Source organism: Callospermophilus lateralis, chromosome 4 (assembly GCF_048772815.1).
Source record: "Callospermophilus lateralis isolate mCalLat2 chromosome 4, mCalLat2.hap1, whole genome shotgun sequence".
Taxonomy (NCBI): Eukaryota; Metazoa; Chordata; class Mammalia; order Rodentia; family Sciuridae; genus Callospermophilus; species Callospermophilus lateralis.
This window is the reverse complement of record NC_135308.1, coordinates 11,584,754-11,656,842: the sequence shown is the minus strand read 5'-3', so window position 1 is coordinate 11,656,842 and position 72,089 is coordinate 11,584,754. Positions and strand designations below refer to the sequence as shown.

Below are 72,089 nucleotides of genomic sequence, written 5' to 3'. Positions count from 1 at the left end.
AGGACTGTCTCATTTAATTCCCGCGAGAACCCCAGGGGGATGTTACTTCTCTCATGTGATGGGCAGGGAACGGAAGCTCAGAAATGGCAAGAAACCTGACCAGCCTCTCAATGTCCACAGAGGAGTTGGGAATCTCGAGACAGGACCGCGTTTCTCGAACCTCCAGCTAATTTCCATTTACACGTTACCTCCCAATTATGTGAGGACCAAATGGTGTCAAGTTCACCAGGAAGAGAGCACTAGCGGCTGATAATGGGCTACCTCTTCCTCTTCCAGATACCTCTTCCTTCCAGAGGTGGCTCTCCTTTCCAGCAGACTTCAGGCCCCTTTTTGAAATGAATGAGGGGTGAGATCACCAACCAGCCAGTGGAAATTGCAGAGAGAGACCCCAAGCCAGGCCCCCTGAGCTCACTGCTCCTGGGTTTTTGACTGTCAGAGCCTGTGTGGGATACTCAGCCATCATTGTTCCAAGCTGCTCCACTTGTGGGTAGTTTGTCCCGGGCAGTAGGCACCTCCTTTCAGGGGCCCGGGGAGAAGCAGGCTAATGAGCCGCAGCCTGACAAGGACTCTGCCACGGGACCGGGAGCCACAGTGGGGGGTGGGGGCCTCCACAAAGGAGAGCATCCCCATCCTACAGGCATCTTGGATCTGCATTCCTTGAAGCCCAGCCCATTTCTCGGGAGAAAGAACAGATGGAGCGTCATTAGGGTAATATATTCAAAGGTGGAGAAAAGAGGAGAGAAAGCTCATCCGGGAGTCAGGAACCATGGCTGGCCTCTAATGAATCTCATTACTCCAAAAAAACTCCTGACGATGGGAGGGCAGCCTGCCTAGAACACTCGTGTTGCGATTCCATCTCAATCTCCAGACCCCTTAGATATTTCGTATTTTTATTGCGGCTCTATTTAGTCAAGCCGCTATTAGACCTAAAGCCATCCACAATAGGTCCTGGTTTAATTTGTCAGGGTCTTAAAGAGAATAATTCCATTTGAGATTCCATTTGTGAGTCACATGATGGATTTTATCTGCAATCTCCAATGGCAGCAGCCAGACGCAACGGAGACCCCATAAAAAAGCTCTTGCCACGTGTCCAGGGTCGTGAGTGTTTCTTTCTTCGTATCCACATCGAAGTGCGGGACCATATCTGACTTTACCAAAGATAACATAACCACAGATCCACCTCTCAGAGGAGAGGGGTTAGTAACCTGGAGTATTTGAACAGTATAAATTTGCATCAGTAAGACGTCTGCCTAGAAGTTATTGATTTTATCTTCCCTGAATAGCCTATTAAAAGGAAACGGTCTTTTTTCTAATGCTTTCCAGAGGAAGGACAGGAAATCATTACTGGTGGGGACTGTTGTTTTATGGGTCCATGGAATGGGAGCCTTAAGTACGTGAAATGTGGAAAGGAAGGATGTGCCCGTCTGCAGACTCCTGCGGGGAGGGGGCTCTCATTCATTGTCCCTCCTCTGGTTTATCTTCGTGCCAGGTGCTGAGAACCATCCTTAGAGGCTCCTCCTCCTGCAGGTAGTTTTTACCGTGTGGGGCTGGGTTCCATTCCTCCTCCTCCTCACTGCACTCCTCCCCCACCCTACCCACAGGTCCACTTCCTCCCGCCTGCCACCAGCTCTCCCAGGGTTCCCGCTCTCGGGGCACAGGAGGAAGATGGCACAGCTGGGACCAGCTGCTGCATGACAGTCACCAGGGTGAAGCCAGGCCCCCAGCAGGCATGACAGGGAAACCTGAGCTGCAAAGACCGCTGGGCTGGGCAAAGCACATTATCCAAAGGCTTGGCGCACTCCAAAGAGTCTGTGCCTGACCTGCTACAAAAAAATTGCCTCCGTTGCACAACCACTGGGGAAGGCGGTATGGAGATTCCTGAGAAATCACGGAATGGAACCACCATTCGACCCAGCTATCCTCAGTTTATACCCAAAGGACTTAAAATCAGCCTATAGTGATGCAGCCACATCAATGTTTCTAGCAGCTCAATTCACAATAGCCAAGCTATGGAACCAGCCTAGGTGCCCTTCAACAGAGGAATGGAAAAAGAAAATAAATGAAATTATGGCATTTGCCAGTACATGGATGGAACTGGAGAATATCATGCAAAGCAAAATAAACCAATCCCAAAAGACCAAAGGCCAAATGTTTTCTCTGATATGCGGATGCTAATTCACAGTAAGTGGGATGGCCAGGGAAGAATAGAGGTACTTTAGGTAGAGGGGAGAGAAGGGAGGGGAGGGGTAAGGATAGTCATTACCCTACGTACATACAGGACTGCATGACCAATGTGATTCAACATCATGTACAACCAGAAGCATGAGAAAGTGTACTCCATCTATGTATGATGCACCAAAGTGCTTTCTATTGTCATGTATAACTAATTAGAACAAATAAGTAAATCAATAAGTTTAATAAATAATTGCCTCAGGACATGTTCGAAGCTTCGACTGTGAAAACACAGTGTCCATCAGAACAAAAGCGCCTGTGCTCTCTTGAGCACTACCTGGGCACTTTACCTCCCAGTCCTCACGACTCCAGGAGCTGAGTGACCACTCCCAACGTACCAATGACGGCTCTGACTTTCCCTTGGCCACGCGCTCTTGAGTCGCAGAGCTGGCCTTTGTCCAAGTGCAGCCAACTCCAAAGCCCTTGCTCCAGGCCGACGACCTCCTATGAAGTCGCGCTTGGCTTGTTCTGCTTGTTCACAGGAGCATCAGCCTCCTTCCGAGCCCCGAGACCTGCGGGAGAGTGTCAGCCGGGTCTGTGGCGGCCTCTCACACGCTTCGGTACTTAATGCCAAAGAGTGTCAGGACTGTGCTAGTCCACGGAGATAGGGGCCAGGCAGATACTACGGCAGTGACAGGATGGACCATAAACCAGTCGTCACCCAAGTAAAGAACTAATACAAATTGGGGCAGGGCCACAGAGACAGGTATGGAAGGCCTGAGGGGCCACTTGAGGGTCTAATGGAGAAGAGCCGGTGGATAACCAGGAAAGCTGCCAGGAGGGCATAGTGAGGTCTGAGCAGGCAGCAGACCAAGGCACTGGGCAGCTGGTGGAGGTCCACATGGCCCTCATGTCAGGAGCAAGAATGGCAGGCATGGAGGTGGAGGAGGATCACCGAGGTCAGGTGGCACACTTATCATATGGGCAGGTGAAGTGGGAAGCCAGGGAGAAGTCCTGGGCACTTTCAGCGCACGTTGTTAAAAGCTCACCAAGGGTATTTGTAAGGGAAAAGAGAGGGAGCTTAGGACTTGAAGACACAGAAGGGCCACTGGGGAAGAGGGCCCCAGGAAGATGGCGGCACGGCTGAGGTCATCAGGGAGACAACTGGTGCAGAACAAGAGACCTACAAGACGGCGTTCTGGGTGGAGGGTGATGTGGGAAAGGTCCCAGCAGGCAGTGGGTGCACCCTGGAGAGAGCCCACTTTGTTTGGTGCTGTGGAAGGAGGGGAAATGCGTTCGTTTCCTGGGGTAGTTGTGACAGATCCATCACAGTCTCCGCAGCTTTAAACAGCAGGAAGTCATTTCCCCACGGATCTGGGGGCAGAAGTCCAAACTCCAGGTGCTGGGGTGGCCAGGCTCCATCTGGAGGGCGGAGGGGAAAGATCCTTCCCTCCTGTTCCAAGATGCCTCACTCGGGCCGTGCCGCCATCTTCCTCGGGCCCTCTTCCCTAGTGGCCCTTCTGTGTCTTCGGGTCCTAAGTTCCCTCTCTTTTCCCTTACAAAGATGCCTGTCAATGGATTTGGGGACACCTCCCATCCATGATGACTTCATCTTGACTGATTAATTTTTTAAAAACTAATGGGAATTTATTCGGCTGGGATGATTCCATTCCAGCACCTTGGAAACCAAAGCTCAACTCAACGTCGACAATAAAAGGAGGGTTGTAAGCCTGACCAACCAGAAACTGCATAACTGACCTTCAACTGGGGACTTCTGTATTTTCTTTGTTTTGCTTCCAAGAGCACCTCATAGAGGCGTCCCCCCATGTCCCCTCATGGAGCTCAGCCTCTTACTACCCAATTCATGAAGCTTTGAATACTCAAACTCATTAAAATCAGAATGTGCCTAAGTTTCCCCTTGAATCATTATCTCAGCAAAGATCCTGTTTCCAAACAAGGTCACATTCCTAGGTTCCAAGGACTGTGACTTAGACAAGTCCCTTGGGGGAGGACCCACTACAAGAAGTAAAGATGTCAAATGTGGCTTCCACGTTTCCATCAGAAGTAACTTGGTTGAGGGAGGACCTCGCCTTATCGAGTTAGGAAGAGAAGAGGACAAACAGAGTCTGACTTAGGGAAATTACATCTGGAATACCAATGAGCACAAATCAAATTTGCAGTTGCCATTAAGGTGCTAAGCAAAGACTCAAGCAGGCTAGAGATATATGTTTAAACTCAAGGAACCAATGAGCTTGCTTAAGGAGATGGATTCTTATGCAATATTCTGCAGCAGTATATATTTTAATGACATCAGAAAACATTTCTTAATGCCATAAGGAAACATCTTTTGCTGTATGAAAGAAGAAAGGTACAGTACGGTACATATTGTTTGTGGTCAATATATTTTACAGATACAATACATGTGAATATAAATATGCAAACAAGTTAAAGTGATATTTAAGAAGAAAGGAAATTGACATTTATATGGTTAGAAGCTAACTCATGGCCACTTTTGTCTTCCTCACATTTTTTAGAATTGTCCAAATTTCCTGCTGATGAGGTTTTCTTAAATAAAAATTGTTTTCAAGACAAGCAGAAATCAAATATGGCTGCAATGTAGGATGTGGAAAAAGAGAAGACTGAGAAAAAGGAAGCTAAGTGGTTATTATTGAGCCTGTTCTAAATTACCAAACAGTGCAATTTATCTTCTATCCTGTGTGCCAAAGGGAATGCTAAGGACCTTGGGGGGGGGGGGGGGAATGTGGAAGTGAAATTATCCTACCGGGGAACTTAGTTAGAGCCATTTTTCTGACTGAAGAAGTAATACATCCTCATTATAGGGGGAAAAAGAGGACTTACAGGAAATTACAGATTCACTGTTAACATATTTTAGTATTTCCTTTCAATACTCTATCTGTGCCTATTTTGCACAGATTCTATTACATTTTAAACCGTTTCCTTTTCTAAATATACTAAAATAATATAAAAAAAAATCTTTCACCATAAATTTGAAAACTCCCCAAAACATGATTTTATTGAATAATAACTGACCATGCCATGGAGACTGCATTGTTTACTTACCTATGGGTGAATGTATTGGATATTTTCGTTTTTAAATAATCACACAAACACCTCGCTCTACAGACGTCTATGAGCGCCTTCCTTAAGCACCAGGTCGTAGCAGACAGTGCACTAAATGCTAAGGACACAAAGATGAGCGCGCTAAGGTCCCTGCCCTCTAGTGAAAGAGGAAGGACTAAAACGCAAGTCTCCATCTCCGCGTGTCCCTTTGAATCACCTCCTGGTCTGGGTGAGGTGGCCGCTCAACAGAGGGAGGGACAAGGAGCAGTCGCCTTCGGGGTGGGGATCCAGCCTCCAAGGGAGAGGTGTGCACGCGGCCTGGGCGCTGCTGCAAGCGAGGGACAGGGACGTGAGGAAAATGGACACCGCAGGAGCAGCGGCTGGGAGGAGGGGCCGGAGCCGGGAGCCGGTCGGGGCTTCTGCCTTTGTCCAGGCTGAAGGGCGCGAGGTTGGAGCCAGAGAGCAAGCGGGAGGGGAAACGCAGCTTTTCAAAGGGAGAAGTGAAGGAGGAGAGCCCAGTGGTTTCTGTGCACGTGTCTGGGGCTCCCCAACTGGACACGGCACCTGCCAGAAGGGACTCGGTAGCAGAGATTGACTGAAAGGGCAGGTGCGGTGGCTGCATAAAGTTAAAACAGCAATGGTTTTTTTGTTTGCTTGTTTTTTTTGGGGGGGGGGTGGTTTGGGTTGCTTTTTTACAGGAGGAATGGATAGAGCGAGAACGAGAGAGAGCGAGCGCGCGCTCTCTTACCACTGAGGTGCGGGTCAGAGACGGGGAAATCACTGCGGTCACCCCCTTTCTCCGCCTGGCCGGCCATATGTAGTAATCACATCTGCCCAGTAGAGGGCACTCTTTGCATATTTAAATCTTCACCTCCCTGATGCTGAGCTAAACTGGCGAACTGGCCAAGCGAACTGTAGAAATATTTTCCTAGCCTGGCATTGCAGTTAAGTCCCATTATCTCACATTCCGGGCTGCTGGATCCCCTGGGGCTGGCATGGTCCAGCAAACTCTATCGCTAGCTCCTCTGACTGTAGCCAGCCATCCCCAACCTTGGCCTGCCTCTGCAGATGCTGAAGCCCTGTGCCAGCCAGCTGCCAGCCCTCAACTGCTGTCGGGAGCATTCTCTCTAAAAGATAAACTGAGCTTTCTAGATCACAGGTTAAAACTCATTGTCTAGGCCTAGGCAAGTGCCTGGCCCATGTTGAACATAAACCAATAATGTTGTGTGAATGACTGAGCCAGACAAGTCTTTTGAAAGGCTTTGGTATCCAGAAGGCCTGGATAACCTCTCTTTACTTTTGGAGGTTTGACCCTGAAGCTAAGTCTTCCCATGGAGTCATTCTGTGCTTCCTTCTGCCCCTGACCAAGGGCACCTTCCCTCTGAATCCTCACTTCCCCAGTTCTTAGCACAGACAGCTCTACTTGCTTCACAAACGGGGGCTGGTGCCAACAAAGTCAATTTGTGGATTAATCAAAGAGGTTACATTCCATTCCCACAATCTGAGTATTTTTGCGGTACAGTAGATAGGCAGTTAACAGAACAACCTAGAAACATTTTTCTTTCCAAATAAAAATCTCTGTCCCACACTTCTTCCACTTAACCCCTCCACACCCTAACAAAGGCAATATCTGTGATACATCCAAGGGAGTGAGACTCGTGTAGAATACTCTTTAGAAGTTCTGCAAGTGAGTCTGATGGGCACAGGTTCTCTCTCTCTCTCTCTCTCTCTCTCTCTCTCACACACACACACACACACACACACACACACACACACGTGTGCACCCTAACCCTATCCCTGGCATACTGAGAGCCATTCCTATAAACCATTGGCTTTACACCTTGGATGCACACCAAAATCACCCAGGGAGATTTTTTTAAATTTTACTGATGCTCAAAACAAATTAAATCAGAATCTTACACAAATTAAATCAGAAGCTCTCAGAGAGTGAGGCTTGGGCCTGGGGATTTTATTATGCAGCCAAGACTGAGAAGTGCTGTGATAGACACTTAGAGAAACCACGACCGTAGGAGTCTGCACAGGCCCTGGCCACAGAGAGAGCAGCACAGAATCACCACTGTCTGACGTGGCCCAGAATGCAGAATGGCAGGGACAGTCCCGGCCCCAGGTAGGACGGTCTGAGATTCATCACTGTGCTGACCTCGGGGGCCTTGGCCCTTCACTGTGGTGTACAAGGCTCAGTCCATTCTCTATAAAACAGGAAAGATCATATCCTAGAGATGCCGAAGGGACCAATTAAAATAACTGAGTAAATAATTGTGGGGCTGAAAAAGGATGGTTACAGGGAATGACCAGATAAATATTTTAAATAGTTTTTTTTTTTTTTAGCTTTTTTTTCAAAAATTATTTCAGCCAAGCACAGTGGCATGTGCCTGTTATCCCAGCAGCTCAGGAGGCTGAGGTGGGAGGATCACGAGTTCAAAACCAGCCTTAACAGCTTAGCAAGACCCTAAGCAACTCAGTGAGACCCTGCCTTTAATTAAAATACAAAAAGGGGGCTGGGGCTGTAGCTCAGTGGCAGAGCACTTGCCTCGCATGTGTGAGGCACTGGGTTCCATCCTTAGCACCACATAAAAATAAACAAATAAAATAAAGGCATTCTGTCCATCTACAACTACCAAAAAAAATTTTTTTAATATAAGAGGGGCTGGAGATGTGGCTCCGTAGTTAAGTGCTCCTGGGTTCAATCCCCACTACCAAATATATATATATATATATATATAGTATTTCAGTCCTGAAGTTGACTAATAGGTGTGGTGGCATGTGTTAGAAGTTCCCTGTTTTCTAGGGTTTTGAGTTTACTGCCAGGATCCCAAAGGATTCTGTCACCTCTCCCGAGTACGTCACTGTCACAAGAGTGGCGGCAGCGGAGCTCCCTCTTGCCACTGTTTCGTCCCATTATTTACATCATCACAAACCTTCTTGCTCCGTCATAACGTTTGCCAAGAAGGAGGCCTTCAAGCTCAGTGAACTTCATTGTCCTCACTGCAGGCTTTTGACGCCCTTATTGCCATGAAAAAACTCAGATGTCACCAGTGATCCACTCAGACAACTGTTTCCAAGTCAGACCTGTCCTGGACCTCACAGGCTAGGCCATCTGGGAACAGCAAGTTACCAGCTTCAGAAATGCAGCCTGGGACAGCTTTGCCATGGAGCCCAGGGGCTGCTTTGCTAACACAGCCAGCCCTGCAGGCGCCCTCGTGGGTCACACAGGGTTTCATGTCTAAATCGTGGCTGCTGGTGGGTAACGTCCTTTGACCCTGGCTTTCCTAATAGCCAGAGAAATAAAATTATGTGAACTATGGAGTTGACGGAGAAGACAGAGGCCGTTGGTTAGAGTCTGAATTACAAGTCAAGAGAAAGCTTGGTGTGACTGGAATAAGCCAAAGTGCAAAGGTGACCCCACAATGGAGCAAGTGACCCTGCATCTCAACCCCAAATCCCCACACACACTCTACCTGCAAGGAAGGAGGAGCGATGAAGGATTAAGAATTGCTTAGTGGACGCTGTAGACCGTCTGTGTCCCCTGACGTCCACCTGGTGAAATCCTCATTCCCAATGTGAGGGCCCTAGAAGGTGGGCCTTGGGAGATGGCTAGGTCCTGAGCGTGGGGCCCCTGTGAGTAGGGTTAGTGTCCTTTATCAAAGAGGCCACAGACAGCTCCTCCCCAGGTCCACCATGTGAGGACCCAGCTAGAAGGCTCTGCCGGTGAACCAGAAAGTGGGTGCTCACAAGATACGGAGTCTGCAGGTGCCTTGACCATGAGCTTCTCAGCCTCCAGAACTGTGAGGGGTAAATTTCCGTTACTTGTAAAGTCCCCAATCTATAGCACTTTGTTTTAGCACCCACGACAGTTGGGATGGGACAAATGAAAGTGAAGATGTTGTCACCCATTGTTTAGACTTCAGTCTTATGATTTGGAAGTCTGGTTTGCCTTTTTTTTTTTTTTTTTTTTTTTTTAACCTCCAGTTGGAGAAATGCAGTGAGTCAGAGCCAACCAACTTTCCAATGTAATAATTAAATCAAAGAGAGTAAGTCCATTTGGAAAACAGAATAAGCCCTTTCTTTGAAATCAAATTAAGTCTGCTATTAAAATTAAGATATAATACAGGCATATAAAGAAGACCCAACTTAATTCCAAGAAATAATCAGCAAGAAAATAAAAAGTTACAACTCCACGGAAGGAATTGACAAGATTCAAATGAAAGCGGATCTATTTTACACAAAGACGCATGATGCAGATCCTCAGTGGAGACTGTCTGCCTGGACCAGGCATCTCCCTCTCCCATTGGAGTGAGCCTCTGAGGTCAAGGGTATCCTGCCAGCTCTACAGCCTTGACCATTCCCAGGAGGACATCCTCTACTTGAGCTGCACGCGGGAGTCCCCCAGTGAAGGTAAAAAAAGAAAACAAAGACTGTGTTGGGCCTCACCCAATTCTGCCTTCAAGGGCCCAGCGATGGGGCAGGGGGGTTCAGTTTCTGAGGGGGGGGGAACTTCTTGGCCATTTTCTCAGCTGACTTTAAGTGTGGGGTGAGAGAAAAATAAGCACAAGCCAGGAAATCTGGATTCCACGGTGGGTTCAGACACTAAGAAGCAAAGTGACATTGAGAGGACTGGAACTTTGTCATGCCCCATTTGCTTGTCTGTGAAATTAGGCTAAATCATGTATATGGGGACCCCTTCCATCTCTCACTTTTCACTGTTCTGCCTTTTTATCAACTCAGAGGTGTCTTCCTTTAGTGACACTGATGAGGAAGGATGTGAACGGGCCTCTGAAGCCCTGGGAGTGAGTCAAGTTCCTGGACAAACTGTTTTCTAGGTGAATGACCTTGAACAGATCATTGACCTTTTCCACTCCCCCATGTATAAACCGAGACCAGATGATCCTGAAAATAAATATAAATATATATATATATTTTTCCCGAAGTGCAAAAAGATACCAGGTTGATAATAATCAAAGCTGCCCACCGCCTCCTTAGGGTCCAACACTCTTCTTCAGCTGAGTTCTAGGAGGAGCAGAGGCATAAATAGGACAGGTCAGGCTGACACCCAGCAGAGCAGGGGCTTTCCCCAGGCAACAACAGAGTCAGCAGATGTCAGTCATTCAGGCTTCTGAATGAGGAGTCCTGAAGTCGGCAGGTGGTTCTCCACCCTGGTTGACCCAGAGGCTGCCACCCCCTGGAACAGTGGAGAGAGCTGTCCTTACATCCTCAGTGAGGTCCAGGAGGAAAACTTACCCAGGCGGAGACAGAGTTAGAGCGCAAGTTTCATGTCAGGAAACCAAAGATGTGAATCGTGGAGACCGGTGCTCGGATTTCAAGCCAGGGTGCTTGGCAGAGTGATGGTGAGACTAACGGAGAAGGAAGACTGAGAGGGACGACCAAGAGCTCAGTGTCCAGGGTTTGAGCGTTACAGATCAGCAGAGCACCCTGAGGGGTCTCAAGCAGTTGGAGGTGAAAATAAAGCACTGAGGGTCCATATATCTATAAAGATGTAAACACTCTTTCACAGTTTAACATTTTGCACTTACCACCTTAAGCCAATAGAAGTAGGTTTTGAACTAATAAAATATGTACCAGAAAGTCCCCCAGATGAGTGTCCTCTGTGTCCAGGTATGCCCAGGTGCAGGGATGTATTTTATGACATCGGTGTGTTCCTCTCTCTCACTCAACTCCCTAACCCCTGGGCCACCTGGAAAGGAGAAGTGGAAGTGTATGGCATGGAGTCTTTGGGGTTCACTGAAATTAAGTGATTTTTAGGTTTTTCATGCTGTGGGAACTCCCAATGTTTAATTTAAGTCGCATCATTGCTAAAATCATTTCCAAAATGACTCATCAGTTTCGTCTTGATCATCTTTTCTTCTCTCCTTAAACCTGTGGAGTTGCCCTTCACCAGGGTCCTGCAGTGATTCAAATGTTGGATTTGGACTGTGGGGTTTTTCCCTTGGGCCCCTGGGTGTAGAGGTCAAAATGCATCCAGAGACCTAGGAAACCGTCATAATCCTAGAAGAAGAGAAGCAACCTGTGAAGCTGCCCACCAGATGGCGGGAACACACCTGGCATCACACCTGAGCACGCGTCACCCTCGTCACCCTCATTGGGGAGAGCATTCTTAGCCAAGGGTCTCATCACACAATGGTAGAAGTAGAAAGGGAGGTGACTTCGTCAGGAGAGGAAGGAGCTCCTCTGGTAAATGAATGCGCAAACTCAAACGCGCCTCCCTCACCCACGCTCCCAGCCACACGCCCCCACTCACACACGCTCACCCTCTCCAGTGCTCACAGCGTTGGATTCCAACAGAAGGACTTAGGGGGCTGAGGCTCCAGGCCCACAGGAAGACCCCGGGGAAACCCACCTGTGTTTTGCTGACACTAGAGACCTACCCAGATTGGTGAACTACCATGAAAAACTGACCCAGGAAGAGCGCACTGGGATCCCGTACCAGCCCTGTGATTTAAAGCTGTGACACAATCTTGAAACCTCAGTTTTCAAATCTGGAGAATGAGAACGACACTGCCCTGACCGTGTCAATTGGAGCAGGAAGTGAATGCACACACAGTGTCCCAATCACAATCCACCTTCCTGTGTACCTGCGCCCAGGCGCAGAGGCCCTACCTGACAACATCGCAGTGTGTGTCTCCACTGTCACTTCAGAATGGAGGCTGGGTCTCACTTCTGATCTTCGGATAATGACCGCAATGTCTGGTTTCTTATAAGAGAAAGTGGGATAGCCACTGCTTTGATCGAAGGAAGCCTCTCTACTTCATTGCTCTTATCATATGAGTTAAGCTTTTATTTATATTCAAAAAAAAAAAAAAAAAAGTGTGACAATATTGAGATCTCTGCTGGATGCATTTTGAACTCTCCACCCTGGGGCCTAAGGGAAAAACCCACAGCCCAAGCCCACATTTGAATCACTGCAGGACCCCTCCACCCCACCCCCACCGCGGTCAAGGGCAACACACAGGTTTGAGTGAATGAAGAAAAGTTGATCAAGATGAAATTGACAAGTCCTTTTGGAAATGATTTGAGCAACAATGTGGCTTAAATTACAAATAACCATGGATCAGGGAGATAATTTGTCTTTAGTGACCTAATTAAGCCAGGATAAGAAAGGGTATAAGGCACTAGAAAAATTGAAGAAATGCTTAATTTTGAGAGCTACAACTTTTCCCAAAAGATGGTGAACGATTATCAAAAGTAGAGCCAAAGAAATAATTCTTTGCACCAAAGGAAATAATTCTCTGATAAGAGGATTATTGTGGTAAACTGAATAGAAAATAATAAAATAAGTAACAACTCAAGAGTGTTCCGGATCTTTCCTTGGATTCCAGGGAGCAATGTATACCAAGAGATAGATAATACTACCTTTTTTAGTAGCTTTTTATTTATCCACCCAAGAAAACATTTAATTTTAACTCAAATATGAAGCCTCCTCTTGACAGAATGTTTTAGAGCAAGTTAATTTCTATCTACCAAGAACCAATTTTGTTGTCACTAGGTCTAGATTCCGTGAACTTGTCAAAGAATGTGTCCTTCCTCGGACTCTACCATTTTCTTCCATTGATGTTTCTGGAGCAATGCCAACAAGGGCAAACAAGAATCAGGGCCTAGAAATGGTCCCAATCCCTACTCAGGGGTTGTTTAATCAACCCCTGCCTCTCTCTCCCAGGTAGGGTTCCAACACTCACAGATAGGGCTTGCAAACACATTGTCAGTGACAAGGAATCTGAGTGCTTCCAAAGCACTTTGGATATAGATGCTTAATTAAGAAAAATGACATGTGACACAGTTGCTATTTTTACCACCTAACAGAGAACCCACGCAGGTTTTTCTAAAATAACTGAGTTACAAGCCAAGAAGAAATCACCCCAGATATTGAGGACTGCACTTTGAATTCAGAGATCATAGATAATCTGAACTCATTTCAACTGTCCTTGGCACCCAGGAATGGACAGGTACCTTGAAAGATACCAGTAAGTCTGTAAGGTCTCCGCCCCCAAACCTCCTCTCCAACCAGAATTTCAAACTTCCCACAATTATTCCCAACAAACACTAGCAGTCGGCAAAGGACTTGCTTCCCTTTTCACCCTGTCTATGCAAATCAGCATAAAGCAGATTCAATGCATGATTTAAGCTGAAGCCCAGCAGCAAGTAAAATCGAAAGGGCAATCAATGAAATTGATGAGAGCCTGTAAAGCCCGGCATGTGGTTCACACGGCACCCCAAGAAAAGGATTTTTCCTTTGGGATCCAAAAGGTCAGAATCAACTCTTCTCTACCTATTGATTGGAAGAGATCAATAGGTAGAGAAGAGGGAGAGGTAGTTTTCACTTTTTTTCTCACCTTACTTTCCAGTTTACCATAAGATCACCAAACATTGTTTTCCCATGACTGTGCATATAAAATGCTGAGATGCATAATCATGATATCACTGTTCTCAATTACAATGAAGTTAATGTTGCTGCATCCCGTCTGCATAAACAGGGGGAATAGCAGTATTGTGGAGAGAAACCCAGGGCTCCCTGGCTGTGGTTATCATTAGTGCAAACCAACTGCCTGAAGACCTCGATTCCTGGCTCTGGCAAGCAGGCTCTCCAACTTTGCTTGACTTGTGCTCTGGGCTTTGGGAAGGACTTCCCAGGTGAGTGTTGTAGTAGATCAGGAGGACAAAACTCTAAACTTGAGTAGCCAAATTGCCAAAATAGCCAGGCAAAGACAAAGGTCAAAACCCTCTCTCCCTGAGTCCAGGGGAAGGAAAGAGTCTGACGCTCTCTCCGATTCCATTTATTTCTGTATGTCTCTTTACAAAGCGTCTACGTTACCCGCTATTGTTCAACATACTGTTGGAGGGAGATGGGAGAATAAATTCACATTAAGGAACGATTTTGCCTTTAAGAAGCCCAAAGTCCTATTGTAGGGACACAATTTATTCACATGCTCAACATAAAGTAAGAGGAACCAGAATAATCACTAAACATTTATACCTGGTTCTGAGCGACTTAAAGAAGAGGAGGGTCGAGGCCATTAAGTCCTCCCGGGGAGGCAGAAATGCAGCTGTGGCCTAGTGGACAGATCTGGGGTAGCCAGTGAGTCATGGATGAGAACAGGATGCCCCACAGTATCAGAGTTCCAAGCGTGGTGGCCTCTGGCCCAGTCTATTCATTAATGGCTCCCTTCTGAATCTCGGTGTGGTGGGGAGCACCCTGCTTCACATCAGATACATGCATTTCCAACCACAGCTCTGCCAGTGTGAGCCCTTTGAACTTGGTTAAATGTGAAATATCTTTATAGCTTTATTTTCTTTTGCATCAAAAGAGTATCGACCTGGTAGGGCTATTGAGATAATAAAATAAGATGTACACACTGCCGGCTCATAGAAGAAATACAAATATTAGTTGACTTTCACTTTAGAAACACATTAACAGTCACATCAGTAGGAAGTACTAGTGTTTTTTCACTCAGATCTATTCTTTTCTTCTATAACAATAGAAGTATGGTTGGGCCCAGGCTTCCTAGCCAGACAGTGCACCTACTCGCTTGCCGGGCATCTACTTGATCCATGTGATTTTGTTCCTGCCAGTGGCAGATAAGCAAAAATGATGTGTGTCTCTTCCAAGCCTGGACTTAAATAATCCATGAGTGTTTTTCTTTTCCTGCTTTTTGTAGCTTAAAACCCATTTCTGGCCATTGGATGAGGTCATGGCCTTAGTATACAGCCAAGAAACAAGCTTCAAGGAACCTAGAACTCCAAAATGACAACATAAAACAAAACAGACCATGTAAGTCCCAGGATTAGTACCAAAAGAGGAATAAGCATCTTAGCTTTCTTAGACACTATGCTCTTGGGCCTCTTTTACATCACCTTGGCTTTACCACCTAACTACTGCAAAATTTCATGTATTCCTTGAAAAAGTAGTTTCATTTTGATAGAGCAGATATTATCCCCACGGGGCAGATGAGCAAACTCAAGCCAAGGGCAGTCCAAGGTCACCCGACCTGCAGATACTCTCCTGTTCACTGGTACCCAGAGCCTTAGTCTTTGAGTTCAATAACTTTGTCATTTCTTATTTCTGAGCCTGTGAACAGAATTGTTCAGATTTAGGTGTTGGTTTAAGTTTGACAGGGTTGGATTTTACATTTCAAATATAGAACCATGATCCTAGATTTTAAATTGTGCTTCACATCACAAGCGGTTTTCATAATTATTGCTATTACACATGTTTCCACTATAAGATTGCAAGGAGCCGTGGAAGCTGTAATTGCGACACAGAGTTCTGGAATCGGGGCAGAAATGTTTGGCATTGGGGGTAATTTACACCCATAATGTAATTAAAAAGGAGGCAATTTGCATTCAGATTGGCACATTACAGTATATTTTTTCTGATTATAAAAATTAAAAAAAAAAAAAAAACAAGCTCTAACAAGCAGTAGGAGTGCTCTGACAATTAGTATTTTAGACAAGTGACATTGGGAAAGAGGACTTTGTAATCCTTTTCTGGAGTCTTAGCACTTTGCCAAGAAAATAATAAGCTGTCTGTCAGATATTTTAAATATGAAGCATGCTGTGATAAATAACTGTTTGCACCCCCACGCTATTTTTACTGAAAAGTATTTATAATTTCTGATTCTCACCTACTGATAGGATCTGCCTATACATAAAAGATTTGAAAGGCATAAACCTAAGCACTTGAAACAGAAAGAATCCAAGTGTTATATTAACAAGGAAGTTAGGATTTAGGGTTATCAAAAAAAAAAATTCATAGATTACACAGAACCCCTGTGTGTGGTGAAATGAACGAGACCTTTTCACTACCCAGAATTCCTCAGCCACTTCTTTTCGATCTCTGTGTCTAAGTTTCCTGCCTCCTCAAAAAAAGTGTATCATCTCACTTGACTGAAAGGAATAAGTAAAATGTTTAGGAAAAACAGTATACAGTAGGAGCTCAATAAACATCATAAAAGCCTAAATAGGGAGAAAGAGAAAATTTAATAGTAGCTACCATTTATTGTGCATATTCTAAGACAACTTTATAAAAGGGGACTAGGATTGTCCCCACCACATAACAGAAGAGGAAACTGATGAACAGAAGCAATTAGTGACCTTGTCACCTGGGGAACACGGCCAAGGTGGCAATGGAATTCAGTGTCTGTGTAGTTAGGACCCAGCTTACTGTCTGGTCCCTTAAGAGGCTTCCTCTCCTGTATCCACGCGGGTGGAATTTCTGCTTTGTGCTTTGCCGGATACATCACTGGTGGCACTGAAATAAAAGAATTTTGTCTCAATTCAAGGATAAATGTGGATTCACAAGAGTTACATGGTCTCTTTACTCTAAGTCTCCAGTACTTCCACAAAGAGGAAGAATTGAAATAAAAAAGAAAACAAAATTGGAGTCACCTGCCCTGTGCAGTCCATCAGAGAGGCTCCTACAACCTGGTCCCGTTCTCTTTCTTGCTATGTCTTTGTGCAAAGAAAGCACATCCAGACAGAAAGGGGAGGGGTGTCCTACTAAATTAATTCACATACTCAGCCAAAAGGAAAAATGATTTTTGTTTTTCGTTATCTTATCATTGAAGTAATTGCCTAAAATTCCAACTGAATGGGTCTATAATCATCCTCATTCTAAGATTTTTACTCTTACCTGGAGAGCTGAAGCATGTCAGTTTGCTTCTTTTGCACCCTGGGCATATTCTTGCCTCTCTGACAAGTCTCTAAACTTCATGAAAGAGTTGGGTCCCTGGCCAGAGGGAACCTACCAGTTTCCCTGGCAGCCGGCTGGTCTCTGCTTTCCCCTCCAGGGTGGACTCAAGTCCCTTCCCTTGTCAGTCTTGGCTCTGTCTTTTTTCTGTGCTGAGCTCCTTTCACCCCCCATCCCTGCTGAGGCAACCCACTCCCTCCATATTCTAGCTGCTTGCAACTCTTCAAGCACGTTGAACTTGCCGTAAGCCTCCCTCCTTCCTACCGTGCTCAAGACTCACCTGACATGGCACCACCCCCAGACAGTAGTCCCAGGGACTCTTCTACCCTTGGCAGCAGAGGGATCCGTGGTCCAGGCGCGGTGCTCCTATGACACCCTTTGTCTCTCTTTAGCTAACTACGCCTTCACTGCCTGAATCCTCCCTCAGACTGCCTTCATCCCGGCCAGGATCTGTCTCCCACAGGGCTCCTTACTGCCCAGCACAGTGCCTGAGACTGCTGGAAGAAAGTCTTAGGAGGAAAAATGTAGAACTTCATCCACAACAAATACTCACGGGCCCTAGTATCCGAAGAACAATGTGCGAAATACAAATTCATACGCACGGTATGGCTTGGTGTCTGCCATTTTGGATTTTATAGGAAGTCAGCGAGCTGGGACGCTAGGTAAATGAGCAGCAGTGTTGATACCTAACTGGACCACAAGCAATGAGCTCCAGGGGCCAAGAAATGGAATTCATACCTGGAAAAAAACAGGAAGGGTTTGGATAAATGGAGTTTCCTAGGACCAGATCATGGGAGCGCAAACAAGATGGACAAACCAGAAAGAGAAGCCTCCCTGTGATGTGATGTGATGTGATGTGTTTGGGATTTTCAGCAAACACACGAAGGCCTGATGTGGTCGCAGCATGCCTTGTGCATGAAGGCCCTTGAGCACTCTGTCCACTCTCAAAAGCCAAGGGTGCATCAGGTTTCCAGGGCACATGGAGCACGGCAGAGGAGGGGTCACGTGCACCATCAGGAGGAAGAGAAACCCTAATAAGCCAGATGGAATGAGTCACAGTGGCTGAAGAAGCAATTTCATCATTAGGCAGCCAGGCCCTAATAATTTTATGTAATTCAAACCGAGGAGCTGATTGCCACTGTGACTTCTTTTCAAGGACAACTTTGGCTCAAGAAAAATGAGAAACAGTTCTCTTCCTTGACCCCATCTGATAATGCAGAAACCAAAGCTGACTTACACAAATGAAAATGAGGGTGAGTCAGAACACTTTATCCCATAAATAACAAAAATGGATTAAGGCCGACTTGTCTCTAAGCAACCCATAAAAACAGTCACATAACCCTGATTTTAGTATATAAAATAGATGACCAATACGTTCAGTTAAAATTATTCATGGCTGTCTCTTCGCTGTTTCAATACGTCTTAAAAGCTGCTTCTTTGCCAACCGTCCCATTTTAAACTTTTACTAATGAAGACTGTGGGCCAAGCTCTTTCTATGGCCAAGAGTCAAATGCTTATTATTACATCTCTCAAAGTAGATTCAAAGAGTTTGACATCTACCAAAAAGAAAAAAAAAAAATATATATATATATATATATATATATATATTTATATGATTAAAAGATTTCATTTGAATTTAAATGTATATAAATGTGTATAAATACATTAGTAAATAAATGATATAACACATTAACATGTAGCACAAACTAAAACTTTCTAAAAACTGAGTCAAAAGTGCATGTGAATTTCAATAATAAATAGATATCAGATAAAACAATAGGTGCATGATCAGGGATGTTATCCACAGAGCATGACCTAAAATGAATGAATAGATGCTCTTCAAAATTACATAAAAAGTTAACTTAGTATAAAATATAACAAAGACAAGTAACTCCAAGTTTTTGTTTTTAATGTCTTTAATAAAGTTATTAATCACAAAACAATTTTCATCTGAGAAGATATCAAAATGTTTTATTTTTATTAAACTAGGGAAAAACCCACAAATGCATAGTGTGCTTTGGGTCTTCTTAACATAACCTAACAGTTAAACAATGAGCTTTACATAGAGATTTTTTTTAATATTTATTTTTCAGTTTTCGATGGACACAACATCTTTATTTTATTTTTATGTGGTGCTGAGGATCAAACCCAGAACTCCACGCATGCCAGGCAAGCATGTTAAATCCACGCATGCCAGGCAAGCGTGTTACCGCTTGAGCCACATCCCCAGCCCCTACATAGAGATTTTTTTAAGATGGACAGCATGGCCTTCTGATGACCACGGTGAGGCTCTCCCTCTAAGGTCGAATTCCTCAAGTCCCAACTTCATTCCACCATCTCTCAGCTGTGTGTATACTTAACCTCTCTGTGCCTCTGTGCTCAATTCCTTTTTTTCTACAAAATGGGAGTAGTAATAGTGTTATCTCAAAGAGTCATGATGATTAGACGAGATAATCCAGCCATGTCCTGGCACAGTGCCCAGCATAAAATAAGCACTTAATAAATTCAGTTATTAATTTAACTATATTGTTAATATCACCATTTATCTGCCTCTTCTCAATGTTTTTAATGCAGATTGAAACTGGATTTGACACCCTACCAAAGAATAATTTTTTTTTTTTTTTTAACATTAGCACTAATGTCAGAAAGTCTGAATTCTAGTTCCAATCCATCCCTTACCAGATTGTGGCCTTGGACAAATCCTCCAATCAGTTTAATCAACTATAAAATGAGAGTAATAATTTGCCCTCTACACTGTCTACCCTCAGTGCTCAGGCCAGACAAGAATAATGTTGTTTTGTTTTGTTTTACTTTTTGGATGTAAAATCATTGTTCACATGTAAAAGTCTCATGGTGTCAATGATGATGATGGCTTTGGGGTTCAGGGTATCATTAACGGTAAAAGAATGGAGTACTTGGGCCTGCCTGGGCCACGCTACAAGCTACTACCTCCCACGGCTACACACTGTGGGCCACATACCAGCCAGGAGCTTCCTAATGATGTCCATCTCAAAAGACCAGGAAAAAGGCAGACAGAGAAGGAGAAAAATTAGTATCAGACCAAATTAGGCTTTCCTGACTTATTATTATTATTATTTTCTATAATTTTATTATTCTTCATCTAAAGGGTCTTTAAAAATCTTCCCTTACAGAAAAAAAAAAAAAAAAGCAAGGTAAATACCTGGCTAGAACCCAGGTCTCGTGGCATACAGTACATACTTTCTCCTAAAAATAGCAAATTACATATTCAGATGCATTTAGTTTACAAAACAGAGCATGGAATCATATAAACAGAAAGATTCCATCTAGATTTACATTACAGAGGAAAAAACAACTAAAGAAAGTACCTACATCATTGTCTCCCGGCATTTTGTCAATTTCTACCTTCAGCATACACATATATTCATTTTAACTGCAAAACTAAATAAAGTATTCTAAAAGATGTGATGCAGTTAGCAATCTAAGGGACAAGAGCAGATGATGATGGTGAGCCCATGGATCATGAAAATATTGCTTTTCAGAATTGCCAAGATTGTGAAAAGAAGAGGAAAGTAAGATTCATTCATTAGGTGAGACTTTTTGACTTTACATCCCTGGGTTTAGCTGGCTTCAGAAATTTGATCCATAGATAACAGATCCTTGATCTGCTATCGTTGTTCAAAGCTCATTTTAATTATAGGTTTCTAAACAAATAATTATGCCTCTTGCTATGTCTCAGGCATTGGTAAGGTCAGAATAAAAAAATGCTGTATCTAAAACATGGCTGCACTGGTGCAAAGTTACACGCAATGCAGAGTTTTAAAAATTCAAGTGCAGAGCATCAAGATCTGCCACTAGAGGAAACGCCAAGGTGATTAACAACATGCTGAAAATTAATGCTGCAGTACTCTTTAAAAGACATCCACTGAACTTTATTTTCAATATCCTCTTTAACAAGGCTCTATTACTTTTTAAAATTCCAAGTCTTCCTCCTCTGGCTTTCACAGAACTGATTCACCATGGCAGAGTAAAACAAGAAGTCAACAAGCTTTGTTAAAGCCAAGAACTACATCTTTCCACATAAAATATGAAATTTCCAGAGAGAGAATTTCAACACTGATTCCGTTGTTATTTGGAACACATAAAGATTGAATGCATTAAGTTGTTTTTTTTGTTTTGTTTTGTTTTGTTTTTTTTAAACTTCAATCAACTTTCTAAACTCAGTAGCTAAGGGAAAAATAAGACAATATTCAATACATAAAATGTTTAGCAAGAGAAACAAACCCCACTTCGGTGGCTTAATGTCAGAAAAGGGACACTGGTCCAGATGGATTTGTTTTAATTAAAAACAATAGGGACATAAATACATGCTCCAATTTTCCTGATAAGAAACAGCCTTTATCCCCTGAGGATATTTTTATTTTGTTTTAAACATCTGAAACAAAACAACAAATGAAACAAAACAACAAAGTTAGATTGGCTTTTAAAGTTTGACATCAAGTAGAAAAGTATAACAGTTTCCTTTTCCCTTATGTTCTAGCCTCCTACCTCAACAACCCCTTAAATAATCAGCAAAGGACAATTTATAAATAATTATTCATCATGAGTTTGAGAATCAGATCCCAGGCCAAAGGTTCAGAGGCAAGACATCACAGGAGGCTGGGCAGAAGTACAGAGAGCCTCATCTTGGACAGATTCAGCCTACGGATTTGACAGTAGAGACTGCCTTCCGGAGCCTCATGCTTGCTGCCGGGTCCCTACATCCAATGCTCCATTTCTATGCAGCCAAAAGATATTTTTTAAAAGAAGAAATATAAAGAAATAGGGAAAGAAGGGAGAAAATGCTTAACTATTTTATCTTTATTTTGGCCCAACAAAAAATACCCTTATGCAAAAAGTATGTTCCATTATCATTAAACAGACCCTAAAACAACTCACAATATTGACTTCAAGTTAACAGCTGCACTTTACCTACAGAAGAAAGGTAGATATTGGAACATGCTTTGTATTTCTCTATGGGAAGTGACTTGAAACAGACTGTATCTTATGAAACAACAAAGAGGAGACAATTTCATTAAAACTCTTACATCTAAATCATGTGTAACTTCCCTATTTAGAGTAAATTACAAAGTACTACAGTAAACTCAATTCTGTCAATGCAGCATGGTGAAGTTCTACACAGCATTTCCATGCTTATTTTCTCTCTCATTAATGTTTTAATAAGATTCCGTAGACTTTTTGTCATTGGGTTTTTATAAAAAATAAAAAGTGCAAAGACATTTCTATGAAAAATATTAAGGTGATACATGTACTTCAAAAATATGAGACAAAATGGGAAGAACGTTATAGCTTTGGGTAAAGAAGTTTTGACACTAACTTACCAATGGGAATAACCTTCAAATCACCTTCAAGAGAAATGTTAAAGTGAAAGGGTCTAATTTAAAATGAAACATTTTGTCAAATGTAGCATAAGAGCTTTCATTTTTCTTAAGTGGGAACAGTTTCTCCTTAATAAAGTGACTGTTACAATCCCCTGCATTATCCTGCACAGCCCAGACTGAACCGTACTTCAGGTGACATTGAAGTTACAATTTTAAGCTTAGAGGCACTAGATTTAGCCTAAGTAATTGGCTCTGATTTTGTTTGTACGCATCTCTTTCTCCTCCCTCTGTAACCAGTTGGAAGCTTAACAATTTTTGAGCTAGTTTAGATACAAGGCAAAACAGGCTAATTGTGAAATTAGACATGTGTTTCCTTGTAAATGTCTCTCTGCAGAGTCATCTCATTGCCAAAGCCCTAAAGAAAACTAACAGCTGAAGCCTGCCCGGCAACCATGTGCTTCCGTTGTAGAAAGCGCTTTCAGAGAATGTACAACAAGAAACTGCCAGGGTTTTATATATTTTAATAAAAGCAGGAAGCAATACATAACTAAAGTATAATTTCTGCATAATTAGCATGTAGTATTCGCTAGATAGCATCCTGCTGAGTCCAATGCTGAGATCCAGGACTTTACAGAGGCAAGGAGAGACAAGGAGTCTTTTCCTTTGTTTGTCCATATGAAAATCTTGAATTTATAACATTCACAAGTCAGTCCCCCTACTCTGTCACCTGTCTTAACAACTTGAGGCACAGGCCCTCCTTGGCTGAGAGATAACCAACACTCAGCATCTGGGAGCAGCCTTCCCCCCTCACAGTCCTCAGTACTGTGGTACCATGTTAATGAAGCAGACCTAACTCCCTAAATTCCTTCCTTCTTTTTAAACTCTCACTTTCCTTTTAACACAAATGGGCCAAGAGAGTATATAAAAATTAAAATAATAAAACTTCTGTAAACCCAAACTTATTCTGATTACTTACTGATTCATGCAGCCCTGTCATTTAATAAAATGGGGAAGCTTATTTAAGTCTGGAGTCTGCTTTATACGCAGGGGGTCTCTTCTCACCTATAATAAGCATTTTACACTTGGTCACTTGTGCTGTTGCCCCTACCCGTCATTAATCTAGTATTCTGCCCTTCACTTTGCCTTGCTTTGTTCTGAACTTTTTTATCCTGAATTACTCCCAAAGCATTATCCAAAATAAAGGCACATTTTGACAGTTAGAAATGCACCAGAGAGGAGAAAGTCTGGGTAGAGTCCTTGTTTATATAAACATGTTTTAAGATATGGAAAATCCATACCAAACCATTCATTAAAATCTAAATGGAGGAATATATGACATTTTAAATGGAAGGGGAAAAAAATACCTGGGTTTATTCAAGGTTATGATGAGTTTATTTGGCAACTTTTAAAATTAAAATTAATTCAGATGCCCTTTCAATCATTGCAGTTACACATAAGAAGTATTGAATTGAAAGATGAAAAGGCAATTGTTTGTGCTCAAACTCAACAAAAACTATATATATATATATTTTTTTTTTTTTTTGACTTTTCATCTCAGCAGATTTCAAGCTCCCCTTTCCAAGGTGTGTGAGTATGTATACATATACACACATATATATGACCTTCAAGTTTCAGGCCTCTGTATCTTCTGATTTCCTGCATCATCATATGTTAGAAAATTCAAAGTGGGCTCTTCAGGTATATTTATTTCTTTTAACTGACTTTAATGAATTTTGGTTGTTTTCAAAATCTGCAATCTGTTCATTGTGCCAACCCTGCATTGCAGAGAAGTCTTAGCGTGGGATTCCAGCTTGGCTCCTGCAAACAGAGTCACTACACACAGGCTTTAATTGTATTTACTCGGGAGAGAGGAGGGGGAAGGGAGCTCCCTCCCACCTGCCAACCTGACAATCAAGGCCCGACTAGAAGCCCACCCGCCAGCAGAATTTCTGGCGCGGGGCCTGGGCGCTGTCCTTGGTGCTGCCGGCGCCATGAGAGCACAAGCGCCTTACCTTCTGCCCCTGCGGAAGCTGCGGACGTCCCCCAAACGTTAAGCAGAATGTAGCGCCATATCCCACTTTTAATACAAGTCACTACCCCGGCCTGTCTTCTTTGTCCCCTTCCTGGAGCCTTCAGGGCGACCATTCCTCAAGGTCTTTTTTCCTTGTAGACACAACTCTGCGCTCATCTCCAGCTGCCTTAAGACAAGGAGTGGGGGAAGGGGAGGGAGGCAAGGGGAGATGAGCATGGGGGAGGGGAGAGGAGCGGATCTGGGGGGAGGGGAGGGAGGGGACGGGGAAGAAGAAAAGATTGAAAGAAAAAGGTCCCAGGGGAGTAAGGGGCTCAGAGAGTAGGGCGGGGTGAGTGAAACTGACCAAGGATCCAAGTAAAAGGAGAAAGGGGCCCACAAAGACGCAAGGAGTGATGAAGTACCAAAGAGGAGTTAAAGCAAAAAGTAACGGAAAGCGGGCAAAGAAGAGAAAAGCGAGAGGCTAAAGAGGTAGAGAGCAAGAGGGTCCGAGGAAGAGCTGCCCAGAGGGCGGGAGTTACTAGACAAAGAAACGGCGTTGGGTGGATAGTCTCACCAAGGTGAAAAATGTAATCTGAAGGTGAAAAATGGAGAGAAGGGGATTGCGGGGTCACCAGTGGTCTAGACCAAAAGGGAAGCTGGGAGAGGGCCCGGGACGCGGGCAGCAAAGTGCGGGGTCCGCTGCGGCGGTGGCCCACGTGGAGCCTGCGCTGAATCACTGTTAAGCCGGCTTCCCCCTTCCCCCCGGCCGGGTGCCCGCAGTCCCCGCCTCCTCGGCCGCCGCCTCCACGGGGCGGGGCCCTGGCCCGGGACCAGCTCCGCGGCTATATATGGGCTGCGGCGAGGCCAGCAGAGCGCTGTGACAGCCACACACCCCAAGGCCTCCAAGATGAGCTACACGTTGGACTCGCTGGGCAACCCGTCCGCCTACCGGCGGGTAACCGACACCCGCTCCAGCTTCAGCCGGGTCAGCGGCTCCCCGTCCAGCGGTTTCCGCTCGCAGTCTTGGTCCCGGGGCTCGCCCAGCACCGTGTCCTCCTCCTACAAGCGCAGCGCGCTCGCCCCGCGCCTCACCTACAGCTCGGCTATGCTCAGCTCCGCGGAGAGCAGCCTCGACTTCAGCCAGTCCTCGTCCCTGCTCAACGGCGGTTCCGGGGGCGACTACAAGCTGTCCCGCTCCAACGAGAAGGAGCAGCTGCAGGGGCTGAACGACCGCTTCGCCGGCTACATCGAGAAAGTGCACTACTTGGAGCAGCAGAACAAGGAGATCGAGGCGGAGATCCAGGCACTGCGGCAGAAGCAGGCCTCGCACGCCCAGCTGGGCGACGCGTACGACCAGGAGATCCGCGAGCTGCGCGCCACACTCGAGATGGTGAACCACGAGAAGGCTCAGGTGCAGCTGGATTCTGACCACCTAGAGGAAGACATCCACCGGCTCAAAGAGCGCTTCGAGGAGGAGGCACGGCTGCGCGACGACACCGAGGCGGCCATCCGCGCGCTGCGCAAAGACATCGAGGAGTCGTCGCTGGTCAAGGTAGAGCTGGACAAGAAGGTGCAGTCTCTGCAGGATGAGGTGGCCTTCCTGCGGAGCAATCATGAAGAGGAGGTGGCAGACCTGCTGGCCCAGATCCAGGCGTCGCACATCACGGTGGAGCGCAAAGACTACCTGAAGACTGACATCTCGACGGCGCTGAAGGAGATCCGCTCTCAGCTCGAGTGCCACTCTGATCAGAACATGCACCAGGCCGAAGAGTGGTTTAAATGTCGCTACGCCAAGCTCACCGAGGCGGCCGAGCAGAACAAGGAGGCCATCCGCTCCGCCAAGGAAGAGATCGCCGAGTACCGGCGCCAGCTGCAGTCCAAGAGCATCGAGCTGGAGTCAGTGCGCGGCACCAAGGAGTCCCTGGAGCGGCAGCTCAGCGATATAGAGGAGCGCCACAATCACGACCTCAGCAGCTACCAGGTAGGAACCGCGGCTGCGCCTGCAGCCTGCGCCAGCGCCAGCGCCGCGCGCCCCCGGTATCTGGGCGCGCGCCCAGGCGCCCTCTCTGCCGCGCCCCCTGGTGGCCGCTCGCCAGTGCGCACGAGCAGCGCACACCCAAGTTAGCGGTGGTCAAGCGTCCTCGCCCCTCTCTGCTCCACCCAGCTGTTTGGAAGTCCTGACCTTTTACAGAAACGTGCGGCTTTTCCGCAATCGCTCTAGTTTTCTAGCACTTTTCAAGTAGGGGCACTTTCAGGTAGTTGATAAATAAGAAACTTATTAGCATAACTCATTATACAGAAACGCATGTATTCTCTACTTTTCCGGCAGTGACCCCAAGAGCTCTCAAAATTGAATTCAGCCCAAATGGGGAGTGAGGAATAGGTCCGCTAAAGAGATTCCACACGCGTATTTGTTCCCTTTGAGACGTGTCTTATTGTCATATTGATTTTGTTTGTTGGAGAAAGGGGGCGGAGCAATGTCTGAGAGGTGTGCAGAGCTTCAGGGAGATTGGGGTCGGGTGGGAAGGGGACAGCAAGTGACTCTGAAGAGTCGCTGCTTAGAAGGATGAATCCATAGAGACTCTTTGTCTGTTTCAGGATACCATCCAGCAGCTAGAAAATGAGCTTCGGGGAACAAAGTGGGAAATGGCTCGTCATTTGCGGGAATACCAGGATCTCCTCAATGTCAAGATGGCCCTGGATATCGAGATCGCTGCATACAGGTAGGGGCTTGCTGCCCACGTGGGCAGAACCCTAGCCGCACTGCAGAGGCCATTCAGGCAGAACCTGCGGCACTTAAGTTAAAGCAGGCAGGTTGCAGGAGTCTCCTTGCTTAATTAAGAATTCCTTGAGAATTGCAAATGTGGTTTTATAACTTTTTAGTCCAGCTTTTAAAAATGTGAATATAAGTTGAAATGAAGTGTTCTGAATTTTGCTCGAAAGGGGGTCACTACCAATTGATTTCAATATCTGTGCATACATTTTTGTTTTAGCGACAAATATTTTTGATTGCTTAAAGCACAAGTGGTGGTTTCAGCTTTTCAAATCTGTAATGTCAAGGACAAATACCAGGACATTCTATTTCTCTATTACAGCTTACTATTGCCATCATCTGGCTGAGGATAGATTGATTCATTAGAATATAGATACATTTATTTTTACAAGTATAGATAATGTAGATGTTTTATATTTCTGTTAGACTATATGGTTCAGATTATAAATCTATATACACACACATAGATATATATCATGTATTATATATACATATGAGAACAGGAACTCCTAATTGATGACTAAATTTGAAGTACAAAATCCTTGATTAAATAGTTTTTTCTACTACCAGTAGGTAATTATAAAATGATAAGAATAAATTGCACTCTCTCTTCAAGGAAGTTAAATCATTATATTAAATAGACAATTATGATAAAAATTGCAAACCAACTTATAAATTGATACATCCATATTAGCACATAGCTATAATTTGATATAGCTTTACTTCTAAAATGTGCTTAATAGTTTTGTGAAATATTTTGAACATTATATTTATTTGAAAACAATGAGTACATTTCCTTGAGAGTCCAAATGCTCAAGAAGGTCACTAATGGTTTGGGTTTTGTTTTGGGGGGTGGTGGGGGGTGGCTGCTAAGGAACTTTTTAGCATATTCATATTGCACCAAATGAACTGCCGCTGCAGACCAAGGCTTTGGCGACTGGGTGTGGTTCGTGGACTACTGGGAGTGGTTAGTTACTGCAGCAGGCAACCGGCTGGCAGTTCAGAAGAATCTGTCTCTTGATGACAGAGTGTAACAGTGAAATGACAGTAGGCCCTACACTGGCTTGATGGAATGTTTTCCTTATGTGATTCTGTTTATTCAAAAGCAGCCGCTACGTTGCCCATAATTAGTGAGGCTCAGAAGGCCGATGGGATTTTCGGTATGTCTTGTCTTCTTTTTTCCTTAGAAAACTCCTGGAGGGAGAAGAGACCAGATTTAGCACCTTTGCCGGCAGCATCACTGGGCCTCTGTACACACACCGGCAGCCCTCAGTCACAATATCCAGTAAGATTCAGAAAACCAAAGTGGAGGCTCCCAAGCTAAAGGTCCAGCACAAGTTCGTGGAGGAGATCATCGAGGAAACCAAAGTGGAGGATGAGAAGTCCGAAATGGAAGACGCCCTGGCAGCCATCGCAGAGGAACTGGCAGTTTCCGCGAAGGAAGAGGAGAAGGAAGAAGAGGCGGAAGAAAAGGAAGAGGAACAGGAAGCCGAAGAAGAAGCCGCACCTGCCAAAAAGTCTCCAGTGAAGGCTGCAGCCCCTGAAATCAAAGGAGAGGAAGAGGGGGAGAAGGAGGAAGAGGAAGGCCAGGAGGAGGAAGAGGAGGAGGAGGAGGGTGCCAAGTCCGACCAAGCTGAAGAGGGAGGGTCCGAGAAGGAAGGCTCAAGCGACAAAGACGAAGGTGAGCAGGAGGAGGAGGGGGAGACGGAGGCAGAAGCTGAAGGGGAGGAAGCCGAGGCTAAGGAGGAAAAGGCTGAAGAAGTGGGTGCCAAGGAGGAGCTGGGAAAGCCAGAGAAGGCCAAGTCCCCGGCGCCCAAGTCTCCAGTGGAAGAGGCGAAGCCAAAGGCCGAAGCGGAAGTGGGGAAAGAGGAAGACCAGAAAAAGGTGGCCAAGGAGGCCCCCAAGGAGGAGAAGGTAGAGAAGAAGGAGGAGAAGCCAAAAGATGTGCCAGAGAAGAAGAAAGCCGAGTCCCCAGCGAAGGAGAAGGCCGAGTCCCCAGCGAAGGAGAAGGCCGAGTCCCCAGCGAAGGAGAAGGCCGAGTCCCCAGGGAAGGAGAAGGCTGAGTCCCCAGGGAAGGAGAAGGCCGAGTCCCCAGCGAAGGAGAAGGCCGAGTCCCCAGGGAAGGAGAAGGCTGAGTCCCCAGCGAAGGAGAAGGCTGAGTCCCCAGGGAAGGAGAAGGCCGAGTCCCCTGCCAAGGAGAAGACCCCAGAGGAGGTGGTCAGCAAAGCCCCAAAGGTGAGCTTGGAGAAAGATGCCAAAGAAGAGAAGCCTCAGCAGGAGAAGGAGAAGGAGAAGGTGGAAGAGGAGGGAGGGAGTGAGAGGGAAAGGAGCGACCAGGGTGCAAAGGAATCCAGGAAGGAAGACATAGCGGTCAATGGGGAGGTGGAAGGAAAAGAGGAAGAGCAGGAAACCAAGGAGAAGGGCAGTGGGAGGGAAGAGGAGAAAGGCGTGGTCACTAACGGGCTAGACTTGAGCCCCGCAGATGAGAAGAAGGGGGAGGACAGAAGTGAGGAGAAAGTGGTGGTGACCAAGAAGGTAGAAAAGATCACCAGTGAGGGGGGCGATGGTGCTACCAAATACATCACTAAATCTGTAACCGTCACTCAAAAGGTCGAAGAGCATGAAGAGACCTTTGAGGAGAAACTAGTGTCAACTAAAAAGGTAGAAAAAGTCACTTCACACGCCATAGTAAAGGAAGTCACCCAGAGTGACTAAGATTTGAGTCCATTGCAAAAAGGTTAAGCCATATGACAATTTCAAAATGCATGTGATTGACAGCTTCAAAACAGAACGGGTTCTCCCATGGGGGCTCCAGACATTGTATTTTACTTTGTGCAATATGAGGGAACTGCATGCAAGCTCAGGGTGCTCCCTCCTCAGTCTTTGGGGGATTCAAATGCATGATATTGTATGTACCTGGGGAATTTGCCAATTTCCCAAGCTGTTGGAAGGGGGGCGCTCAGGGGGGGATGTCTTGAGATGTATTATGCAAAGTACCAACTGAGCCAAAAATAATAAATGAAACACAGAACTCTCTTAGCCTTAAGAAAGCTATATATGAATAATTATGTTTACCTCACTGGTGCATTTAAAATGGACTTTTGTTCATGGGAGAACCTCGCTGACATGCACAGTTTGCAACCTTATGTTGATCGATGTTAAACGTCACAGCAGTACTTGCTCAATAAAGGTCATATTGGAAACATAGTCGATTGCTTGATGTTGTGTCATTTCACAGTGAAATCTCTGCAACCTGAAGCTTTCTTTCCCTGAAATAGATTATGGGTGGGAATTGTGAGGGAACTGGACTTCTTACCACCATTTCCCTGAGAGTGTCTACTTGGAAGACATAATTGCTGAAGGTGTTTTCGGGTGTCCAAATCTTTATTTAACCCAAGCCTCATTCTAAAAATTTTAAAACTATATTCCTGCAATAGAAATTAAAAGCACTCGATTAAAAAAAAAAAAAAAAAAGAGGTTTGGTGGGATAGAAGTCTCCATGTTTCCATCTCCAGACAGAACTCAGAGAACTTCAGATGGGAGGAGCAATAACAGGGTTTTTCCTTGTGCCTTGGGGGTTAGTCACAGATCAAGGGTGCTGTGGCATTAGCTCTGTCCAGAAGGAATAAGGCTAAAATCACTAACACATCTCACAGGACATAGCCACGCCTCAGGGTCATGCTCACACATGCACACACCTGAATCTCTGGTTCTTGATTTGGCCAGTAGAGAGTTGTATTTCTATTGTTTTACTAATGGGGGAAAAACAATGTCAAAAGTAAATAAAGCACCCTCCTTGGGAAAAGAAAGAAAAAATTCTCTGATACAGGCAATAGTGTTTTTAGACCAGAGAAATCCTGCATTCCCTTTTCAAAATGTATTTGCTTTAGAACTTCACAAGTGTTAATATATTAATTAGGATATTACCTTTTGCAAACGCTAGTTTTTATTATTAATAAGATCAGCCCAATGATATAATCCTTAATATCCTTTTTAGTGGTCCATCAAGATATTCCAATTTTAAAGCCTAAATGTAGCCAGGAAGATCACTGTTAATGGCAGTTTTTGCCGTGATGACTCCTAGTCATTTAACCATTCACAAATAATACAATTTTTTTTCTATATCTACATAACACCTGTACAACTATTTATTTACATCTTTTAAAATGACTCCTTTTATATTAAAACGCTAATTTTTCTGAAGTAATAATGTCCATGATACCCAAGGTAAAACAGGATTATTTAAATATGATCAGGAAAAGGGACCCTGTGTCGAATTAAAAAATAAAAATGGGCATATTGGAAGGATAGCAGGTCAGTTCTATAACGGGAAGATCAGCAGAGGGAGCAGGTGCTGAGAAGGAACAGCCTCCAGGGACAAAGGACACTGGGGTCATCACATATGGGTCTCATTGAACTCAAACTTCAGTGTTGCTTCATTGAAATTTTAGGAACAGAGTGTCATATATTTGTCTCCCATGTTGAGCACCAAAAGGAGGAACACCTTGATTGACCATCTCACCAAAACTGACTCCAATGATGGAAAAGCAAGTTTCCCCACAAAATGTTGAGAACTGTTATCAGAAATGAGAGCAGGGACTGTACATGATCTGTATACATTATTTTTAAATATCTATTAAACATACAAATATTACTATAAAAATCCCCTCTTGTTCCTAAAATCATCTCACTAAATGAGAATATTTGTGCTAGTCCCTGGAGCATAAACACCCCCCCACATACACCCTTTTGTAACATATACTGTTTAAAAATGGTAAGATCAATCAACATAACTCTCAAAACCAAAAAATAAAGACTTATCTCATCAGCACTAACTTTTTCAGCTCTTTTTTTCCCCTAAGAATACTTCTATGTATTCTAAAAGAGAAAATCATTATTCTGAACTCTTTAAAAATAATAGAACAACATTCTTTTGATGTCATGCAAATATTTCCAAATAAATCAAATTGCCTGCTTGATTAATGAAGACAACAGATGTTACTAAAGACTGGGGTCTAGAAATAACAATGGTCTTCTTTTCCGGAATTACTTATTCTGTTGTCAATGCCAACTGTTACACTATTATTTAAAGAGAAAGCAATTTGAAATTCATGTTTCCAAATATATTCAGTGATGACAGGAAGAACCGGCATTTAAGCTAAACACAAACCAGGAAATTAGAGTACCCTCTCCCTGACTGCAGTCAATATCTGGCTTCAATGCCATTAAGCCATTGAAAATTAGAATTTCTACTTTGCCAGTAGATTGCTTTAAAGATACTATTTCATTTTATATAATGTGAAATATCTCAAAGCTATTTTTCTCAAATTTTAAATATAAAGAAACAAAAAACATAATTTAAAGTCTTTCTCTGGGTCACATACATAGTAGATGATGGACCTGAGATTTTACACAGAGTACATACTCCCAGCCCCTATACTCTGCTGCCCCTCCAGCACATCCAAGTGCCACCTCATTTTTTACAGATATTCAGTTGTGGTCATTTCTTTTTTTGTCAGACTGAAAGAAAGTAAACAGAATCATGCCTTCAATATGTCATTTGTTTAAATATATCTTTAGTTGTTGATGGGCCTTTATCTTATTCATTTTTTTATATGCGGTGCTGAGAATCAAACCCAGTGCCTCACACATGCTAGGCAAGTGCTCTACCACTGAGCCACCACCCCAGCCCTCAATATTTAATTTAACGTCCATCTTTCTTTTCACGGTCTATGGCACTGTGAGAATAAATACTTGGATACAAAATATGCAGTGATTCCTTCTACCACACAGTTTGCAATGCACAAAAATGTGGCAAATACTTTTCTTACAGTAACTTTCATATTCAATTAAAAAAAAAAAAAGGAAAGTGCTATTTCTAGTGCATTTCTTTCCATTGCCAGTCAGTGCAGAGACAGTATTAAAACATGAGGATATTCATTTCCACAACAAATAGGTTGGTTGTTCCAGTTTGGAACAAGTTCTTTTTTTCCTAGTGGTTTATATAATTTACCCAAAGGAAAACAGGAGCTATTTTTAAGTGAATTGTTTTTTTAGGTCTACACAAAATTTCTCCCTTTCCAGGGCCCCTCTAGAAGAGTAGAACTTTGACAAAAGTATTGGACTAGAGTTCAAGTCCCGATCCTAGATGGTAAAGCTGTGTATCTTGGGACCATTACTGCCTCATTTTCTCATCTGTGAAGTGTGACTGCTGAGGCAATTCAGGAAGATGACATCCATGATAGTACCTAGCACTGTCACAGGCATATAGTAGGTGCTCAAAAGCATTTGGTGAACATATTCAATTTTAAATTGGATCAAAGCTATAGGTACAGACTTTAATTAGAACATAAGAAAGGAATTGTTCCTTTAATTTCCTTACATGTGATTTCAATACAAATTCTAATTACAATGTTTATTAAGTGATGGACATATCTTGGAGGTATATCGAATATGACTATCTGAAACTAAAAAGAAGTTATCCTCTTTTGCCTGCAAGTTTCTTTCTAATCAGGGTTGTTTAGTTTCTGAATGGCTTAAGTCAAATGGCAAATGTAGAACTTATCAAGTCTGACAAAGAGCAGGTATCACTAAATACAAAATTCTCACTGCCATCGTCGTCACTATTACTACTAGTTAAAAATCAGTAATGAATACAGTCATGTTATTTTTATTAGATTGCTGTGTCTATAAGAGATGCACACCAAAACTCAGCTTTAACAGAGGTCAAGAAGTAGAGGAATAGATATCTTTGCACTAAGATTTACTTTCTATATGCACATAGAATCACAGCATCCTTAAGGTTGGATTAGCTTCTAATATTTAACCCACTTTTCTCATGTCCACAGGTAGTTTCCTAACCCACAGTTGAAAATCCACAGTGACAGGGCAGCATTTTGTGGAAAGCTATCCCGACTAGCAGCTTTGACTGTTTGCAAGATCTTCTGTTGGCTGCTCTAATCTCTGACCCCACCCTACCTTTCACCCACTGGTGCAAGTCTGGTGAATCCTAGAATTCCTCTTCCCTACTCCCCGGAATGGATGTTCAGAGAGATGAAGACCTGGGCCCAAATCCAAACAACTCCTAACAGTAATGCCAATTGTATTTACTACCTACCAAGAGGTTTTAGCACTTTCACTATAATGAATCAATGAATCCTCATAACAAATATATGTTATTATTTTCATCACTATTTTCTGCAAAAGTTTGGGCAAAAGGAACCCAGGTCCTTCTTATATCACATCCATGCCTTTTCTCCTATATATTTTACAGACTAAGAACAGCAAGTATATATAATTATTCTTGCACATGCTTGGAATGCAGCTTCTACCTGTTGGGCCTAGACTGTCCTAAATGGTCCCTATTCTCCAGTTTTTAGTTTGTGGAGAAATTAACTGACTTTCAGGATGTACTACTCTAAAACATTGTTACATAAGTGGCAGAAATATCACAGTCAACAATCGGTTCCCCTGGGTGACAGTGCAGGTTCCATTATCCTGTGCCTGCGTATGTAACATTATTTTGTGGAATCCTCTTTACCAGATATAATATATTAAGATTCCAGTTGGTGCCTGAGGCATTAAATATCTCTCTCTCTCTCTCTCTCTCTCTCTCTCTCTCTCTCTCTCTCTCTCTCTCTCTCTCTCTCTCTCTCTCTCTCTCTTCTCTCTCTCCATTTCTCAGACTCCTAAGGAGGCAATGAGCTAGTAGATAAACGCTTTTCTATTTGTTAGTCACCTGCAATGCAGAACTGGTTCCACAGTAGCATGTATCTGTCATCTTTGACCAACACTTTGTTCCTTAATTGCCGCAGTCTCTGGCTGGGCACAAATCACGAGTCACCACACAGCTTGTAGGTTCAAACAGCAATTCTTTATTCCCGAACTCATACCGGCCGTCTACAAACACGTTCTGGGGGAATCCATGTTCCCTGCCCAAATCCACTTCTCCCAAATCCACTACACATGGGCTTCTGTCTCCCAAAATATACTGTCTGACCCTAAGAACTCAAGAGGAACTCAGTAGCAGGATACGCCCTATTCTAAAGGGGGAACACCCTAATCTCCTATTATGCTAAACCGCCCTGGTCCTTGAGCAAGGTCACCTTTCAGAAGTCCTTCCACTAGACAGCATGGGAGTAAGCTGGCAAGGAGATTGTCATACCTACTTGGCTGATGGCTCCCAGCACTTAATGATGGTGACAAGGGAAGTATCTAGGTTGGATCTAAATAATGGACTATCAAATGAAATTATTTCCATGCATCAGCAATTAGAAAACATAAAAGCATGCCTTGAATGCAACATGTCAGAAATTTGGACAAATTTGGATATGTCATTTCGGTGTGTCACCCACTGTCATCTGTTACTCTCCTAATTTGAGATTAAATTTCCCTGCTAGGCATTACTGATTACCAAGCTTAGTAACCACCAGGTCCATGTGAAAGTAGTTAACTATGTCCACCCACTGAGTTCAGTCCCTTGGCAGATTAGGATGAGTGTTACAATTAGCAGGAAATCATGTGTGCATGACATTTGGAGAGCTGAGGCCCATCTCCGTTCCTCATCAGTCACCCAAGAAATATGCCACCAAATCTCTCAGAAGAAGAAGAAGCAAATTGCTTTGCCAATATTTTGCCAGGGATATGCTCAGAGAATTTTCTCCAGAAAGCAAATCCAGAGATACCAAGAACAAAGGCAAAGAAGAAAAAGTAAATGAATTCACCCAAAGTAGCTGCTTCTTCCTCCCATTTATTAAAAAGACATGAATGAGCTCTTACTGGAAAGAAAAAGAAGACTGGTTAAAGAATGAGAATGGTTAAGAACATTAAGAGCTTGTACCTTGCCCATATTAACATCCTATAACTCCATGTGTCATCTAGGAAAAAAAAAATGTATATATGTGCATATGTAAAATCCACTGCCAAGCTAACACTCCATTCAGTTCAGGGTTCACCATGCCATTCCTGAGACATTTCATGACACTGGCAGGGAAGACCCACAACCCTTTCCATCAATACCAATACCCACTCCTCTTGGTTCTCCAAGACAGCAGCAGCACAAACCTCCAGCTTGTCTGTACAAAGGCTGAGTCTAAAATGTCACATGGATAACCTCTTGGGGTACCATGGCCTCTGTTTCATATTATTTCCTTGGTTCTTCCCTCCAAATCTGTGTAGGCAATCAAAACAATCCTGGAAGAACAATACAGCTTTTAAAAAGATAGATTTTGGTGTCCAATTAGGCCTTGGTATCAAGAGAAGGGATCTCAACTACTCCATATCTCATTCTCTAGAAAAATTATATATTCCAGATTCAAAGAGGCCCAAGGTGCAATGCCACCAACCAAGGCAGAGACCCCCAGGGGTGTGGGCTAGGCTATTCCAGATCTGAATCAATACAAGGGCATCTGACCAGCCTGGAGAAAGAGACCAGATAGAAAACGGATATAAGGGCAGCAGGTGACCAGAACACAGCTGAGTGATGGGACCAGGAAGCCCAGCTCGAACAATTCAAACTCCAGTTTTACCCACTCAAAACCAGGGCTCAATGAGGAATTTTAGAACAAATCCCTGCCAAGAAAACCAGTTTCTCGTGGGAACCAATAGCACTTCCTTACTCTGAGCTTTTCTCCTTTAGTATTGGATGTGAGCAAGTCACACATGTTCACCCAAGAGGCAAGTGAGACCAGACCAAGGGTCTGTGCCCAAAGAGTCAGCGGCTGCAGGAAGGGGGCCTACTGCAGAAAGCTGGTTATGTGAGTCTGCCACAATGTGATGTCCTCCTCTGGAGCAAAGCCATCGAAACATCTAAGGCTCACTCTCCTGTTTAGAAAGTCACGTCAGATGCGCCATCCCGTGTAAGTCTCAGGATATGTAGGACAGATATTGAGATCTCTCTTTTCAACCTGCAGAAACAGAAGCTGAGCCGTGTGATTTGTCTACACCAGAGGAAAGTCACCAGTAGGCCCTGCCACACGTCTCACTCTAGGATCCTTTGTAAAGGAAAAGATGTTTTACTCTTTAAATTCTAAGCATAACAAATATTCATTGTAAAATACTGGTGTTATATAATATGGACCCACATTCCTGCCTCCTCAGATTACTATGATATTTCAGAGTATTTCCTTCCGACCTTTTTCTATGGTCAAATTGGATATGGCTGTGATCATTTTGAAAATTTCATTGGTAACTCATTTTTTTTTCAATAACAATAGATTATAAATCCTTCCCTGCTCTATTTCAAATTGTTCACCTGGACTTCATTTCACATGGCACTTAGCGGATCCTACCAGCCAAAAACCTCCCTGACATCTATGATCACAGTAATCTATTTATTCCAGTTGGATCAACAGCTTCAAAATTATGTACTGCAACTTCCTCGAAATGTTTAGATTATAAAAATAAGTATGCCTAAGTGGTAATAATGATATTTACTGTGACAATGATCCTTGCACTTGGCCCTTTGTTAAAGATCTCATTTCAATGCACAATCAATAGGGATTTGTTGAGATCCAGCTTCTGCAGGAGCCATGCAACTGTAGAAGTGAGTGGTTTGGTATTTGAACCATCCCACTGACATCTGACTCAGCATGTGCAATCTGGGGTGGGATTATTTTTGTTTCAAAAATTGGCACTGGGGAAATACATATCAATGGCAAAGGTCAAGATATAGGTGACAGAGAGCTGAGAAAAAATTCAAAATAGAAAGCAATTTGAGAGATGAAGGAAAGATCAAGAGAAGGACTAACAGAGAGGCTGAGGGAAAAAAACTGACAATGTAGCTTGGTGAGAAAAGCATGCCCAAGCAATACTGAAAAGGTGTTGGGCATGTCTTTCAGAGATGCTCAAGATCATGAGGTCAAAGGGACATTATTATCATCATACCTAATATCTGCTACATATTTATTAAATGCCAGGAACCAGACTACAAACTTCACATGGAATATTTTGTTTAATTTTATCATTGTAACCCACGAGATTAAAAGTATAAGATCTCTTCTAACAACTAAGAAAAATAATATTAGAGTATTTAAATGAAACATCCAGTGTCACAGAATGAGAAGGTACCAGAGAATAGCCTCCAGCCAATTGCCTCTGGCATAAACTGTTGAGCCTGTTCTATGCATTCCTAAAAGGGACGTGTGGCTTAGTCACGCCCTGGGATCTCTCCATTCATTTTATAACATTTTGCCTATATTGGAGAAACTTTGGTGATGGGTCTCCTGTCAATCAAGACAGCCCATTCCATTTCTGAACAGTTCTGGATTCATTCATTCATTCATTCATTCATCAAGTATCAGTAAATACTGATCTTTTATGAAACAGGCATAGCTCCAGAACTTGGAAATACAGCAGTGGACAAACAAAGTCCCTGCGCTTTTGTGGACTTCATATTCTTATAGCAGCAAGTAGGGAAAAACAAAAAGGGAAAGATAAAAGATTCAAAAAGGAGATCACTACTTTGAAAAAAAAATCAAGTCGGACTAGACACAGTGGTGCATGCTTATATCCCTAGCTACTTGGAAGGCTGAGGCCCAGAGATAGGAACATCACTGGATCACAGGCATTTAAGACCAACTGGGTCCATTGCAAGACCCCCCATCTAGAGGGAAAGAAAGAAAAAAAGAAAGGAGGGAGGTAAGGGAGGGAAAGGTGGGGTAAAGAGGTTAGATTTGCATATAACCTCCGAGCATCTTTCCCACATACTTTAAGTCACCTCCAGATTACTTATAAAATCCAATACAATGTAAAAGATAAATAGTTGTTAGACTGTATTATTTAAAAAATAATGACAAGGAAAACAGTCTACCCATGTTCAGCACAAACACACTTTATAAAATAGTTGTGATCCTCCCTTGGTTGAATTCACAGATGCAAAACCCACAGATACAGCGAGTTAACTGTACATAAGGTATTATGGCGATATCTGTGACAGGTACACAGATATACATGCGAGAATCCATTTCAGGCAGAAATTACAAGCACAAGCTGTAGGCAAAAACATTCTGCTCTGCATGTTTGCAGAATAAGGAGGCCTGGTTGGCAGGAACAGAATGGATGAGGAGGAGGTCGGACGCCAGTGTCAGGTGAGGCTTTATCAAGCAGGGCCTTGTAGGCCACAGTAAGTACAGCTTTCGGAAGGGTTTGAGCAGAGGAGTGGCATTGACAGTTGTGAAGGAATCACTCTATGTCTAAGACAGTAAGAGCTGAGGCCAAGAGGGCCAGGTTCAAGGCTACGAAATCATCCAGGTAAGGGATCTGGCACCAGGACCAAAATGGTAGCCCAATCCTGGGCCACTGAGCACATTTTGAAAGTGGAACCCATGTGCTGATGGGGAACTGAGGAGAATAAGACAGAAGAGAAGCCAAAGCTGACTCGAGAGAGTGCCTGGCCTGGGGAAAACAAGCTGTTGGAGTGTCCACTATTGATATCAAAATCCCCAGGGAAGGCTTCAGGGGAGGTTTAGGGCAGAGGGAGGGAAACAGGGATGCTGGATTTGCCACCTGAAGTTGATTGCCATGAGACATCAAAGTGGAGATGGCATCTCAAGGAAAACCAAGTGCTCCTTGTTTGACCCGTAAAAATGTGTGGAATATGTGTGTCCCCCCCACCCCACCCCACCCCCCAACCTCTCAGCACTGTGAGAAAGAGCGACACAGATTCCAAACAGGATGCTGGTGATTTTTATTATCATTGAAATTAAAACCTCAACCGTGAAGAATGAAAATTGAACAGATGGGGAAATTGGTCCCCATATGGATAGTGGGATGGGGACAGAGGAAAAAACAAGCCAGAGACACAAAATGAAATTGTTGGTGGAAGCAATGCAATGTGGCATGGAGATGACGGCGAGCCGGGCTGCTCGCACACTCCCTGTGACTATTTAAGTCTTTCAAAGTAATTTTCCTTTTATTTTGATGCTTCACAATCAGGTTGTTCCCAGCCAGAGAGATCCACCTTTATTCCCCAGAAATTATGACTCGTAATTTCTCTAAGAAAAATGGCTGGCTTTAGTCCACCGCTCTTTAAATCCCATGCTACAACAGATGAGGTTCACAAAGCTCAGAGGTTTCCTGATTTTTACACTCATCCCGAGCCAGTAAGTGACCCTACTTTGAAGTAGTGGAGCTACTTCAGGAATTAGCTACCAAACAGGCAGTAATAAAGCCCAGGAAGAAAGAAAGAAAATAAGAGAGGGAGAAAGGAACTCATGTTAAATGGTATAGACTTGATCATTGTTGAACCAATGCTGTTGGAACCTAACAAATATTCCTCACTAACCTACACAGTATGTTGTCATCCTGGCCACCAAAAAAGATCCAGAATAATAATAACCTCATTTGCTGGCCACCATGAGATGAGCAACTTTGCTTACCACAAGCTCCCACCATGATGCGTTGGCTCAACACAGGCCCCCCAAATGGCAGGGCCAACTGATCATAAACAGAAACCTCTGAAACTATGATCCAAAATAAACTTTTTATTCCTCCAAGATGACTATCTCAAGGTTTTTGTTACAGTGACGGAAAGCTGACCAATGCAATATTTCAGATCAAAAACTTTGGAATCGTTCTTGACTTCACACACTTCCCACATCCAGTCTTCCATCAGTTCCACTGTCTCCACCTTCAAAATACATGCAGGAACCTACACCAAATCAACCCGCCATCCCCATCACAGCAACTGGCCATCACTTCTCACCTCCATTACTGCAACAGCCTCTTAACTGGTCTTCCAGCCCTCCATAGTTATCCCTACAGCTCATCTCCTTGACACAGCAGACAAAGCCATCTTTCTAAAACACAAGTCACGTCACATCCCTGGGTGGCTAGAAACTCCCCAAAGGCTTCCCAGGACTTTACCCCTTACATACAAGTACACACATGGCTTTCCCTTGCACCGGTTAAATTCTCTGCCCAAATGCCACAAACCAACACGCATTCTCACCCAACCTTCATTCCATTTATCCAACCTCATTTTTTATTACAACCCATATCATATGACACAGCAGAAGCTTTAAAAAAATCACCAGCCTCTATGAAAATGGGAGATTTGTGTTGTAAATGCTGTGTAAATGAGGGCCTGGGGGAAAGTATCAAGTACTTAACAGGTACTCAGAGAGTCTGGTGAATGAATCAACAACTCAGGAAGAAAGAAATGAAATGATGGAATATACTTCCTGGAATCCTTTCCAAGTAGATCTGGCCTACACTGGGTTCCTAAATCTGGCATTCAGCTGCAGAAAAAGCATCATATCAATGCTGAGGAAAACTGGCCAGCATGGGGGCTCCCTGAATCCTCTGGGCATCCTGGCTTCTTCCTCTGCTTGAGCCTCTGAGGGTCCTGGGCTACTGACTGCAGGGTCTCTGGCCAGACTCAGGAGCTCCCTGGGGTTGATGAAGGGTCTAGGGCAATTTCTACCGCACGTTTTCTAACCAACACCGCCCCATCCTGGAAAGGGGCAGAGAAAGTATTACACAGGTGGATGTTACTTGAAGAGACTGAGGCCTGCCTTACGACAAATATACAGCAATGCACACCTTACAGAATGGAAACATGAAGTCGCGGGGTCAGGGTGCTCAGGAAAGTAAGTTTTCCTCTGGGTTCTGTCCTGCCCTTTCCTTGTGAATTTACAACTCCCCCTGACTGCGCACAGAACATCACAAAGGGAGGGGCCAAATGGCCTTACCGCAATGGGCCTCCAAATGGAAGAGGAGTGATGGCCCTAGAGACTCTACAAAAAGCTTTTTATCAGACCATCAGGGTTAGTGAGCAGGATGTTTAGAAGACAGCGACATGAGATGAACCTTTCTGTCTTCTTGCCACTGGTTTATAATACAAAGGGAGAAGCTGAGGCTCTGTGTGCCTCCCTTCTGTTGTGGGCTGCAGCCTCCAGCCTCCCGGGACTGATCCGCTCGCGCAGCAGGCGAGCGCGTGCCCGCGGCCCGCCTCCCCCATCCCTGCGGCAGAGTGGCGCGGCGCCGGAGTCGAGCTTTTTCCTGTTAGAAGCAGGCTACGGAGTGGCCGGCGCCCCCGCCCAGAACTGAGAGAAAGGGCACTTCCCAAAATGACGCGGATGTCCACCTTTCCCGGTTGGATCCTGGGGTCCCAGAGCCGCCCCAGGCCTGGAAAGACACCTGGATCCCTCCTGAGCAGAGCGAGTGGCAGAAGTTTCCCGAGAGGACCCTCCCCCTCGCGCTCCCCCACCCCCTCCCTCCCTCCCAGGGCGGTGGCCGTTTGGTTTGCAGCAGGGGACCTGCAGCGGGCGCAGCGCCGCAGCTGACCGCTCTGCCGCAGCCTCCCCGCGCCGCCACCCGGAGAAAGATCCAGCAAATGAGGTTGTCCGGCGCCTCCCCCTTCCCCTCTCTGAACCACCCCATGTAGCTGGGCTTTCAGAATCTGTGTGGCTCAACCAACTTCAAAATATTTCAAAAGTCTTGGAACTTTTATCATTTTGAGGAAGGGGGGTGTCTTAGTTAAAGTAAGGGGGCGGTTGCGGCAGTTTGCGCCTAAGTTGGGGAGGGAGGACACGGCTCACTGTAGAGGGCTGTGGGCTGCACCCACAGGTAGTCCCCAGAGAGCACCCTCGGGCTTCACCCAGCGGCCAGTTTTTACTCTCTCACCTGCAGCCTGGATCTTATCCCACCCCAGCAGCACGCGCGCACGCGCGCGCGCGCGCACACACACACACACACACACACACACACACACTTGTCCTGGTAGGATGGAAACAAAGAGAACAGCTGTGACCAGTGACGGGGGAGGTGGGATGGGAGGTGGGATGGGGTGGCGCCCAGGACGAACTCACTGTGCAGAAACCCGGGGGCGTCACGTGGGGATCGTTGCAATCAGGGAGTGGGGAAAAGTGACATCTGGTCATTTTGTTTATTCAAGTCTTGGTTAGCTCCATAAATTCTCACAAGTTAGATTTCCTTAAATTACTTTTTGAAATCTATTCGATGATACCAAACTCCAGTGTGGTCCCGAAACACCCTCCGGTGGGCTCGGTCCAGTTGGGAACACGCCCAGCTCCTCCCAGTTGCGCCGCAGCGCCGCGCTCAGGAGTCCCCGGGAAATGCGGGCCCAGGTCCTTCCCTTTCCACCCCCATCTCCCAGAGCGGGTGGAGGAGGGGAAGGGAAGGCCTTCTGGAGCTGGAGGCCGGGGATCCGTTCTGGGAAGACGAGGATACCTTAACCCGCAAAGAGGCCTCATCCCTCAAAAAGGGCGCTGCCGGGGGCGGGGGGTGGCTTCAGGTTCATTTCGTTTCAGTTCTCGCGGAGCTGGGGCACAGTGTGGTTTCCTAAGCTGCACAGGCCCCTGGGCTTCTGACCCCCGACACCTAGTCTTCTGTTTCACCTCTCGTGATGCAGCAGCAAACGAGGACGTGGAGTTTAACAACACATTTAAACACACAGCCCACCAGGTTGCCTGCTTTGCCCGAGGAGGATCTGTTTCTTTAAGGGCTGTGTCCCCACACCTCTCCCGTACCCGCTGAGGAGGAGCGCAGCGGGGCATAGGGGACGACTCAGGTCAGACAGACACTGCAGCCAAATCCTCCCGCTTCTAAACACTACTGAAGCCAGCTCTTTCCACTGCTCAGATGGGACAAGTGTTGGTGGAGGGCGCCACGTGCGCAAAGGGGAAAGAGAACAAACCTGAACGATCTTGACTTCCCCAGGTGCCCCTACCCAGTCCGAAAGTGACCCTTTGGGGACCTGGTTCACACCGAGGTCAGTCCCACAGACACCCTGGAGGGAAACAACCTGCCCTGAAGGGCCCTGGGTTGGTTCCTCGTGTCCTTGGAACCTGCTGACTCTGGGGACCAACAGGCAAACACGTGATCTCCTCCAGGGAAGGTGGTGCATTGAACTCTCACCTCAGTTTGTCCTCTGGTTTCAACCTAATTCTCTGTCTTCAACCGTGTGAATGATTTGTGGCTCACAGGTGAGATTCTCTCCAACATGTAACCTTTGTGCGTGAATGTAGGAGGGGGAACGTGTGTGTTTAATTAAAAGGTGGTGTTCTCCAGTGAATAAATGATTAGAGAGAAACTAACAAATCAGAATGAGAAGATCATTTCCTCTTCTCAAACAGAGGTAGGTAGTTTTCAATGTAGGGTTTCAGTCTCTACTAGTGGGATAGAGAATAAAAACAGCACATTAGTTCTGCTTCATCAAAGCTTCCTGATCATTTTTATGGACATATCAGGAAATGGCCTAATACAGGAAGTTTTAAAGATGTGGGGAGGTTATAAATTGAAAGAATGACATTTAACTAATATCAGTGGGATTGTTGGTCATCAATACACAAATGAAAATTCTTAAATATTGTTGAGAAACTTAAGCCCCATCTACACTATCTATTTTTTTTTGTTGTTAAGGCAACTTGTAATCAGCATACATTTTTTTATTTAGTAGAAGTTTCCCACTTAAATTCATGTTTAAACTTAAAATGTATATATATGAGATATATGATATAGGTGTGAATACATATTATACATATCATGTATTATATATTATATATCATATATTTATGTATATGTGTATATATGTACGCTAAGATACCAACTGGGATGGGTTTCACCACCCAACAAATGATAATCAAAAAATTTTATCTTTCTGTCACAATTTACTCTAAGTCATATATTAGCTGCTATCATACTTATCCCCAATTAACAACTAGAGTAGTACATACTCCTTATCAAATGAGTTGCTGCAGGAATACAAAGGCTTTAAACTGTAGGTATCAATCTTCATAGAAAATATATATGGGGAGACATTTCAGGAGCTATCCAAATGCACATGTTACCCTTTGAACACATAATTCCACTAGGGAAAAAGACTAAAGGCATATTTCAACAAAACAGCAAATATGAAGGTATTTATTGGATGAAGACACTTATTGCCAAGCTGTCTATACCTTTCACAAACATGTTTTTGAATGAGAATACAAGATGCAGTAAGGGTGAGTACACTGATGAGAACAGACTGAAAAAATATTTGAATCTGGAATTGTTTCAGACTCTTTGTAATGAATGCTTGCTCTTCGTGAAAGAAACAATCACATGTGAACTACCTTTTAGCAACCTCTAGTGATCTTCACCTCTTGATGTTTATGCCATTGTGCCCACCTACCCACCTACTTCCACACACACAGAATCTCTGTCCCCAGTAGAAGACTATGCTGGTGGTCATGTGTGATTCGATGTTAGGTCATGAACCACTGCATTTGTGGTCTTAGAGTCATGGCAGCCTTACTTTGGTGGAGGCCAACTACTGTGTTGTAGGATGTCAACCTGCTCAGTGGAACGACTCACATGGAGAGGAAGTCGCCAGTCAAATGGAAGATCCAACTCTAAAAGGATCCTGCAGCCCTGATCAGGCCTTCAGAGCAGTTATCTCAGTCAACATCTGACTGCAACCTCACAAGAGACCAAGAGTCAGAACATCCCTACTGAGCCACTCCCAAAAGCCAGATCTGCAGAACTAAAAAGCTTTGGAGTGATTTACTATGCAGCAACAGATAACTAGTACATACTGCATCCTGAGTTGATATAATATTATGTAGTGAACAAAACATAAGGTACTGTTTACAACTTTCCCTCTGTGCATTTATGTTGTAAGAAATTAACTCAAAAATTTCCTGAGCTGCACCATGCCATGCTGTCTCTATTGCCACTGCCTATTCCAATTCACCATTCCTCTTTTCTTACCTGACTGAAATCACATTTTGGTTAACCTTTCTACTTTGATTCTAGCTTTCCTAGCCCATTCTCCAGACAGGAGTCAGAGTGGTTTTTACAAAGCATAAATTAGATCATATTACCTTTCCTACTTCACTTCTTCTAAAGTTCCTAATTACAGAAGGAATAAAATCCCAACTCCTTGATCTAAAAGCCCTTGCCTGCCTTTCCAGCCCTATCTCCTACTGTCTGTCTCATCACTAATATTCACCAATGTGCTTCGGGGTTTAGAGAAACCAGGCTTTGTGCTTGCCCTTCCCTCCACTTGGAGCCCTCCTTCTCCATATCCTCATTTGTTGGGCTCAAACTAAAGGTCACCTACTTATCAACCTGTTCACTTACTGCCTGTTTCTCACACACACACGCGCACACACACACACACACACACTCCAGTTTTTTTTCCTTTTTTTTTTTTTTGGGGGGGGTGCCCAGGAATTGAATTCAGGGACACTCGACCACTGAGCCACATCCCTAGCTCTATTTTGTATTTTATTTAGAGACAGGGTCTCATTAGTTGCTTAGTACCTCACCATTGCTGAGGCTGGCTTTCAATTTGCAATCCCCCTGTCTCAGCCTCCCAAGCTGCTAGAATTACTGGTATGCATCACCCGCACCCAGTCAGGTTCTAGTTTTTATATTAAAAGGAATAGGAAGCTCTTGCAGGGTTTTAGTCAAGGAGATGCCCTGATGGGAAATTTACTTCTCCAAATACTAGTCTACCAAAGCATGTGATTGAAGGAGAGCAAAAGTAGACGCCGAGAGGATTGTTAGGATGGTGGCGGCCTACATAGAGAGGTGGAGATGGGTTCAAGATATGTGGCAGTGAAATCAGTCGACTTAGCGATCAACTAGACTGGCTTGAGGAGAGGAAATGGGAGGTCTGATGTCATGTGGAGGTGTCTGGTTTACAGAGCTGGATGGCTGAGGAGTGTGGTCACTGAGGAGCAGAGAAGGATAGTGAACCAAGACTGGAGTTGAGGAAGCAGAGGGGAATACGGATACCAGCCACAGTACCAAATTTGGTAGAAATTTTTAAAAAGACTTCAAACTCATTTAATTTAAGGTTTTTCAATATTTTATTATGGCACACAGGGAGAGTATGGGACAATGGATTTACTTCGACCAAGTGTTTCTCAAACCAACCAGCAGTTTCCATTTGGCTAGTTATTTCACATGTAGTTTGCACCTGTCTGAGAATTACCTCATGCATCATCCCACCAGGATCAGTGTGAAGAGCTTGGTTTCTGAGGAGACTCCTAATCTTTACCCAGGCTGAACTGCCGAGAACCTTCTTGGTCCCATCCATATCATGGTAGATAAAGAAATATTTTACCTATTTGCTTAGTCACATATGTTTGACTAGATACAGTGCAAAGAGATCAAATAACGTTAAATGTAGACCACTTTGGTTTCAAGTGAAATCCATAACGTTTAAAGGCCTAAAAAACAGATATTGAACAAAATTGGCTGACAAAGCAATTGCTCAAAAACAGAAGCAGAGCAGCAAATAGTCAATAATTTCATTTCTATTCCACACCAAATGCAAGTGCAAGAGCCTTCATAACATCATGGTGCATGTGGATAGATGGGGTGTACATTCAATGAAACATCCAACCAGGTAAAGTATCACTGGAATCCAAGTATTTCCCAATTAAGACATGCAGAACAACTCAATGTTTAACACACAGGTATATTATCTCCCCCCTAAGTGACTGATAATAATTTCATTACTGGTATCTGTAGTTTTTAAAGGGTTAAAACTGTGTGGCACTAAATGCTGCCTATTTGAGGCAATAGAAGGAAGCTAACAACACACTGAATCATGAGCTCAGGATTTCAGGCAACATGTTTCCAGTGGCAAATGACCTTTGGTATTCTTTCTTCTCCCTAAATTACATGCTAATGTAAAAAAAAAAAATTCCTCTTATCTATATCACATGCTCAGGCTTCAACTTCTGACCATGTTAATTAGACTAAAAATGTTAATAATGATGAATATGTAGAATTTCTATAATACCCATATTGTGTTATTACATACTAGTTTACAGTAAAAGATATACTTGTCACATAATTTCAGAATTGTCTCCTAGAAAGCCATTCTTCACATAATACAGTACACCTACGGGGGCAAAGTATATCGTTATTTATGGACTCTCTTACTTACTCATGTTCATTACCAATAAAATTTTTGAAGGAAGAGATTTTATGAATAGTCATGACCTAATTATAACATTAAGAATTTCCAATTAAAGAAGAAAAAAAATTTTAGTTGTTAAAATTTTGATTTTACCAAAGAAATTGTAGCTCAATAGTCCACTTGTTTCTGGTTTATATTGGTGCCATCTTTAAGGTATTTTAATTAAGTCAACAACCACAGCAAGAAATATGTTATTCAATGTAACTTTATTTACTATTTATTGCACATAACTCAAGGTCTTTAATTTCTAACCACCAAAGGTTCAAAGGACTATTTTTCCATGAAGTTTAACATTGACATTAGTGAATTCATTTATTCGTGTTGTGATTTTATTGTAAACATCTGAATGATTCACATTGCCATAGATCCTGAACTCATAAGCGTGGACCATGCACAGGCTGGTAGCAAGCCAGAAAGCCACTCTGCAAGCAAACGGATACTCTGCATAAGGAGAAAATTCATAGCACAACATTGAATGTCCAACCTAAGTCATCTCAGAATTATACGTATATTGACTTCTTAATTCATATAGGGTCTGGAACTCAACTGGTTGGTTGGTGATGAGGTTGACCTGATTTCGGGAGAAATTTTCCTGGAATAATGAGGGAAAGGGGGCTCAATCTTTCTTCTTGGTTGCTTGCTCCTCCCCAGCACCTTCTTCTTTCTTCTCCTCCTCTTCAGCTTCTTTGGTTTCTTCTCCTTCTTCACCTTCACCTCCTCCTTCTTCTTCCTCTTTAGCTTCTTCAGATTCTTCCTTGGCAGCTTTAACACAAAAAGAAAATTTACAAAATCCAAAGCCAGGTTAAGTCCAGTCCAACATTTCTGCAAAGGTAGGTTTTGGCAGTTATTCTGCATTATTCTCAGAATGCGTACCCCAAACCTCTCGGTTCCACTTTCCCAATGGACCATTCTCAGAAGGCTTGCCACAAACCATTTGCCAGGGAGCACATATTTAAATGGATTACTTCCAGGTAGTGGAAGTAATCTGAGCCTAAGCTCAGTATCATGAGGTGTCTAGCATTCATTTTGGTTCAGATTTCAAAATCACCTATGAATTGACACCGTCCCACACGGGAGACAGAGCTTGCGCAGGGCCTAACAAATACCCACACCCACTTTGAACCTAAAGTTGCAGGGGTTTGTCTCTATCATACCTTCTTCCTCTTCGGCTCCCTCCTCTTCCTCACCCTCTTCCTTTTCCTTCTCCTCCTCTTCAGCTTCCCCTTCAGAGGGCGGCTCGTCCTTGGCTTCCTCCGCCTTGGCAGCCTCGATGGTCTCCTCCACCTCGATCTGCTCTTCCTGGACGTGGCTGGTGTAGTAAGAGGGGAAGGAGCGGGCGGACATCAAGTAGGAGCTGGTCTGCAGACCTCCGTAGGCAGATCGGCCAAAGACCTGGGAGCTTTGGGAGTAGCCGCTGGTTAAGCTGCCCACGCTGGTGAAACTGAGCCGGGTCTCCTCGCCTTCCAAGAGTTTCCTGTGGAGGCAGATAAAGGGTGGTGTCAAAAAAAAAAAAAAAAACACCCCCAAAACAACCGTTAATGTTTTGAAGGACTTGCTCCACATCCATCACACATCATTTCTCCCAAAGGCCACCCTCAAAGACAAATGCAAGAAGTAGGGTTGACTACCAACAAGACTTAATGACTAGGGATTCAGTGACTGAGACAAAACAAAGCAAAAAAGCCCGGAATAGTCCTATTAAATTTAAAACATGTCAAAAAGCTAAGAACAGGACTTATTATTACAGGGTTAAATTCTTATGTATTTGTCTGAATACCTTTTTGGAAGAAGCCCAAAAATATAATTATTTCAAAGGAGTATTCTATGTTTCTGATTAGACATAATTTTAATTGTAATCTGATTTTCTTCCAAGGCTTAATGGTGGCCACCTTTACTCCCCTGATTTTACCTGTAAGCTGCAATCTCAATATCCAAAGCCATCTTGACGTTGAGGAGGTCTTGGTATTCTTTCAGGTAGCGGGCCATTTCGCTCTTGGTGGTTCTCAGTTCGTTTTCTAATTTGTTGATTGTGTCCTGTTGGAGATTTTTAAAAATCCAAGCATAAATCCCTACTGCGTTTATTCTGGAATATGTTTGCAAAGGCCTAGTTTCTGTTAAGATCAAAGTGCACTCTTTCCATAAAATCTCCCCTAAAACTGCATGGTTTTATATATATATATATATATATCCTGCTTCTGAGAAGCATGAGAAGAAAAAAATAACTGATGAAAAAAAAAAAGTCATTTAAAAAATGTCTTTAGTTAATATAGTCTAATGATCATCATTAGATCTCCAAAAAGCCACATTGCTAGAACAACTTTGTTTCTCATTAACTTTTCTTTAGTCAGGTCATAATCAGGAAAATGAATTCATTGTTTTAAAGGGGAAAGAACTAGCTAGATTTTTTTTAAAAATGACTTTATTTAAAACATTTTCTATGTATCTGTATTTCTACTCCTTAGAAGATGGAGAAGCTTTAAAAAAAATGGTTTAATATGAACATCACTAATTACCTAAAATACTATTAACTGATTCCTACATACCAGCTAAAAGGAAAGAGAGGTTGGTAAAAATTAGTCCTAAAGCATGCAGATTCCTAACTAATGAGAAGCTATTCGCCATGTTTATTAATCAATAGGTGCTGAAAGTAATGTGATTAATGCAGATCTGTAAAGACCGGATGTCACCCCTGGCTGGAGGCAACGCCCAACTTCCACCCCTTCCCCTCCCCCAGTCAGCCCCCTCCCAGGGCTGGGCAGCTTTCCTGCGGAACAAGGATTCAACTGCATCAAGCACTCGCCCAGACTGCAGTCACGCCCCACCCCATCCACCCCCCTCCCCACCCCACCCCCTCCCCACCCTTACCAGTCTCCAAGAAGCCAAGTTCTACCTCTAATAGCGGCAAGCAAAGGCCTCGCCCTTTTGTACACTTTGTGGGCTCACGCTCAACTCCCCCCCCACCCCGGTTTCGCAGTCCCCTCACCCCACCTGGGTTTTGGAAGGTGTGGTACCTGCATGGCACTGATGTCGGCGTTCTGCTTGTCCTCTAGCTCCTGCAGCTGCTTCTCAAGGGCTTCGTTCATACCCCGGCACGCTTCGATCTCCAGGGTCTTGGCCTTGAGCAGGCGACGGCTCTCGGACACCTCGTCCTTGGCAGCGCGCACCGCGTCGGTGTTCTTGGCTGCGCTCTCGGTCAGCACCGTGAAGCGGCTCTTGAACCACTCTTCGGCATTCTGCATGTTCTTGGCGGCCAGCTTCTCATATTGCGCGCGGATGTCCTTGAGCGCGGCGGAGAGGTCGGGCTTGGAGGACACGTCCATCTCCACCGAGATCTGTGCATACTGGATCTGCGCCTGCAGCTCGGCGATCTCCTCTTCGTGCACTTTTTTCAGAAAAGCGATTTCGTCCATCAGGCTGTCGATACGCTTTTCGAGCTCAGCGCGGGCCAGCGCCGCCTCGTCTGCGCCTTTGCGCGCCTCCATCAGCCGGCCCTCGGCGTCCTCGCGGCTCAGCACCTCCTCTTCGTAGCGCGCTTGCAGGTTGCGCAGAGTCTCCTCCAGCCCTTCGCGCTCGCCCTGGAGCGCCTGCTTCTCGTTGGTAGCGTCTTCCGCCGCCAGACGCAGGTCGCGAATCTCCTGCTCGTACAGCGCCCGGAAGCGGGACGGCTCGGAGTGCTTCTGGCGCAGCACCAGCAGCTCGGCTTCCAGCACCTTGTTCTGCTGCTCCAGCTCGTGCACGCGCTCGATGAAGCTGGCAAAGCGGTCGTTGAGGTCTTGGAGCTGCGCCTTCTCCTGAGTGCGGATGGACTTGAGGTCGTTGCTGATGGCGGCTACCTGGCTCAGGTCTAGGTTCTCCAGGCTGTGCATCAAGGAGCCGGAACTGGACGAGTAACTGCGGCGCACGGAGAGCGAGGAGGAGACCGGAGCCGAGTAGCTGGAGTAAGCGGAGCGCGCGGTGCTGTAGCCGCTGCGCACGCCGGAGATGTGCACCCGGGGAGTCTCCACATAGCGCCGCTTGTAGGAGGTCGAGTAGTACGGCTCGTAGCTAAAGGAACTCATGCTGGCGGCCAGAGCCCCCCGGCCCACGGCGGAGATGGGGGCCTGGAGAGGAGGAAGGACGGGGGAGAAAGGGAAAGGGAAGGATGGATGGCTGTGTGCGGCTCGGCGCTGGTCTGCACCCCTATTTATACGGCGGGAGGATTGTGACGCAGCCTGCGATCGATCACGGCGCGCCGGCCAGTGGGGGCAGAGCGCTGCTGCAGCCAAGGGGTGGATTCTGCGCAAAAGAGAAGGCGGGGGCGAGCGACAGGCAGCTGCGAAGCTGCGGCTTTCTTTCTTTCCGCTTTTCCCGGAGGCTCTGTCTTTTCTCTGAGACCCCATAGACCCCCTACTCATTTCCTTTCTCTTCCTCCCTTCACCCAGCCTCGTCTTGCTTATTATACCTGGATCCCGTATCACTCGGGTTTTTAAGTGTCCCCAATAACAGGTTCTGTTTCCCTACTGACATCTTAGTTTTTCATACCCGGTATGACACCCTGACCCCCAACTCGTCCCTTACCCACTAGGGACCCCCCTTAGTAACCCTCCACCCCCTTGGGGTTTGTGGAAATGTTGCAATGCCTCTAGAACACTTGAGATTCAGATAATAGGCAAAGGTTGCAGGGATGCGGCATTTAGGTTGGGAAGTTTTACATTTCTTTGTAGCTGTTTCTGGCATTTTCTTTACTTCATCTTTGTTTCTCCTAGTTCTTTTTCTTTAACACGCGGCTTCTCAGCATAGGGAACCTGCCCCCAAACACACACACATACACACATAGACGCACACGTGCACACACACGTAAACCGCAGCACTGCAGGTGTTCTTTTTAGCATTTCTAACTTTAGAGCAATTAATCAACCGGTTAGTGTTCCTAGATTTTTCTCATTTCTTCTCGGGGTATGAAGCCTTGAATGCTTTTTGCGTGTTGAAGTGTGTAGGTGGAGGAGAGCCGGGAGGAGTTTGAAACTAACCAGGCATAAACCGACTTGCTAGTCAGCCGTGCGCCTTCCAACCGGGGAATTTAAGTCTGTCTCTTTGTTCACCAAGTTAAATCCCTGCTTGATACCACCACCTCCATCGCATTACAAGTTTCCTCCCCTCTTTTTACACTTGTGCGGCACCCAACCTGATGATTTCCACAAGCCCTGCAGGTGTCTGGTTTTCAGCAAAACGCTGCTGCGCGGGTGTGGTGGCTGGCGGAGAGGACTCAGTGTCTAGACATCTAGTGTTGGGACGGGCAGAAAATAGCCGCATGAGTCCTCCTCGATTCCCTACAATAAATAGGTAACAGATGCAGTCAGGAATCCATGGATTTCCTCTAGGAAGCACCCAGATCCCTGAAAGAGGGGGCACGCCCTAATGCAGGTGGATACAGCCCTGCAGTAGACAGAGCGTTTTCACGCACGCATTGAATCGCTCCAGTTTCATAAAGAGATTGCAGAAATTTTCAAAAGATACCCAAGATTTATTTTTCTAAGCAAGCATTTAGTTTTTGGTGTGTGTGTGTGTGTGTGTGTGTCTGCTGTAGCATCTGCTGCGAACTTACTGATTTGGTTTTTAAAGAGGCGCACCCAAGGCGACACTTTGCGGTGTTTTCAGACCCGCAAAGCGAAATCGCTTTCACGGTGACCCTCGGAGAGCGAAGTACTAGGGGCGGCGCCACAGTTTGAGGAAAGGGTGGGCAAGGCTTATCCTCAGGGGTCCTTTCCGACCTTAAAAATTAAGAAAGAGTAATAAAACTGGTTCTGAGACCTCAGCCTCTTCGTGGTAGAGGGAAGGACTGCAGCAGAGAACTTTCGCTGTCGTCTGGAAGGATGCGAATTTACAAACGGTCAATATGGGGGGTTGAATCTATCAAGACTTGGTGAGCTCCTTCTCCCCAGCGCGCACCTTCCAGGATCTCAAGACTAAGGTCACCAGGCTCTCGTGAGCCCTGGCCCTGGCAGACGCTAGGGTACTTACTCTGAAGACTTTTCATAGCCTGAATATCTTTGGTCTCCTCCATAAGCTGTTCAACAGAAGGAAATCCTTCCCTCTGTCAGGAGAGAGGAGCGGCGAAGCGAGAGCCTGGATAAGCCATAGAGTGTTCCGCACCCAGTTACCCATATGTGGATGAAAGGTGGCAGAATGGATTTTTTTAACCTGCTCCGTGTAAACCACACAGTTTCACACTCCGTGTAGGAGTCTGCAGCACACCACACCCTTGGGTATTCATGGATTCATTTCCTTTGTGCCAGCTCCCTTCCCCAGGAGTGCCAGGTCACCCTCAGGATCTTAAGTCCATCAGCATTTTTTTTTTTCTCACAGCTCCTAGCGAAAGCCCTTGACTGCAGAGAAGGCTGCCCAGAAAGGACTGGGGCGGCTGATGCTGCAGAGAGAAGAAACTGGTGGAGTACCTGCTGCCGGCCTTTGGGTAGCCGAGAAAGGAGCATAGAGGAGTGGGGAAGGGTGAGACCCGCAGAGCCGAGGGGCCCTTTCCTTGTGGAGCCTGGCCAATAGAGTGGGAGGAGGGGCATGCCCGCCATCTTTATGAGTGTAGATCTCTGGTGTTTTTAAAGGGCTCCTGGTGGAGACACCTGATCTGCACTGTAGTCTTGCATGGGGTGGGCACTGATCCTGAGCCCAGCCTGGGTCTGGGTTTTGGTGACCCTACCTCAGCCTCCTCCTGGTCTCTTTTTAAATATCCTACCCAGTCATTCTCCTTTTAAAATTCTCTTTCCAGCATTTTGCTCTGAAAGCCCATGTGGCACTTGATCTGTGTGTCACAGGGAGGGTGAAGTGAGCAACTTTAGAAGATGTTTTTTTAAAAAAAACCTTGACTTTTCTGTCCCCTTATGATAGATGCTTCCGCATCAGTGTTGTTTATGTAGTGTCATTGTCTTTAGAAGACTTTCAAATCTCATTACGCATGTGTATTATTCTCCATGAAGGATATTGTTTATCAACTGAGAACTCAACTGAGAGCTGCCAACAAGACACACTCCTAGGAGATAAAAATTATAAAAAAATAAATAAATAAATATAGAGGGCTGGGGTTGTGATGTGGCTCAGCAGTGGAGCAATCGCCTAGCACATGCAAGGCCCTGGGTTCCATCCTAAGCACCGCATAAAAATAAATAGATAAATAAAGCTATTATGCCAACTACAATTAAAAAATAAATATTTAAAAAATAAATAAATAAATATAGAAATCTGTGAATGAGACCAATTAATAAAATTCCTACCGGTCTGGTTAGACTCAGTACCTCTATATTCTTCTAAAGGACCATGTGAGGCCATGTGGTTGAAAAGCAAAATACATTCACCTTACTGAAGCCCTTCATATTTAACTCTTTTAGAACCACTGAGAATATTTTACTTCTTTTCTAGTTCCAATAGACTTCAAAAACCAAAAACTTCAGATGAGTAGACCTGGTGAGTGACAGCTTTTCAGCTCATTATCCTAAAACCCTTTGTCACAAAGAGGTTCTGAATTGGCATTTGTTTAAAAAGCTTAGCTGTAGGCTGAAGTTTTTATAGGGCAAAGCCTGCAGAAAACTTCAATCTGGAGGTCAGGAGGGCCAAGTTCTCCTGCCAAGAGTGATCTGTGGGGATCAGAACAGAAGATGGCCCTCAACTCACCTCACCATCAGGTAGTTACACCCATGCTCAGCAGATCAGTGCAGGAAGGGATGAAGGAAATAAATGTGGATACCTACCATGTGACAAGCATTTGCTATTATTTCATAATGACAAAATCCCTTTGAGATATTTATTCAGAGGGCACAGCAAAGTCTAGAGAGGTTAAGTAACTTACCAAGTCACAGCTACTGCAAGCCTAAGCTCCACCTGCTTTCACACCAAGCGGGTGCTCTGCTCATCCACATTTGCCACCTCCTCCCTATCTCTATGGAATTTCGTAATTGAATTGATTGCATGCCACAGTCTCCAGAAACTAATGTGCACGTAATAAACCTCTCCTCTTTAGGGGACAGTACCAGTATGGACTGGTCTATAGTCTTAATGCATATGTTCCATTTAAATAGACAATGGTGGCAATAAACCAGTTATTATAGGTTTCCCGAACTCCCGATATAAAATAAGTTGAATGCCACCAGTACAACATGATGTGTAACTGGAGATGGGACTTTTTTGCTGTTGTTGATGTGATGTAGTAACTTCTTAGACACAACTCTCAACATCAGCTTACAAAACACCTTTCTAGTAATTAATGTACTAAAATGCAAGTTGGCTGATCCAAACTCTTTAAAATGGCCACATCACGACTAACCCCATTTTTCTAATTAAGGTATCTTCATTTTCCATCTTCGTGAATGGGTATTCTTTGAAAAAGTGTCATTAAAATTTGCTATCAGGAATAAAAAAGAAAGGCAGGCACTCAGTGTCTCCTTATTGGAGTTTGACCTGCTTTCCACAGATCTCATAACTTTTTCAGAAGAACTGGGAATAAAATCAACAAGAATGTATAGTGTGTTGAAGCCACAGGTAACTTTCCTCTCTATTTTCTTTTTTCTAGTTTATTTCTTTGTCTAATAAGTGCATCACAGGATTGTCCATGAATCCCCCTATGTCTTGATAAATATGTTTAAAAGAAGACTTTCCTTATTTGAATATAAAACGTGTGTCACTTTACAGCCCCCCATTTCAAAAGTGATGCACCACAAAGTGTGCTATGCAGCTAGATAAAATTTACATTGTCGCAGAGGCAGAAGAAAATGTCACTCGAATAAATTAAAGATGAAAAGCACATTTGCATTCAGAACACGTGCAGTATTAAAATGACAGGAACTTACTGCTGTCCAAGCAGAAGTGATGGCAATAGGTTTTGACCCCCAAATGCTCGCTCCACAGAACCAGCCAAGGCACTGGGTTTCCTCCTCAGAGGCCTGCTTCCCTTGCCTGGCCCTCAGTCACCAGTCAGAGGGTCTCTAGGGACAGCCGTTTCAGGCAGGTCACAATGATATTGGTTAGAGTCAACAATACTAACCCTGTTTGCTCAGTTGTGCTTTTCTGACTACAAGGAAATACATGCTGCTTCTGCAATTTGGGTACTAATTGGCCACAGAAATATTCCAGGCAGCACCTGGATTTCTTTGCTGACCTTTACAGTGATTTAATAAATCAATCGGAAGCACGTGAGGTTTAATATTTGCAAAGATAGAAGGTAAGCATTTCCGCCTGCAAGAGACAAAGCCCCGAGGTTGGCTCGTCCACAGCCAAGCTGGAGCCTGTCCAGGCAGCAGCTCTCTCCTCGCCAGCACCTCACTGCTGCATGAATGCAGCAAATGCTGCAGAAGTGCAAATGGGCGGATCCCTGGATTCCTACAGTGCAGCAAGCAGGCTTCTGAAACAGGATGTGTAACGTGGGTGGTTGGTAAGTTGAACGTTACCAGTCTGTCCAGATTAGAAAAGTGAACCTTGCTTGTGTCTGAATGGCTTATTTATTGGTTACATGCCTCATCAACTCATTCACCCATCGAGTCACCAAATGTCCATGGAACACTAAACAAGGTGCAGAATTCTGTAAAAGTAGCATGGGGCATGCAGAGAGTTCCAGCACAGTCCTGATCTCCACAGGGTTTGAAAAATATCTAGACTCAATAAAAAGAAACCAAGTACTGATGCAGACAACATAATGAGTCTCAAACAAATGCTATGCTCCTACTGAGAGAAAGAAATCTTGATAAAGGATACTTTCTGTATAATTCCATTTATATGAAATTCTAGAAGAGACAAAACTCTGGTGGAAAAAAAAATCAGAGCCATGATTACTTCACAAGCCAGGGCAAAAGATGACAGGGGGAATTTCTGGGGTCCTGGTGTTGTTCTGTGCTGGAGAAGTTTGGATTATGCTGGTGTTTGTATTGGTGGAGATGAGGCAATGTGCCAGGGTTTATGCATTCCCTTGAATTTCAGTTTGGCATCAAAGGCAAAAAAGCTACATTTTCTTTATTTTATTTGATCATAAAATTTTATGCTTATAAAATCATATAAATAAAAAATTAAAAATAAATATAAAGGCATAATATGTAAATATGTAGTGAATGATTTTTTAAAACAAGTAAGCAAACAAAACCATGCACATGAAATTTCAAAGAATTGTACCCAAGTTAAATTCTAAAAGGCAAAACCCTTTATCGCAAGGCAGAGAAGAATGGGAGGAGCAGTAATTGCTATGATTTTGAAAAAGAGATGACTGTGGACTTGAATTGACATTTCTGCAGCTGATTGCCTTACTAGATGCTTTGCAGGTTTCGTATGAGAGTCTTTTGGCTACTCTGTGAAGTGGAGGTCTCATTGTTGTTCTAAAGATGGGTAGATATAGTCTTTCTATTAAGTCCCTCCTCATACTGCATTAATGTTTTTTAGCAATCTTACATTGCTGACTCATATTGAATTTGTGTCAGCTTTAAAAACATTAAAAGTTATTTATATTTTGGCCTTAAAAAACCTGATATAACTCTTATTTATTTTCTTTAAATCTAATCTTTATTACAAGTATTTCTTGATCCATTATGCAAAACTTGCTGAAATAGTTTTTAAACTTTCCAACTTTAGGTCATATTTAGTAATGAACAAGTGAATATGCTAATTTTTTATCTTAATGTCATTAGAAATGTATTTTGTATGCTCTGTTTTACAGAATACTGAGATCAGAAAGTAATTTAGATGTTTTTATCAGGTCTTCTCCCTCTTCCTTCATCTTTGGCAGGACTTAACCTCTGTCTACTTTGGCTACCACTTCTATACAGTGATTTATTGCTTGCTATCCACCCCCCCACACACATACACATACATAAAACCATTGGACAATCCTTCTAAAAGGAGCAGAAATTTCTAGGGAGACTGAGGCATTGGTGCTCAAAAATAAGCTTTGTTTTCTTGCCTTTTATTTCTTATTAAACTTACATTTCTTTCCCCACGCAATTCAACAGCATCCTTGCATCACAGAGACAATAGCACAGCTATTTCAGTGTGGAGCTGAAGTGTCCTGTGGTTCCCCACAGCAGTCCTGTGAGGCAGATGCAGATTCTGCAGGTGTTACTGTCCTCACTGTATGAGAAGGATGCTGAGAGGGCTGGGGAGGTCAAGGATTGGAGCCCAAACCCTGTCTCCTATAAGCAAAGAAGCCAGAGCTACAACCCAGTCCCCTGTCATCGAATTCACTGGGGATTTTCCTTCTAGATCTTACTGTTTCCTAAGTATATATAGGTACCGAGCTTCACCATGGTGCAGTTTCAGAAAAACAGGGAAACCTTGGCAGTTCCTCACTCTCTGATGATACCTGATTAGATTAGAGCCATTTTAGCGTCTGTCACTGTTAAAAGGCCAATGTGAATGGAGAGGCTGATATAAACCTATAGACCCACGCCTTATGCCTAAAATTGAATGTGCGGCTGATAGCGATTTCAGAGAGAGGGGAAGGAACGTGAGGTCCTCCAACGGTAAGCATGGGGTAAGAAGGGAAAAGGACAATGAACCCCAGGACAAGTGGAGGCTCAGAGAATAAACCTGGAGGTAGCAGAGATGGAAGCAAAATGTCATCTGTAAACTTGGTGTGCGCCACGCCTATAGCGAAGGCCTCTGCTTCTGTCGGACAGTTTGACTGGGGAATAATCCACATTAATTTCCACCAATGAATCCTAGGACGTCAGATGTTTTTAAATGAAAAAAAAAAAGTTTCGATAATCAAGTCAAGAATGCTTTAAGACTCGTTCACGTGAAATAATTCATACAGTAGTCATTTAGACAAACCATCACTGACTCAAACCAAGTAATCAATGATGTGTTTTATTAGCAACCTCCAAAAATAGATATCTAAAGTTGTATTTGGGGGCCTTCCCCCACCTGAGGCCCTAGTCTGAGCTCCTTCTCAATTCTTGTATATTCCAGGAAGATACTGAACATTTGGGAAAATCTCAGAAAGAGAGGAAATAAATAGGGGAGAAGCAAAACAGTATAGAACCCACATGGCAGGTAATCAACCTAAAGAGGACTGATGGGAATGAAATCATAATCCTATAACTAAGGGGACAAGGGAAAGGGGAGTTTGCATTTGTTAGGTATAATTATGTGTAATAATGTTAATAATAGCTCCATGTCATGCACTGTGCAAAGCATTTACTTGGATAATTTTCATTTAATCATCACAAAATTTCAATGAGTTGGCTATTAAAGTCATCCTCATTTTAAAGATGTGGTAATTAAGGTTTAGATGAGTGTCTAAACAGCATGCCTAAGGAGCTCTGCTATGTTATTTCATCCTCACAGAACCCTACAGAGGTAAGAATTATTTTCATTCTACAATGAGGAAAATGAGATTCAGAGAATTTAAGAATATTGATCAAGGTCACACAGCTGATCCAAGATCTATCTGAAATCTGACACTTCCTGCTGTGTCCAAAATGTTCTTGGGAGTTGATATACAAATATATACAAATACAAATCTCACTTCTTTTTTCCTACAAAGTCTAAAGTTGTAAACTGATGAAAAAAAAGTTTCAATAATCAAGTCAAGAATGCTTTAAGACTCATTCACGTGAAATAATTCATACAGTAGACATTTAGACAAACCATCACTGACTCAAACCAAGTAATCAATGATGTGTTTTATTAGCAACCTCCAAAAATAGATATCCATCGCTGAAATAATTTTTAAGAACCAAATTGTATCCGAGCACACATTTTCCCAGATACAGGATTTATACCATTCTGTTTACTAGCAATTCCTTTTATTATTGTATTATCTGGAATAAAAAAAAAATAGAGCACCAAAAAAGATTCCCTGCACCTTCAATATCACTTTGTCCTACAAATTCAATAAACTGGGCTACAAATCACATTAGAAAAGCAGATGCACTTTTAAAGAAGCCTTGGGTCTTTCAATTTGCAAAGTGGATTTTTCCTACGTATGCCAGAAAAGTTTTCGCACATTACACTGATTAATATTGGCTTTAGAAGTTATCCAAATTAAAATTGCCTTCCAAATTGTTTCCAAAATGAAATTTAGAAGGATTACTTAAGTCAGTCCCCTAGCTCAGCTCTGCTATGAAATACGCAGATGGGTGGGAGCTGAAGGAAGCCAAGGCTCAGCTCCATGTAAAACTGAGAGCTGTCAGTGCAGAAGGATGCTCCAAAAAGGAGGCCACACAGTTCAGAAGGAATCTTACTCCACCTCGGAGCTGACCTTGACCCTAGATAGCCTCTCTGTAGGTTGCTTAGCTAATTCATTATTCTCTGATTAAAATGTACTAAAAAAAAAAAAGGTGATAAATACTGAATAAGCCAGGACCAAGGAGCACATTCTTGATCACAAGAATGATTTGTGATCATCACCATGACCTCAAATGAGTGTTTGAAAGCATAGCATTAATCCAAAGGCTGAGATTAGCTAAAACCTTAGTGTCGATGTGAGTCAAAGATAAGACTATGAGCAGGAACCAGCAGAATGGGATCGTCAAGGACAGAAAGGAAAGGTTTCTAACTGAAGTCTTTGGGGACCCTGTATTTGCTTATTTGCATTAAAATCGTCCTTCCTATCACATCGAGCTAGTAATAAGCAGCTGGATAATGGTCAACATTTTCTTAGTTAAGTTGGTTCCCATTCCCATAACACAATAAAATTCATTTTCCTGCTTTTGATTTTTTTTCTTTTTGTTGGTTGATCATATGCTCTGGCCTCGGGTTAAGTATTGAAACAGAGTGTGAATTTAGGTCCTTTTGCCTTTCTCAACTAATACCCAAATCCCAGCCTGAGGAATTGAAGATTCTCTCCCCAGTTTCTTAAAGTCTTTGGTTCTTTAACTCATTCTGAAAATTGCATGTTGCTGACTTTCCTTTGAAGAAAGAAAACTAAGAACATGTCCAGAAACTAGCAGACCTTGGAGTGTGGGGATTAGAGAGAGGACAGCAAACAATCCCCCAGTGCCACCATGGATACACATCCTAAATGGTGTGTGGAGTCTGCTGTGACTTCAAAAAAGACAAAAAAAAAAAAAAAGTCATCTTTCAGCCAAATGCAGAATGCAGAGTCATCTTTTCCTGACAACTTTATTCTAGAGACCTGATCTTGCTCAGATGAATTTGAAAGTCTGTATAGTTTGAGAAACAAAGTGAAGAAGAAAAATGGTGATGGGTTTGGGACCCAGACACAGGATCCTGGATCTACTGCCACTCACCAAGTGCAGCTGCCCCAGAGGGGCGCACTTTCTCCTGAGAAGATGGCAGGACTTTCCCTGAGGTTCTCAGGCATGGCCCAGGGGCCATGTGCAGACCTTCATAAAACCAATCTGCTTTCTACCTGGTGTGCATTCTCCTTTCCCACCCCCATCACAGGATGAATAAGCTTTTTTTGATAATGAGGTTTTGATTTTGACAAAGATGCATTTAAATCACATGAAGAGATAATCTTTTTTTTTTAGGATCGTATTGATAAAGTTGTATTTTAGTTCAAAGTATTTCTATTCCAACCATTCCTGAGTATAATGAGTCAAATTGAGTGCCTTTAATTGAAAAAATGATTTAATAAGAATGGGTAAAACCTCTTTTAGTTTACTTGCCAGAATGAGATAAGTAAGTTACTGTAATCATCCAGAGATAAATCTGTATGCAAAGATAGGTGCTTTCAAATTTTTAAATAAAATTAAAAGAATTAATTCATTAGTTGATTTATCAATTAATTAGTTGATAGATCATTTAAAAATTTTATAATAGTGATATGTGATTTCAAATTTGGAAAGATTTCAAGTAGTGAGTGGTATTGATAAACATATAAAACAACAAAAACTTCTTTTTCTGTACATTTACATACTTGTATTTATATACTTCCTGGTGTACTTATATACATATGTGCTCAGTTAGGTAAACAAGATCTCTCAGCAATTTTATATTTAAATGCATGTGTGTGTATATTTTGAAAGGAAGAAATAAAAAGTTTCATAAATCATTCTAGCAAAAAGTGATTTCATTAACAAATGCATGGATTAACTAGGAAAACCATTGCAAATAAAAGCTCATTCTTTAGCTCAATGAATGTTCATTAAAATTTATAAGATTCCATGTTTTAAGTGATTGTGTGTTAAATAGTGTGCATAATCATAAGTCAGTCCAAAAAAATTTTGTAATACTTAGATATTTATGGCTGCATGAAGTAAACCATTTAATATATCATGCTTTTATTGCTAAAGTAATGGAATTATGAAAAAGATTTGCAAGCATAAAATATGTTGTTAGGGATAAAATAAAATAAGAAAATATAATGGAAATAAAAGTTCAAGAAGAAAAAAGGAATATAAAATTAGTGAAAGTTAAGTATGTTTTTGTTGGATGAGGAGAGGTAACAAGTTGACATTTTATTTGGGTTTCATTTGATGGATTGAATATTTTCACAATTTTATTTTAAAATGCCTACATTGAAAATGCCCTTGAAATTGCATCTGTTACAATTATTTAAACCTTATTATGATGAAAAGAAATTTAGGTATGAATTTTAAATCAAACGAAGAGTCATGTAGATTTCCCAAATTCTTCTAAGGTACACGTGAGCAAAATGTTTGAAGAATTCTGACCTGTGCAAAATATTTGAATGGACCTTTCCCCAAAGAAGTTGCAGGAATGGCCAATAAGCATATGAAAAGATGCTTCGCATCACTAGTCACTTGCAAAATGAAAATCAAAACCACAATGAGATGTGACTTCACATCCATTAGAATGACCATAATAAAAAAGAGACAGATATTAACAAGTGTCAGCAAAGATGTGGATAAACTGGAAACTTGAGACATTACTGATGAGAATGTAAACAGGGGGCTGGGGATATAGCTCAGTTGATAGAGTACTTGCCTCTCATGCACAAGACCCCGAGTTCAATCCCCAGCGAGAGAGAGAGAGAGAGAGAGAGAGAGAGAGAGAGAGAAAGAATAAATTGCTGAGGCTGGCTTTGAACTTGTGATCCTCCTACCTTGCCCTCCCCAGTAGCTGGGACAGGTATGAGCCAATGAGCCCGGCAGCTATCTTATTCTCAACAGCCATGATGTAGAACCAAGTAAAATGTCCCTGCCCTGATGGTAAAACCAAGTGTGGTAGAACAATACTACTTAGCCTTAAAAAGGAATATTTATTGACAACAGGTTACAACATGGATGAACCTTGAAAACATCACGTTAAGTGAAAGTGGATTTTTATTATGCTAAGAAAACCCACATATTGTAGGAAGCTATTTATATAAAGTATCCCAAATAAGCAAATATATAGAGGCAGAAGGTAGATAGATGAATGTTGGCCTGGGATTGAAGGGTCGGGAGGGCAGTGTAAAGTGACTGCAAAGTATGAGGCTTCTTTTTGGACTGAAGAAAATGTTTTAAAATTAGATTATTTTGATGGTTGCACAACTGCATAAAAATACTCAAAACCACTGAATTTGATATTTTAAGTGGGTGGATTTTATTATATGTAATTTATATCTCCAAAAAAACTATAAAAATATCACAGATGCAATACATACATACTAGTTAACAAGAATAAATGGATATTCTTCCATTGGTTTAACTACCTTCCAAGGAGGCAGGAAAGAGATGAGACCCTGGGGGGCAGGGGAAGGATGATGGTATTTATCCCTCCCTGGCAACTGGACATCCAGCTGACCGTGAAAGACTCTCAGCCACAAGCAGGGTGGCCCCACAGACCATTGAGCCCCATTGGTATACATGCTGTATGACCAGGGTCAAGAATTCCATTCCCTGAAACCAGTTGTCTGTTCTCTGGGCAGAGCTAAAAATAGCCAGAGGAAGCTCAGCATCATTCCCTGTGATGGGATTTCTTTCTGTTGCCCTTGGTAAGTAGAATAGGCCGGAGCTCCTCTCGGTTTATCAATGATTAAGGAAAGGTCCCTGGTTAGGATGCATCGAGGAATGTGAGAGGGGAAATGGGCCAGCCATCAACACTCCACTTTTCTGGCTACCAACATGCTTGCTTTCACGAACATCCCAACTGAAAAGAAAAGACTAACGTAAAAAAAAAAAAAAAAAAAAAAAAAGATAAACATCATCATTTTTAATTTCAGTTCAGAATGTTTTGAGCATTCTCTTCCCAGATATGTGCCTTTCTAGCTGAACAGCATAATGAAATAAAACAAGGAGCAATAAGATGATGTATTGGGGCACTACAGAAGCAGTCCATGGCTTCTGGAAGGTTGTCCCTCATCATGTGAGACATGGTTGTTGTGTCACATCGGGTCTGTAAGCCACACCAGGAAACACTTTCTTTTTACTTTATAATCACATCATGTTTTTCTTTGTGTCACTCAGTTTTATCTTTATTTTTTTAAATTTTTTGTTCTAATTTGTTATATATGACAGCGGAATGCATTACAATTCTTATTACACATATAGAGCACAATTCTTCATATCTCTGGTTGTACACAAAGTAGATTCACACCAATTCGTGTCTTCATACATGTACTTTGGATAATAATGATCATCACATTCCACCATCATTTCTAACCCCTGCCCCCATTCTTTCCCTCCCTACCCCACTCTGAATCAGCCATTTTATATCACAGAAAACATTCAGCATTTGTTTTTTGGGGGATTGGCTAACCTTCACTTAGCATTATCTTCTCCAACTCCATCCAGTTACCTGCAAATGCCATGATTCTATTCTCTTTTATTGCTGAGTAAAATTCCGTGTGTGTGTGTGTGTGTGTGTGTGTGTGTGTGACTTGTTTTTTTACCCATTCATTCATCTATTGAAGGACATCTAGGTTGGTTCCACAGCTTAGCTATTGTGAATTGTGTTGCTATAAACATTGATGTAGCTGTGTCCCTGTACGTGTCCCTGTGGCATGGGGTCTTGGGATATAGCTCACTTGGTAGAGTGTTTCCCTAGCATGCACAAGGCCCTGGGTTCAGTCCCCAGCACCACACACACACACACACACACACACACAAGAAAAAAGAAAAAACAGTTTTATCTTGACTTCATTGATTAGTTAGGTTCTGGGTGACTTCCGATCACTCTGAAACACAGGAAGTATCAAAAGTTCCAATGTGCCACCAGTGATAAGTTTCAAAATAATGGATTTATCACATATTGTAGAGACATTTCATGAAAGAAAATTTCCACCAATATTTGGAGAGTATTTATTTCCTCATCTGTAAATAATATATTTTTGCCCCTGTATTTGATTTGCAACATGAGGCTGCTGTGGTGAGTGAGGATGTGTCAAGCTGGGGAGGCAGCTCAGTGGCAGAGTGCCTCTCTAGCGTGCACCAAGTCTTGGGTTCAGTCCCTGGTACTGCAAAAACGAACTGCAAACAATAAATAAAGCCATGTCTCTTTAGTATAACTCCACCCTTACACCCTAGCAGGGTATTATACTATTCAGTTCCTTAGTTGATGCATTTGTGTTTGAATGATATAATTAAATTCCTTGACTCAGCAAATGCAGACAATGACATTCTTCACTCTTTGATATGAGAATATCATTTTTTTTAGTCATAGATGGACACAATATCTTTGTTTATTTAATTTGTTAATATCTTTGTTTATTTAATTTGTTTACGTGGTGCTGGGGATCGAACCCAGTGTCTCAAGCATGCTAGGCAAGCGTTCTACCACTGAGCCACAACCCCAGCACTTTTTTGTATTTTATTTAGAGACAGGGTCTCACTGAGTCACTTAGCACCTCGCTTTTTGTTTTTTGCTGAGGCTGGCTTTGAACTCATGATTCTCCTGCCTCAGCCTCCCAAGCCACTGGGATTACAGACCCACGCCACCCCACCCGGCTTGGCCATTAACTTCTTTTTAAATTTTTTTATTTGTTCTAAGTAGTTATACATGACAGTAGAGGGCATTTTGACACATTGTACACAAATGGAGCACAACCTCTCTTTCCTTTGGCTGTTCTGGTGCAGAGTCACACTCGTACTATATCATACATGGATATAGGGTGGTAATGTCCATCTCTGTCCACCGTCCTTCCCATCTCCACACCTGCTCCCCTCCTCTCACTCACCTCTGCACAATTCAAAGGTCTTTCATTCTCTCCCTACCCCCACCATTATGGATCAACATCCGCATATCAGAGAAAACATTCAGCCCTCGATTTTTTGGGATTGGCTTATTTCACTTAGCATGGTATCCTCCAGCTCCATCCATTTACCGGCAAATGCCATAATTTCATTCTTCTTTAAGGCTGAGTAATATTCCATTGTGTGTATATATCACATTTTCTTTATCCATTCATCCGTTGAAGGGCATCTAGGTTGGTTCCATAGTTTAGCTATTGTGAATTGAACTGCTATAAACATTGACATGGCTGCATCACTGCAGTATGCTGATATTAAGCCCTTTGGGTATGAACTGAGAAGTGGGATAGCTGGGTCAAGTGCTGGTTCCATTCCAGATTTTCTGAGGAATCTCCATACTGCTTTCCAGAGTAGTTGCACCAATTTCCATTCCCACCAGCAATGTACGAGTGTACCTTTTTCCCTACATCCTCACCAACACTTATTATTGCTTGTATTCTTGATAATGTAGCCATTAACTCCTAATATTATGGTTGGAGGATACTGTCTGTCTGGATTTATCTCTCTCTCTCTCTCCCTCTCTCTCTCTATCCATCTATTTTCTGTGGGCTATGTTCTTTGTTAAGAATTGCCTTATGGCCTAGTACTCAATGTTATAAATGTTCCATTGGTTCCTGAAGTCTCTTCTCTGTTTGGTGGGTAGGTAAATTCTGATCATATCCATTAGACCACACTTGGAAATTGGATTTTTTAAAGTTAAATCAATAAGTAAAAGACAGATGTTAAGGACGTGACCGTTGGTTTCTTTTTTACAGCTCCTCAACTTTTGCTTATGTTTTATCTCAGTAAGTGCCTGTAGGTTATAAAACTGTTGAATCTTCTTGGCAGTTGCTCTTTTCCTTGTGTGCTTATGACCTTTACTCCTGACTAATTTCTTGTACACAGCACGCATCTGGATTTTGTTCTTTTTACCTACCCTGATCATCAAGTGTTTTCGGCCTCAAGGTGATTACTAGTCGATGTGGAATTGTTTCTACCATCTTGTTTTATTCTTCTCTTTGCCCTGCTTTTCTATGTTTCCCGCCCCCTACTTTCATTTAGACTGACTGAGTTTTATTTTGTTCCTTTTTTTTTCCTGTTTTGAAAATATCAGAAATATTTCTATCACTTGGTGGCGTAATAGAAAGCTGAGTGACTGCAGACTGACTGGTGCTGCCCATCGATGCCCTCCTTCCACCTGGCTCTCAGGAAGCTACAAGGGTCCTCCTTGAAGATTCCCAGGGAGTCACTTGTGAACAGAAAGGACCCTGGATTTCAAGTTAAATCCTGGCATTTTCATCTCAGTTCCACAACATAACTAACTGTATTGAACAATCATTTTCCCGAGTTTTAACTTTCTTATATGTAAGCAGAGTCAAGTGTGTGTGTCTCATAGCTATGCTGGGAAGGTTCAGTAAATCGAGTACGTGAACTATTTCTCACCTTGACAACAACAGTAAACGCCTGTATTTGACAGTTTCTCTGTGGGGTTTTGTTTTATTTTTACTTCTTTTCAAAGTCTTAATCTTCAGTCCCTGCTCTATGTTTTGATTTCTTTGTGGCTAAGAGCATATCATGGTTTACTTTGTGGGCTACCTGTCATTCTTTGCTTTAGTTATAAGGAATGAGCACTGATTTCCAGGCTAGACTCTTCTAAAGTGGAACCCAGATAAGCTCAGAACAATTAGTGGATGCTCTCATCTTCCAAACTGGAAGCATTTCCCAGCTTTCCCTCTGCTTGCTAAATTTTTCTAGAACTTAAATAGATATAATTGTCCTGCTGCATTGAAAAGTCAAGACACCAAAAAAAAAAAAAAAAAAATCAAAGGAAAGATTCATTTCACAGTTGACTTATTTGTTTAGTTCAACTTGGTTACTGAAAGGAAGCAGAAAAAATTTTTAAAAGCATGCTTATTAAGTGAACTGAGAACAATTTAATTCAAGTAAGCACCAATTAGCTAATTGCAAACCCCCTGCTGAAGCATTAGAGAATCTCGTAGCTTCTGGGCAAACTTGAAAGACTCAGTTGGATTTTGGAATCAGGGGCCCAGATTCTCTTAAATCCACACTAGATTATCCACATACTGAATGTAGAATTTTGATTGAGGGTCTGGATACTCTCCAGGAAGCACTGGACAGAGATGCTGTGGCTTGAATCTATTGGATGATGATAATTTGATTTGATTTTGAGTTTTTGTTTTTGTTTTTGAGTTGGGGCTCTTGCTGTGTTGCCCAGCCTGGCTTCCAAATCAGGAGCTCAAGTGATCTTTCTGGCTCACCCACTTTTGCAGCTAGAACTACACACCCAGTGCTTGTATTGATTTTTATAGTTCTCCATTATATCAGATACTATTTATCAAAAACTAGTGAAGTAATTGGATTTTTTTTTTTTTAAAGACACTTTCTACACCTTATAACGCACCTTTAACATTGATTTCTGAAAGACAAACTTGTTTCAAAATGAGCAAAAGGACAAGACCAGCATCTAGTGGTGAAGGCTGTCAACTGCAGGATGAATTCAGGAGAAGGGGCTGGCCATATGGTGGCCCCTTCCAGAGACAAGGCATTTGCCTTCAAAAACCAGCATTCCTGCACCGTCATCCCCAAATTATTAGCAGTAGAATTCCACATATTTGGTAAATAGGGGCAATCTTTAGGGGAAAGATTAGGGTGGGTTTTTAGTGCCCCTTCATTTACTTGATAAAAGCAAATGATTATAGAGATGATTTTTAAAAGTGCTCCAGGGTGAAAGTTACTATCCCAGCTTTTTTTTTTTTTAAAGTCATCAATGGACATTTATTTTATTTATTCATATGTGGTGCTGAGAATTGAACCCAGTGCCTCACACATGCTAGGCAAGCACTGTACCACTGAGCCACTGTACCACTGAACCCCAGACCCAAATGTTACCTTTGTGTGTGTGTGTGTGTGTGTGTGTGTGTGTTTGTGTGTGTTGCTGGGGATTGAACCCAGGAGGGTAGGAGACTCACTGAGTTAAAAATATTTTTGTCTTTTACTGATGCTACCAGCATGGAGAAGAATCACTAATGTGTTAAATATTTTTAAAGTAAAAATTAACTTCCAATAGGGGAGGTAATTTATGCCAAAGTCTGGCTGCAGCAAAATAACGGGGCGGGGGGGGGGTGACGAGCAACTTGTGTACCTTGATACAGCAGGAGTGGGAGCCGTTTATTGTAGGACAGGAGTGGTATTTATACATTCCACACAGCTTATCTTAATTAGCATAAACTAGATACAGCTGTCAACCAATAAGAAATCTCCACACTTAATGGCTCGCTGGTGTTACTTCACAAACCACTCCCCCTGGCAAAATACCAGGCGCCATCCTGACTTGTTTACAGACTCTAACAATTTATATATTTTAATTTTAGAATGAGACTACTTTAGCAAATAAAATGATTTTTCCCCGAATCCATAATGAGAACACAACACTCCACAATCGCAGCGTGAGGTCTAAGGGCGGTGTCCAGCAAGGCCTCTGCCGTCTTCATGAAGTGTCCAAGTTTAGACCACGCTCAAGAAAGAAATTGGGGCTGTTTTAAAAACAAGGCTTTCCTCATCGTTCCCATTGGCTTGGGATCTCCTGCTTCAGTTACTCCAGGGCAGAGGAGCTGTGACCAGCCATTGTATGGCTTGTCATCATTTCTCTAAAAAATTTCCTTATTTGTATTCTGATGTTAAAATGAACACCAGAACTCAGGACGACCCAACAGAAGAGCCAGTGAGAGGCGTCATGAATCCGGTTCTGTAACTGAGAATAAGCACTGCTGAAAACGGATGCTCATGGTCCTCTGGTCCCTGCAGACCCCCATCTAAAGGTCTCTCTGCCTCAGTGTCTCCCCACTCCTGCCCTCCACCTACTGCTGTCCAAGGCTCTATGGAGCCCAGACCTGCCAAACCAGCAGCCCCTGCTCAGACAGTCCTGAGCGTCTAGTGCCTGCAGCAGACCCCAGCCCTGAGCTGCCCCAAGCCTTCGTGCACCTCACCCCGGCTGAGCTGGACCTTGCTCCTTACTCTTCCTGCTCTGAGCCGTTCCCTTTTCCCACCGCCCTTCCCCATCCTTCAGTGCTAATTCCCTCCCTCCTTCCCTATCAACTGCTGTAACTCATCTCTCCCGGCCTGCTATCATATCCTAAAGTAATTTCCCTATCTGTCTCATTTTCTTTTATACCTCGTTAAGGGGGATTATATAGTTGCTTTTCATTTCTGAAGCTGCCACCCAGCCTGATACTAACTAGCAGTTGAGCAAAGTCGAATCAATGAGCAAAATATCCTTTTACAAATGTGCAGAGGTCTAGGGACATTAATTTTTGAAGCCTTTTACAGAGCACATGGCGCCTCTTAAAGCTTTGTCTTATGAAGCCCGTCAGAGTGCTTCATCCTCTTTATTGGTGAATGAATGGTGTCTTGCTCTCCTCCATTCTTGATGAATTAACTCCACCTCCTCTGGACAGACATGTGACAAACTGTTGGTGCCTGGCATGAATTAAGGATGCTGGGGTGGGGGGAAGAATCTGGGGTGCAGATGGGCGACCTCCCTGCACTAGTAAGCTCAGCACACTCTGGTGAGCTGGGAAGAGACGGGACACCACAAGGACTGTCCTTTCTTTCTTCACAGCAAAAGGCTGTGATGCAGCGTTGGGGAACAGGCCAGACACCTCTTGCAGGCTTGTAGTTCTCTCCTACACTGGCTGCTTTGGGTTGCTTTGGGATCCTGATGCTTTCTCAAGGTTTGGGCAGCCAAATTCTACTGAGGGACCTCAATTCTACCCCTTATGATAACAGCTACCATGGATTGAGCCTCACAAGAGCTGGTACTGGGCTGTCCTGTGCTACAATAGATACTTCAGTAACCACGAAAGGTACTTCGGTGATCGCGGTCAAGGTCCAGGAAATAGGTGTTTTAGA

General features: G+C 43.4%; 2 protein-coding genes across 2 annotated transcripts; one reads left to right on the top strand and one right to left on the bottom strand.

The window, feature by feature from the left end:
* Positions 1 to 25,234: 25,234 nt before the first annotated feature.
* On the top strand, positions 25,235 to 30,235 carry Nefm (neurofilament medium chain). Its single transcript, XM_076852285.1, has 3 exons — positions 25,235 to 26,324; positions 26,942 to 27,066; positions 28,304 to 30,235. Exons 1-3 carry the CDS (start codon positions 25,251 to 25,253, stop codon positions 29,829 to 29,831), a joined length of 2,727 nt encoding a protein of 908 aa, XP_076708400.1. The 5' UTR covers positions 25,235 to 25,250; the 3' UTR covers positions 29,832 to 30,235.
* Positions 30,236 to 46,948: 16,713 nt separating this feature from the next.
* Positions 46,949 to 52,199, bottom strand: Nefl (neurofilament light chain). The gene is made up of 4 exons (XM_076852284.1): positions 51,069 to 52,199; positions 49,967 to 50,091; positions 49,212 to 49,531; positions 46,949 to 48,819 (listed from the first exon to the last, which is right to left on the bottom strand). The coding sequence occupies exons 1-4, from the start codon at positions 52,113 to 52,115 to the stop codon at positions 48,674 to 48,676; spliced, it is 1,638 nt and encodes a 545-aa protein (XP_076708399.1). The 5' UTR covers positions 52,116 to 52,199; the 3' UTR covers positions 46,949 to 48,673.
* Between the last annotated feature and the right edge of the window lie 19,890 nt (positions 52,200 to 72,089).

Excerpts from the sequence above, each read along its gene's own strand:
- Nefm (XM_076852285.1), top strand. The coding sequence starts at position 25,251 with ATGAGCTACACGTTGGACTCGCTGGGCAACCCGTCCGCCTACCGGCGG. Across the intron at positions 26,325-26,941 it reads ACGACCTCAGCAGCTACCAG|GATACCATCCAGCAGCTAGA; the intron begins GTAGGAACCGCG and ends TGTCTGTTTCAG. Across the intron at positions 27,067-28,303 it reads ATCGAGATCGCTGCATACAG|AAAACTCCTGGAGGGAGAAG; the intron begins GTAGGGGCTTGC and ends TTTTTTCCTTAG.
- Nefl (XM_076852284.1), bottom strand. The coding sequence starts at position 52,115 with ATGAGTTCCTTTAGCTACGAGCCGTACTACTCGACCTCCTACAAGCGG. Across the intron at positions 49,532-49,966 it reads ATTGAGATTGCAGCTTACAG|GAAACTCTTGGAAGGCGAGG; the intron begins GTAAAATCAGGG and ends CTGCCTCCACAG. Across the intron at positions 48,820-49,211 it reads GGGAGCCGAAGAGGAAGAAG|CTGCCAAGGAAGAATCTGAA; the intron begins GTATGATAGAGA and ends TTTGTGTTAAAG.